Below are 72,089 nucleotides of genomic sequence, written 5' to 3'. Positions count from 1 at the left end.
TTCATCAGACAAGATAATCTTGTTTCTCATGGTCTGAGAGTCTTTAGGTGCCGTTTGGCAAATTCCAAACGGGCTGTCATGTGCCTTTTACTGAGGTGTGGCTTCCATCTGGACACTCTACCAAAAAGGCTTGATTGGTGGAGTGCTGCAGAGATGGTTGTCCAAGGCCTTTCTCCCCCGATTGCCCAGTTTAGCTGGGCTGTCAGCTCTAGGAAGAGTCTTGGTGTTTCCAAACTTCTTCCATTTAAGAATGATAAAGGCCACTGTGTTCTTGGGGACCTTCAATGCTGCAGACAAATTTTGGTACCCTTCCCCAGATCTGTGCCTCGACACAATCTTGTCTCGGAGCTCTACAGAGAATTCCTTCGACCGCATGGCTTGGGTTTTGCCCTGACATGCACTGTCAACTGTGGTACCTTATATACAGGTGTGTGCCTTTCCAAATCTTGTCCAATCAATTTAATTTACCACAGGTTGACTTCAATCAAGTTGTAGAAACATCAAGGATGATCAATGGAAACAGGATGCACCTGGGCTCAATTTCAAGTCTCATAGCAAGGGGTCTGAATACTTACGTAAATAAGGTATTGTTTAAAAAAATAAACAAATTCCAAACATTTCTGAAAACCCGTTTTCGCTTTGTCATTATGAGGTATTGTGTGTAGATTAATCTTTGGTTGTAGATGTGCACCTGACGCTTCTGAGCTGGGGCTACATCCCCCTACACTTGCTGTAGGATATGCTGCTGCTGCTCAACAACATTATAGGCTTTTTGGTTTGGGTCTGGAAGCTTAGTTAACAGTCGCTCTAGAGGACCCTTCAGTTTTCTTCCCAAAGTGACCTCGGCAGGAGAGAAGCCTGTGCTCTCATGGAAGGCCATGTTGATAGAAAAACTCCCAGCCACAGATCCCAGTTCTGGGGATCAACCTTAACCTAAGAGGCCAATATCGTCTTTAGGGTCAGAGCAACCCTCTCTGTCAAGTTGATTTGGGGGTGGTAGCTTGTGGTAAGTTTCTGAATGACCCCCCAAGGCTTGTAGAGCTCCTTCAGCAGCTGACTTGTGAACTTTGGCCCCCGGTCCAATAGGAGGAACTTTGGGTTCCCCCATCAAAGGAAGATCTCCTGCCTCAGTATGTTGATCATTTTTGTCTTGGCATCCAGCAGCGGGAAGTGTTCAACCCACTTTGAACCCCAGTCAACAATGACAAGAAGGTAGTTGTTGCTCATTTTGCTTCTCGGTCCCATCAGATTCACTCCCAGCATCTTAGCCGGTTCCTTTATGGTGGTGGATTTGAGGAGTCCGGCTGGTTTCTGGCACACAGGCTTGTACCTCTGGCAGAGAAGGCAGTAATTTGTGTATGCCCATGCATTCTTTCTGACTTGGGGCCAGTAAGCTACATCCAGCAGTCACGACAGTGTCTTCAGCAGTCCTATGTGCACACTCAGAGGGCAATCATGAAGTATTCCAAGAATGGGATACGGAGCTTTTGGGGCACAAACAGCTGTAACTCATGGGCAACCCTCTGTTCTGGTATCAGCATTCTCCAGGATGTAAGTGATATGGCCTGGTCTTGTGTTTCCTTCTATGAGAGCTTGTGTCTCCTTACCAGAGGCTTGAGCATCTGCAATCTCCGACCAGCCAGACAGAAGGTTGCAGGGTTGGATAGTCTCACTCCTTATACAAGGCATCAGGTACAGTGCTGAGCTTTCCCTTCCTATACACCACATATAAGTCAAAGTCTTGCAGCCGGATCGTCCACCTGGTGAGCCTTGAGGACAGTTTAGGGGTGATGAAAGCCCACACCAGGGCAACATTGTCTGTGGCTACTTCAAACTGTTGTCCTTCTAGCATGGCAAGCCACTTCTCTGCAGCCCACACCACAGCGAGACATTCCTTCTCTAAGACAGCAGTTGACCTCGGAAGGATTCAGCAGTCTCGAGTAATATACAATAACATGCTCTTGGATATCCAAACCAATGTAGCTGGCACCTGCCTGGGAGGCGGTAGTCTGGCTGCTGTAGGATTGGTGCTGCTTGAAGGGCTTTCTTTAGGTCCTCAAGTGTGACTTGGCATTCTTGAGTCCACTTCCATTTGGCATCTTTCTCTTTCTTCAAGGCATTCAGAAGCTGATCTCTCTGCAAACTTTGGAATTAATCTGTAATACCAGCCGGCCATACCTAGGAAGCAATGGGCTTCATTCACAGATTTTGGGGTAGAGAAGGCCTGTACTGCCTCCACTTTCTGGTTGTCTGTCACGATTTCATCAGCAGATATAATGTGGCCAAGGAATTTCAAGCAGTGCTGCATCAGGTTGCACTTTGAGGTTCAGATGAAGGTATGCATTTTCCAGCCGGAGGAAGACATCTGCCAGGTCCTGGAGGTGTTGCGTTTCAGACTTGTAATAGACGATGATGTTGTCTATGACTCCCTTCAGATCAGCCAACACAACCTCCATCAGCCGTTGGAATGTGGCCGCAGCATTCTTCAATCCGAAACTCATGTACTTGAATAGGCCCGAAGGTGTCACAAAGGCTCTCTTCTGCTGGCTAGCAGGATCAATCTTCACCTGCCAGTAGCCACTTTTAAGGTCAAAGGAGCTGAAGACCTTTGCTCCATGCAGGCTCAAGGATTTCCTGGAGGTTGGGCATGGGATAGGCATCCAGGTGTGCTCTTAAATTCAGATCTCGGTAGTCAACACAGAATCGGATACTGCCATCCTTAAACTTCTTATGGCTGCAGGGGCAGTATTGAGTAGCTTGGATGAAAGGTGCCCAGAGTAAACGGCCTGCTTCTCAGTCCCAGTTGCAAATATATGCATATTATTATAAGTATTGGATAGAAAACACTCTGAAGTTTCTAAAACTGTTTGAATGATGTCTGTGAGTATAACAGAACTTATATGGTAGGCAAAAACCTGAGAAGATATCCAAACAGGAAGTGGGACATCTGAGGTTGATCGATTTTCAACCCAGCCCCCATTGAATACACAGTGGGATATGGGTTATGTTGCACTTCCTAAGGCTTCCACTAGATGTCAACCGTCTTTAGAAACTTGTTTGAGGATTCTACTGTGAAGTGGGGGCGAATGAGAGAGGAATGAGCCAGGTGTTTGGCAGATTGCCACAGGCTCTGAGGCGCGGTCACGAGAGAGTTAGCTCTCGTTCCATTGCTTTTCTACAGACATAGGAATTCTCCGGTTGGAACAGTATTGACGTTTTATGTTAAAAACATCCTAAAGATTGATTCCATACATCGTTTGACATGTTTCTACGGACAGTAACGGAACTTGTTGACATTTCGTTAGGGAACGCGATTCATGACTTTGGATTTGTTTACCAAACGTGCTAACAAAAGTAGCTCTTTGGACATAAATTATGGACATTATCGAACTAAATCAAACATTTAATGTGGAACTGGGATTCCTGGGAGTGCATTCTGATGAAGATCATCATAGGTAAGTGAATATTTATAATGCTATTTCTGACTTCTGTTGACTACCCAATATGGAGGATATCTTTTTGGCTGCTTTGTTGTCTGAAAGCTGTCCTCAGATTATTGCATGGTTCGCTTTTTCCGTAAAGCTTTTTTGAAATCTGACACAGCGGTTGCATTAAGGAGAGGTGTATCTATATTTCCATGTCTAACAATTGTATTTTCATCGACATTTATAATGAGTATTTCTGTAAAATGATGTGGCTCTCTGCAATATCACCGGATGTTTTTGGAACTAGTGAACATAACGCGCCAATGTATACTGAGATTTTTTTATATAAATATGCACTTTATCGAACAAAACATATATCTATTGTGTAACATGAAGTCCTATGAGTGTCATCTGATGAAGATCATCAAAGGTTAGTGATTAATTGTATCTCTATTTGTGCTTTTTGTGACTCCTCTCTTTGGCTGGAAAAATTGCTGAATTTTTCTGTGACTTGGCGGTGACCTAACATAATCGTTTGTGGTCCTTTCGCTGTAAAGCCTATTTAGAATCGTACACTTTGGTGGGATTAACAACAAGATTACCTTTAAAATGGTATAAGATACATGTATGTTTGAGGAATTATAATTATGAGATTTCTGTTGTTTGAATTTGGCGCCCTGCACTTTCACTGGCTGTTGTCATATCGATCCCGTTAACGGGATTGCAGCCATAAGACGTTTTTAACAAGGACAACCAGAACAGCCCAGGGAGATGTGGATGGTTGAATGCAGTCTTTCACCTCCTTGTCAATCATAACCTTCATTGGGGATACTCGATAAGCTTTTTTCCTGATTGGCTGTTCATCTGTGGTTTGGATGGACTTTGGATCTTGCTCCTTTGCCTCCATCTGGTGGCCACTTCTCCTGGTCCATACTGGGTCTTTGGATTTTGAACTGCTCTTTGCCTGTAATAGCATTCACCGGGTTCCAGTAAGTGGTCTGGCCTGACCAGTCAGCTTCTATGGGGGTCCCAATCCGCACCAGCTCGTCAACTATGTGGGTTTTCCCTCAGACTGCTGGACAATTTTGGGTTACAATGTCTGAGTATAAGATGAATTATCTCCTTTTTCAGCATTACCAGGCTTGCAGCACTCACACAGAGTTCTGTAGTGAAAAGCGAAGTTTCGGATGCTTTCTTTTTGGCCTAAAGTCCTGTTTCAAAGCCTCTTCTCCATAGTCTTCAGTGAGATATGCCCAGAAGAATGCAGTTGTGAACCTCCCCCAGGTACCAACCTGTGATCTTTCACCTCACCACCAGTCTTTGGCTGTGCCCTGTTGAACAGTATTCATAGCCAACACCTCTACATGTGTTAAAGGATGATGAGACAGAAGTTCTTCACATTTCTCAAGATAGGGATGATGATGAAGGTCCTTTGACCTTTCTCAAAAGCTGGGAAACTGGACCTTCACTGGTAGTTTGTATCTGCGAACATCAACTCCACTCTCTTCCTGGCGTGGGCCTCCAGTTGCATTCTCTGTTGCCCCATTAGGCTCCCTTCCTGTCCCCGACCCCACCATTTCACTTCTCCGTACAAAACCCAGCATCTCTTCTTGCTGCAGACCCAGCATCTCTCCTTGTCCCAGACATTGAGAAATTGACAGAGGGAGCTTCATCACGCATGGAGGTGCTCACTTTCCTAGTAAGGTCCTTGAGTTGTGTATCCAACTGTCTGTCTCTCTTCGGCAAACAATCAACCATTGAGTGCCTGATTTTCGTCACAGCACCATCAAAGGCATTTTGCAAGCGTTGGCATTTATAGTCAATATAGTACCGGGGAGCGTCTTTTTGCCTTACAGCATTGGAATGGAACGCCTGAATATCTCTTTCCACAGGCTTAAGCGTGAAGCCAAACGATTGTATTCATCATCATCCTCATCATGGTGTATTGATGACTTGACAAGATAAATAATATGAACTAACCAACAAACAGTGGCTTGGGTGGGGTAGGCCATAATTATAAATAAGAATCTGTTCGTAACTGACTTGCCTAGTTAAATAAAGGATAAAAAGAAATAAAAAAATAGACCTGACAGAGCCAACATTAACCATAAGTAAACCTTAGTCCTACCATAACTTATGGTTGAGTCTTTCAGTCCTTGAATGGAAGTCCAAATCCTAGTCCAAAGTAATGTTTGTAATCCAGAGGAAAAAAATAACTAACAAACAGTGGTTTGAGTGGGAAAAGAGGCCTGAAATCCGTATATGGCACACGGCAAAATAATGCCAGCTCTCTCTCAAAATGGGCTAGCAGACAAATTAAGATGCCACGCCTCTGGCCGCACCCATACCTGCAGCCTTAAAGACCCACTACATACTAGGCAACTAAACTCAGCAAAAAAAGAAACGTGCTCTCACCATCAACTGTGTTTATTTTCAGCAAATTTAACATGTGTAAATATTTGTGACTAACCGTAATGGAATAATGTGTCCCTGAACAAATGGGGGGGGCGGTCAAAATCAAAAGTAAAAGTGAGTATCTGGTGTGGCCCCCAGCTGCATTAAGTACTGCAGTGCATATCCTCCTCATGGACTGCACCAGTTTTGCCAGTTCTTGCTGTGAGATGTTACCCCACTCTTCCACCAAGACACCTGCAAGTTCCTCTGACATTTCTGGGGGGAATGGCCCTAGCCCTCACCCTTCGATCCAACAGGTCACAGACGTGCTCCGGGCTCTTCGGTGGGCATGGCAGAACACTGACATTCCTGTCTTGCAAGAAATCATGCACAGAACGAGCAGTATGGCTGGTGGCATTGTCAGGCTGGAGGGTCATGTCAGGATGAGCCTCCAGAAAGGGTACCACATGAGGGAGGAGGATGTCTTCCCTGTAACGCACAGCGTTGAGATTACCTGCAATGACAACAAACTCAGTCCGATGATGCTGTGACACACCACCCCAGACCATGACGGACCCTCCACCTCCAAAATCGATCCAGCTCCAGAGTACAGGCCTCGGTGTAACGCTCATTCCTTCGACGATAAACGCAAATCCGACCATCAACCCTGGTGAGACAAAACCGCGACTCGTCAGTGAAGATAACTTTTTGCCAGTCCTGTCTGGTCCAGCGACGGTGGGTTTGTGACCATAGGTGACATTGTTTGCCGGTGATGTCTGGTGAGGACCTGTTTTACAACAGGCCTACAGGCCCTCAGTCCAGCCTCGCTCAGCCTATTGCGGACAGTCTGAGCACTGATGGAGGGATTGTGCGTTCTTGGTGTAACTCGGGCAGTTGTTGTTGCCATCCAGTACCTGTCCTTCAGGTGTGATGTACCGATCCTGTGCAGGTGTTGTTACACGTGGTCTGCCACTGCGAGGACGATCAGCTGTCCCCTGAAAAGGGACGTTTCTTTGTTTGCTGAGTTTATATTCACAATACAGTGTGATAGTCTACTCCTTGCCCAGTACATACATCAATACATTGTTTTCATAATTGTATTTCTTACAAGGGCAACATTTCATCTCATTGACATACTATCCTTTCATGATAACTTATGTTACATCATAATATGGTTCAATCAAGCCACACGTCAACAAACCTTTTCCCTCTCAGCGCATTTTCGCTACAAATTGGACAAAATCATCACATATTGCCATGCAGAATGTCAGAGTTAACGCAGCAAAATCAAGCATTTCCCCCCGCAAATATCACAAAAATCCCTGTGAAATCTCAATATGAGATTTATTGAAATTGTGATATATTTCATCGCCAATACATTTTCCTACCTGGCATTAACTTGGATGAACTTAAATGGTGAAGGCGTTTTAAAGTATGCACTGCGGTATGCTCCCCTTTGATATGACCATGAATATTTTCTGAGATTTCTGAGATTCCCTGCTTTTAATTTTGCGAACTCTCCCCAGTCTCCTGACCCTAATTTCATCGGAATTCAAATGTCTGGTTTCTTTGGCCTCGGTTCCAGTACATTTGATTTCAGTACAATTAAAACATTTCTTCAAACTTATTGTGGGACTCAATCTTCTTACCAGCAAGATGGGCAAGGATGGGATTCAACTCCAATCTAAAACACTCATCTGTTTACATGATGCATTACAGAGTCAATGGGACAGCTTGAACAACTTTGATATGGAGGAATAAGATGTGAATAATAGATATATCAAGGCTTAGATTAAAGTTTTGTGTTGTTACTTGCTACTGGGATCCAGTACGTGAAAGCAGTACATAAAAGCAGTACATGAAATAGGAAGAGGAATGCTCAAATATTTTCAGACATTAGAATCACAATGCAACAGTGAGCGGATGCTATTTTAGCTTTAAAACAAAATATGGATTATCCCTCTCAGAATGTGGTTCAATGACTGCTCAGGAAAGCAAGTGAATTCCTGTGTTTTTAACAACATAAGACGTGAGTCGAGTTCAGAAAGCCTGAATAAACCCACATAAAACATACTACAGTTTTCTATAGAATACTATAGTACTTACTCACTCTAAAACATTTCCTGTACATTTTACAGTAAATTACTGGCAGCACAAAAGCCAGTCAACTACTGTAGATTTACAGGACCTTTACCGTAACACAAATTTACAGCATATTACTGGCATACTTGCCAACAGCAACATGCTGTATTTCTAGATTTTACAGTGCATTACTGGAAGCACGGTGGTTAGTAAACTATTAAAGATTTACAGTGTAGACTGCTAGTTGTAACGGTTTTCTTCCTGGGATGAAGGAGAGGACCAAAACGCAGCACGGCTAGTGTTCAACATGATTTAATAAAGAATATATGAGAACACTACAAACAACAAAACAAGAAATGTGAAAACCGAAAACAGTCCTATCTGGTGCAGAACACAAAGACAGAAGACACACAACATAGAATGCCCACCCAGCTCACGTCCTGACCAACACTAAAACAAGCAAAACACATAAGAACTATGGTCAGGACGTGACAGTACCCCCCTCCTGAGGTGCGGACTCCGAACGCACCCCTAAAACTCAAGGGGAGGGTCTGGGTGGGCATCTGTCCGCGGTGGCGGCTCCGGCGCAGGACGAGAACACCACTCCACCATTGTCTTTGTCCCCCTCCTTAGCGTCCTTTGAGTGGCGACCCTCGCCCCTGACCCTGGTCTAGGAACCTTCACAAAGGTCCCTCCTAGATTTAGGAGACAGCTCAGGACAGAGAGGTAGCTCAGGACAGAGAGGTAGCTCAGGACAGAGAGGTAGCTCAGGACAGAGAGGCAGCTCCGGATTGAAGGGCAGCTCCGGACAGAGAGGCAGCTCCGGACTAATGGCAGCTCCGGACTGAGGGGCAGCTCCGGGCTGAGGGGCAGCTCCGGACTGGAGGACAGCTCATGACTGGAGGGCAGCTCATGACTGGAGGGCAGCTCATGACTGGAGGGCAGCTCATGACTGGCGGGCAGCTCATGACTGGCGGGCAGCTCATGACTGGCGGGCAGCTCATGACTGAAGGGCAGCTCATGACTGGAGGGCAGCTCATGACCGGAGGGCAGCTCCTGACTGGAAGGCGGCTCTGGCAGCTCCTGACTGGCTGGCGGCTCTGGCAGCTCCTGACTGGCTGGCGGCTCTGGCGGCTCCTGACTGACGGACGGCTCTAGCGGCTCCTGACTGACGGACGGCTCTAACGGCTCGGGACAGACGGGCGGCTCTGACGGCTCGGGACAGACGGGCGGCTCTGACGGCTCGGGACAGACGGGCGGCTCAGATGGCACTGGGCAGACGCATGGCTCAGACGGCGCTGGGCAGACGGATGGCTCAGATGGCGCTGGGCAGACGGATGGCTCAGACGGCGCTGGGCAGGCAGGCTGGGCAGGCAGGCAGTGCAGACGGCGCTGGGCAGGCAGGCAGTGCAGACGGCGCTGGGCAGAGGAGCAGTGCAGGCGGCACTGGGCAGACGGGCAGTGCAGGCGGCACTGGGCAGACGGCAGACTCTGGCCGGCTGAGGCGCACAGTGGAACTGGTGGTACCGGGCTAAGGACACGCACCTTAAGGCTAGTGCGGGGAGCAGCAACAGGGCGCACAGGACTCTGGAGACGCACAGGAGGCTTGTTGCGTGGTGCCGGAACTGGTGGTACTGGGCTGGAGACACGCACCACAGGGCGAGTACGTGGAGGAGGAACAGGGCTCTGGAGACACACTGGAAGCCTGGTGCGTGGTGTTGGCACTGGTGGTACTGGGCTGGGGCGGGAAGGTGGCGCCGGATATACCGGACCGTGAAGGCGTACAGGAGCTCTTAAGCACTGAGCCTGCCCAACCTTACCTGGTTTAATGCTCCCCGTAGCCAGGCCAGTGCGGCGAGGTGGAATAGCCCGCACTGGGTTGTGCTGGCGAACCGGGGACACCATACGTAAGGCTGGTGCCATGTATGCCGGCCCGAAGAGATGTACTGGAGGCCAGATACGTTGAGCCGGCTTCATGGCACCTGGCTCGATGCCCACTCTAGCCCGGCCGATACATGGAGCTGGAATGTACCGCACCGGGCTAAGCACACGTACAGGAGACTCCGTGCGCTCTTCCGCACAACACGGTGTCTGCCCGTACTCTCGCTCTCTAAGCCCGGGAAGTTGGCGCAGGTCTCCTACCTGACTTCGCCACACGCCCCTTTAGCCCCCCCCCCCCAAGACATTTTTGGGTGAGACTCTCAGGCTTCCGTGCTAGCCGCGTACCTTCATAACGCCGGTTCCTCTCTCCGGTTGCCTCTGCTCTCCTAGCTGCCTCCAGCTGTTTTTGTATTTTGTATTTTGTATTTTCTGACACTTGCAAAGCACATTGCTGGGTATTATTCTAATGACCTTTGTTCCCAAATTTAATCAAAATACAAATAGTTTGAGGGCGGAGCTTGTTAGAATAATACCCAGCAGTGTACTTTGCAAATGAAAACTGAACGAGCTACGATTAAGACTATCCTACCAACGGAACATTAAAAACTGTAAGGTCTTATGTTTCACTGAGACTTGGCTAAACAACGACACAGGTAATATAGAGCTAGCTGGCTTCTCCGTTTTTCGGCAGGACAGAGCAGCTACGTCTGGTAAGACGAGGGGCGGGGGTGTGTGCCTATTTGTCAGTAACTGCTGGTGCGTGATGTCTAATATTAAATAAGTCTTGAGGTATTGCTCGCCTGAGGTAGAATACCTCATGATAAGATGTAGACCACACTCTCTACTAAAAGAGTTCACATATATATTATTCGTAGCCGTCTATTTACCACCACAAACCGATGCTGGCACTACGACCACACTCAACGAGTTGTATAAGGCCATAAGCAAACTAGAAAATGCTCATTCAGAAGCAATGGCCGGGGACTTTAATGCAGGCAAACTTAAATGTATTTTACCTCATTTCTACCAGCATGTCACATGTGTAACCAGAGGAAAAAAACTCTAGACCATCTTGACAAAAAACTGAAAACTTTAGTGTGCATAACTAACACGGATTCTCAATTGGATTGAGGTCTGGGCTTTGACTATGCCATTCCAAGACATTCAAATGTTTCCCCTTTAAACCACTCAAGTATTGATTTAGCAGTATGCTTAGGGTCATTGTCCTGCTGGAAGGTAAACCTCCGTCCCAGTCTCAAATGTTTGGAAGACTGAAACAGGTTTCCCCTCAAGAATTTCCCTGTATTTAGTGCCATCCATCATTCCTTCAATTCTGACCAGTTTCCCAGTCCCTGCCAATGAAAAACATCCCCACAGTATGATGCTGCCACCACCATGCTTCACTGTGGGGATGGTGTTCTAGGGGTGATGAGAGGTGTTGGGTTTGCGCAGAAATGTAATTTTCTTTGATGGCCAAAAAGCTCAATTTTAGTCTCATCTGACCAGAGTACCTTCTTACATATGTTTGGGGAGTCTCCCCATGCCTTTTGGCGAACACCAAATGTGTTTGCTTATTTTTTTATTTTAGCAGTGTTTTTTTTTCTGACCACTCTTCCGTAAAGCCCAGCTCTGTGGAGTGTACAGCTTAGTGGTCCTATGTACAGATCCTCCGCTGTAGAGCTTTGCTGCTCCTTCAGGGTTATTTTTGGTCTCTTTGTTGCTTCTCTGATTAATGCCCTCCTTGCCTGGTTCATGAGTTTTGGTGGGCGGCCCTCTCTTGGCAGGTTTGTTGTGGTGCCATATTCTTTACATCTTTTAATAATGGATTTAATGGTGCTCTGTGGGATGTTCAAAGTTTCGGATAATTTTTATTACCCAACCCTGATCTGTACTTCAGCACAACTTGACCTGTTTGGAGAGCTCCTTGGTCTTCATGGTGTCGCTTGCTTGGTGGTTCCCCTTGCTTAGTGGTGTTGCAGAGTCTGGGGCCTTTCAGAACAGGTGTTTATATACTGAGACAGATCATGTGACACTTAGATTGCACGCAGATGGACTTTATTTAATAAATTATGTGACTTCTGAAGGTAATTGGTTGCACCAGATTTTGTTTAGGGGCTTCATAGCAAACTGGGTGAATACTTATGCTTTTCCGTTTTTTATTTTTTGAAACAAGTTATTTTTTCCATGTCACTTCACTAATTTAAACTATTTTGTATATGTCCATTACATGAAATCCCCCCAAAATCAATTTCAATTACAGGTTGTCATGCAACAAAATGGGAAAAATTCCAAGGTGGATGGATACTCTTGCAAGGCACTGTATACATTCTTCTGTACTAATTAAAAACAAGTTGTCATGCAATAGGCTTTCATACAATTTCCAATGTCCTCGCCCATGTGGAAATTCTGTAAGAGTAATATATATGCCAATTATTTGGTTGTCCGACCGCATTCTGTCTCCATCAACACTTTTTGAACTTTTGGTGCTAGAGAGAATGACATAAGAAGGTAGTCAAGACGAATAGCTTGATTGAGCCTCCGCCATGTATATCTCACTAGGTCAGGATATTTAAGCCTCCATATATGACTGACCGCCTCGTTTCGGTCTTATGTAGCAAAATGTTGAGTTGTGGTTTTACATTGGATAAAAGTAGAGTCTCAGAGCTATAAAATGCTATCATACACTGCAGTTGAGGATCAATGGGAAAGTAAGTTGCTAAACTTGTTACCCCACTTTTGAGAAAATGGTCCTTGAATGTTTTGGTACACCTACTGGAGAGCCCTTCTTTGTCTCCCCATTCCGTTTGTTCACACCTTCTTAAGCCTTAGTCCCACCCATCTCTGTAAGGATTCACATGTGAGGCCATGTGGTTAACACACGCTATATAAAATAAAATCTACGTTTATTTGTTACATGCACAGGATACAGAAGGCGTAAACGGTACAGTGATAGTACTTGCAGAGTAGCAATATATAAAACAGAACGTGTGCAGATAATATTTTATCGTTATTAGATGATGCTTACCCGACACACTTGTGTAAATTGATGTGAATTGATTGTGAAGGAAATGCTAAAATCACCCCTCACCCACATCTTGCTAAGTGGATGGGTCACTATTGTCTCGACGTGTTCATGAAATACAATCGATGGCCGTAAACACCCTCAGACTAATTTGATGGGTCATGTAATAATACAGCCGAAGTGGAGTCATTTGTTTTAGACATTTAGCTAGGTATCTAGCTATCTAAACAATGAACTGGCATAACCCCAACTCATACTACTACCAATACAAACATTTTCATAGCTTTAGTGGGAATCTGCAGGTAGCTAAAGCTAACAAACTAGGTTCAATGTTAACTAGCTAACATTAGGCTATAACTAGCAATGCAAATGGGTTTGTGATTCAAATAATATTACTACACAGGTCATACACATAACGTTAGCTAGCAAGCCAGCAAGCTAACTTTTGCTATATTTTATAAATATGTTTTGCCCATCGAGTCCTTTTTCCTTCATCTAAAATTGTTGAATGAGTTTCCTGGTAACAATAGATTATATTCCTTCTCTTTTAGCCAGGTAAATACTGATCTTCTTCTTTTATTATCTGCTAAACCATTACAATTATAACTGGCTATAGTTATTTCACCATTTACCATAATGAGAAAGAAGTTGAAAATCTATTTATCATAATATATGTGCAAACTCACCATTAACATTCGTTTCAATCTTATTGACTGTCCATTTTAGCTTGTTTGTTTCTTGCTCCATTGTCGCAGCTTTTTCGTAACTCATCTCGAGGCTCGCCTTCAACTCCTTTATATCTTTACTGACTAATTCAAGTATGCCCAGTTTGTCATTTATTCATTTTAACAGATCGGGTTTCCACCCTTATCATTCCCGGTGGTGAAAAGCATAAATCGACTGTGTCCGTCGAGGAGATTGATTCTTCTTGTTTACTCTCCGTCATGTTTGGGCGTTGCTTGTTTTCATAAAATGTGTCGATACATTTCTCTAGCCTTATGATTTGTTTTGTGTTGTTATGCAAATTGAAGGTTATAACCCACACATATGTAAAGTGATAATATTTAGTCTAACAGATGTTGAATATAATGATTTTATCCTGAGGCGATCTGCACTGCTGTGTTCAGTCCGCCATCTTACCTCACGTCCCCTATCGCAGAGTTATATAGATTAAACAAAGCATTATTTAATGTTAATGTTTTTGACATAACATATATTTATCTTATTGTATATACGGTATATACGTAGTCATAGCAAGCTCTTTGGCAGCAAGCTTTTTTAGCTATAATATTTAGCTAGTTAGCTTGCTCGCTAGCATCGAGTGTAGGTGATATAAAAATGGCTTTAAAAACAGCTCTAGCTTAATTTAGAAGAACGACTGACTGAAGAATGGAGAATTACTTTTGACGCACTGTAGCAAATATTTGTTTAACTAGCTCTGCGTTCTATTTGTGCCCTTAGTTTACAGCAGTGAAAAAACAGAAACAGTAATCCCCTTCTTCTTTGCTATTATGGCGGTCTGCAAACAAATATTATAGATACATGCCGCCACCTACTATATTGGCTGTGTATTCTTTAGTATGAATTCATTAGACTTTGTGAAAAAATTTGCCTACCAACTAACCCTGCACCCATTAAAACCTCACCACTATTTTACTACTTTGGCCCTATTTGATCCTAGCCTGGGAGGAAGAGACACTGTTGTTCAAAATATCTTGTAACTCTTCTGCAGTAAAATCTCATATACCCAAGTACTTCTCTAAAGCTGCCACCACAACATCTATCCTCTTTGATTTACGTTCTATTCCTGTGGTACAATTCACAAACATGGCCCTGAATGTAATTATAATTTTTTTAAATTCTGAAGCATATGTTATTCCTATCACTCTCTATTGGCCTCAGCCTACTCACGGGGATCCTCTTAGGATTCCTCAGCCATCTTCCTCTACTACTATCTTCACTGCCTCAGCATACAATAACGTCTGCACTATTCTGATCCTGGAAACCTCAACCTGCCTTTCTCTCAATGGACACCTCTGATCTCCAGCCGCTACAGTTTTACACACAAAACTTTTCCCACTAATACTACACATTCCTTTGACTCACGTCCTCCAATACACTTCTCACATCTAGGAATCTCTCTCCTACACACTGCTGCCACTTGACCATAAGCTTGACACCTAAAACACTGGTTTCGGGACAAAAACTCTCAGAGGATAACTGGCACATCCTAATTTGACTTTATCTTGTAAAGACACTGCATCAAAACTCAGTAGTACAGACAGTGGCTTCTCTGTTTCATCATGCTCTCCACCAGGTCTGCATCACACCAAACACTGGGCATCACAGACACCGTGAATCTTCAACTTCAATTGATCCTCTCCAACACTTAACATCACTTCAGTTATCATTCCTTTCAATGGCGCCCTGCTCCAGAGAGGAAAGCAAATCACAGTTCTTGTCCCCAGTCACGTGGTGAGGAGCGCGCGCTCCCTCTGGACAGCAGAGATGCATAAAATCTACACGATTCCGCTTCGAGTCACTTTTACAGACCCAAAATTCCCCAAATCTTCTTCATGCAACCTGACAGAAGGCAAGGATCCATTCTCTACCAAAAAATCTCACTCCCACTCGGTCTAAATCATCTTTGCATCATCAGGACGGCTCAAGGCTCAAACTCGCCGGTATTCTCTCCCCACCTGCCACCACAGTTAATTCCTCCTCACTCTCGTCACGTTCAATTTATGCAACTCGTCCAAAAGTTCTATGCGATCCACCACTCAATATTTACTCAAAACAATTTCCACTTTTCTCCTTTTTTTGTCCTCCATCTTTCCCACACCTTATGGCCATGACAATAATCCACAGAAAATCCCCTGCAATTTGAACCCCCTCTTCATCTCCTTCTTCGTGTGAATTTCTGGCAGAATATACACTTTGGCGTATTGCTGCCTTTCTCAGTTTGTAATGTGCATTCCAAATTGTGACAAAACAAAAAATTAAGGGAAAAGGGAAGGGGAAAAATTAAAATGACACCACCCATAACCCTGCAACTGTAAATCCAAAACACCCCCCTTATCCCACTACTTTGCACTAACAGTTTCTTCTCCTGGTCACTGGTCTGGGAGGACGGGATTTCCTTCCTGTAACCATTCTGCCGTAAAATCTTTCACTACTGCTACTACATTTAGCGTCTGAGACTTTCTTTCCATCTGTAAAGTACAGTTAATTACCATATCAATGAACGCCAAGAAACCAACCTTGCTAAAACACATACTGTTCGGGTCACTCAGTACTGGCCTACTACTGGTATCCTCTCATGATCCCTCACTCTTAGCCCACCATCCTCTACTTTCCTCACTGCCTCAGCATGACACTTTCCTCACTGCTCGAACCCTGGCATCTTCAACCTGTCTCACTTGCACGGGACATTTCTGACCCCACAATTGAAACACTACTTTTTCCTCCGACACAACACACTCTTTTGTCTCATGTCCTCCTGCACACTTCTCACACCTCGGCATCTTCACCCTACACACAGCTGCTACATTACTTTGGCACCTGAAACATCATAGCAGATTCGGAAGTAACGCTCTCACAGGATAACTCATATATTCTAGCATGACTTTATCAGGCAAACACTCAATATCAAAACTAAAAAGGATAGAAATGAGTCGGCCAAAAGACGACCTCACTTTCTCCACAAACGCACTCCCACTGGGCCAGAGTCATCTCAGGCAGTTTCCTGCTCATTGGGGTGAGGTTCGGAAGCCTTCCCCACACCTGTCAACACAGGTTCTTTCTCTTCACTTTTGTTAGATTCGATCTCTGAACTCCCATTATTCGCCTCCATCTCAAGGTTCTCAAGCAATAAAGTAGATTTATAGTAGGTTTATACTTAAACTTCACTAGGGTAGGGGGCAGCATTCTGAATTTTGGATGAAAAGCGTGCCCAAATTAAACTGCCTGCTACTCAGGTCCTGTCACGTTCCTGACCTGTTTTCCTTTGTCTTGTATTTATTTTAGTTGGTCAGGGCGTGAGTTGGGTGGGTTGGTCTATGGTTGATTTTCTATGTTGGGATTTGGTGTTCGGCCTGGTATGATTCTCAATCAGAGACAGCTGTCAATCGTTGTCCCTGATTGAGAATCATACTTAGGCAGCCTGGGTTTCACTTGTGTTTTGTGGGTGTTTGTTCCTGTGTCTGTGTTTGGGCCACACAGGACTGTTTCAGGTTTGTCACGTTTGTTGGTTTTGTATTTTGAAGTGTTTTGTTGATTTTTCATTAAATAATGAACACTAACCACTCTGCATCTTGGTCCGATCCATGCTCCTCCTCGTGCGAGGAGGAGAACGACTACGACAGCCGTTACAGGTCCAGAAGCTAGGATATGCATATAATTAGTATATTTGGATAGAAAACACTCTAAAGTTTCCATAACTGTTAAAATAATGTCTGTGAGTATAACAGAACTGATATGGCAGGCGAAAACCCGGGGAAAATCCAACCAGGAAGTACTATTATTTTGTAAGGCTGTTTTTCCATTGAACGCCTATCCACCATAGAAATACTTCGGTTCACGAGTTCACGAGCTCTATGGCTTCTTCTACATGTGGCCAGTCTTTAGGCATTGTTTCAGGCTTTTACTCTGAAAAATGAGGGAGATACAGCACTTTCAATGAGAGGCCAGTGGAAATGTCCAGACATCAGCCATGCTCCTGATTGTTTCTCCTTACCTATTGACAAAGCTTTTGTCCGGTTGAAATATTATTGATTATTTATGACAAAAAGGATTGATTTTAAACATATTTTGGCATGTTTCTACTAACTTTTATTTGACGTTTTAAAAACTTTTCGTCTGGACTTAGTGCCTTGTGCACTCAGATTACTGGACAACACGTGCGAACAAAAAGGAGGTTTTTGGTCATAAAGAGGGACATTATCCAACAAAACATACATGTATTGTGTAACATGAAGTCCTATGAGTGCCATCTGATGAAGATCATCAAAGGTTAGTGATTAATTTAATCGCTATTTCTGACTTTTGTGAGCCCTCTCCTTGGCTGGAAAATGGCTGTATGGTTTTCTGTGACTAGGTGCTGACCTAACATAATCGCAAGCTGTGCTTTTGCCGTAAAGCCTTTTTGAAATCAGACACTGTGGCTGGATTAATGAGAAGTTTATCTTTAAAACGGTGTATAATACTTGTATGTTTGAGGAATTTTAATGATGAGATTACTGTTGTTTTGAATTTGGCGCCCTGCAATTTCACTGGCTGTTGGTTAATCCTTGACGCCCCTCATGCGAGAGATAGGCCTTTGATGTAAGTTCGTAGGCTAGTTACAATATTGCAAGTTTGGTAGCGACAGGATGGACCCAGTTGACTGATTTGATGCAATGTTGCACTTCACTAGCGATAGCTTAAGTTAAGATGGAAAGGAAGGCAGAGTAGATAGATTCATGTGATTGAAAGAACCTGAATTTTCTTCATGATATTTTCTACTGTTTTTATTTGTTGGCTTTATCTATTTTTACTTTGTTCACAATGGAAGTTATAGGCCTACTATCTCTGAGTTCCATGCACTAATTTCTTTAGCCGCCAATGGCTCATGGTATAGGCCTATCAATGTGTCCATATGGCAGAGGCTGGTGCTCTTGCATTTGTTAGTTAAACATTTTTGTAAATTCAGATTCGTATTATTAACTATGTGACAATAATTTGGAGAAATTAAAATGATATTGTTGAAATGAAACTGTTCCACGACACATAGATTCTTAGCTTCCTCAAATTTAAAAGTCACACATCGTGCCGCCTGTGTCAGTTATAGGCCTACCCAAGTAGGAAAGGGCGCCATTTGAAAGGGCGCCATTTAGGCTAATTGATTGGATACACGCATGATGTAAAAAGAGTCGGTCTCATGACATTCGGTCGCACTATAGGCTACAGAAAAGACTACTGAAGCTATATACTCATTCTACCATATATGTTCGATTACTTTGATGGAGCGTTTGTGGAGCGATGGAGTGCTGCGTCTCTCCAACAGCACGATTGAGAGACATGCTGGGTATGGTCAAGATACATATTTTGTACTCCTGCATCAGTGTTCACTTTAATAGCCCATATGCCACCAGGTGAGAGAAGTTTTCATCATTGTTTTGGGGCAGAATTATGTGAGGTGTTGGAGGTGCCTCTTGGTCATTGGCTCAGAAAATGCAATCCTCGTCAATCTGCCGCACTAGGCGGCCGCCTAATCCTACCAAGTGGGCGGGCTTGCCCTGACTGGGCCGGCCACAGACCACCAGCTCTCTAACCATTATAGAGGAAGTGGAGTCCGGACGTTCTCCAAAGCTAAGATTGACACTCTGACACTCTCCCGCTCTCCCTTGGCCGCTCTGGAAAAATATAGAAAGACATTTTGGATTACTCTGCAGTCTTCGCACCTCATTCACCTCTACTGACACTGTTTATATTGCAAAAACGGGAGGCCCCTCTGTTCTCCCGGGGTCTCTTTCCCTTCACTTGTTCGTTTCGTAAAGCAGGAGTGCAGGTTTAACCAGAGCGCTCTGCGACCCGTGCACCGTTCACGCCAGACAGGCCGAAAGTACCAGCGTTAGTTATTTTGGGAGGCCAGGAAAGAGGGGAGGGACACTATTAAAAACAAGCGATAACATGCAACGATTCGTAACAGCCTCTTAAGTGCTTTGGGTTCAGATTCGAGGGCCATGCAGCTCTTATTAGCACTTGGAGGATGTTTCAGCGTCCTCTTTTCCAGTCTTCTGTTGTGGTTACTATTCAGAAAACATTGGAAAAGGAGACATAAATAAACATCTCGGCTGTGACATTTAAGATGTGTATGGCTTGGGATAAAAACAATCCCTTTACCAGTGTCAATCTGAACATGGCCAAAATGAAATAGCACAAATACATTTAGTGTAGATTTTTAGGCCTCATACATAGTGGAAGTTTTGCCTAACTTGTTCTGCACAGACAAGGTGACAGAACTCCAAGTGGAATACAATATCCTGCATTGTGTGTTTATTCATGACTTATTCAAGGAGCTGCAAAGCTCCACAGCGGAGATTGGAGTATCTGTCCATAGGACCACTTTAAGTCGTGCACTCCACAGAGCTGGGCCTTATGGAAGAGTAGCCAGAAAAAAGCCATTGCTTTAAGAAAAAAATAAGCAAACACGTTTGTGCCAAAAGGCATGTGGGTGACTCCCCAAACATATGGAAGAAGGTACTCTGGTCAGATGAGACTAAAATGTAGCTTTTTGGCCATCAAGGAAAACGCTATGTCTGGCTCAAACCCAACACCTCTCATCACCCCGAGAACGGCATCCCCTCAGTGAAGCATGGTGGTGGCAGCATCATGCTGTGAGGATGTTTTTCATCGACAGGGACTGGGAAACTGGTCAGAATTGAAGGAATGATGGATGGCGCTAAATACAGGGGAATTCTTGAGGGAAACCTGTTTCAGTCTTCCAGAGATTTGAGACTGGGACGAAGGTTCACCTTCCAGCAGGACAATGACCCTAAGCATACTGCTAAAGCAACACTCGAGTGGTTTAAGGGGACACATTTAAATGTATTGGAATGGCCTAGTCAAAGCCCAGACCTCAATCCAATTGAGAATTTGTGGTATGACTTAAAGATTGCTGTACACCAGCAGAACCCATCCAACTTGAAGGAGCTGTAGCAGTTTTGCCTTGAAGAATAGGCAAAAATCCCAGTGGCTAGATGTGCCAAGTTTATAGAGACATACCCCAAGAGACTTGCAGCTGTAATTGCTGCAAAAGATGGCTCTACAAAGTATTTACTTTGGGGGTAGGGGTGAATATTTATGCATGCTCAAGTTTTCATTTTTTTTTGTCTTAATTCTTGTTTGTTTCACAATAAAAAAATATGTTGCATCTTCAAAGTGGTAGGCATGTTGTGTAAATCAAATGATATAAACCCACGAAAAAATATATTTTAATTCCATGTTGTAAGGCAACAAAATAGGAAAAATGCTAGGGGGGTGAATACTTTCTCTATCCACTGTATACCTATCTAGGCATACTCATTTGTAATTGTTGGAAGATTTAATTTCAATGACAATAAAAAACATATAAACAATTTGTTCTGAATGTATAATTTGAAAGTGAGTTTGGATGCTTGAAAAAGTATCATTTTATAGCCCATCCCCTTGCAGGTAAGCAATGTGTGTTTCAGTATGGGCCAATATAGTTTGGCAAGTGGATGTTTGAAAGTAACAACACAAAATCTTTTGTAAACAAGCCATATTTAAAACTTTTCCCCCTTTTTAAAACTTGTCTCATAGCTGAAACTCCACAACGGGCTCGGGAAAGGCGAAGATCAGGTAATGCGTCCTCCAAAACATGACCTGCCAAACCACGCTTCTTAACACCCGCCCGCCAGCTGCACCAATGTGTTGGAGGTAACACCGTTCAACTGCTGACCGAAGTCAGCCTGCAGGCACCCGGCCCGCCACAAGGAGTTGCTAGAGCGCGATGTACCAAGTAAAGCCCCCCCGGCCAAACTAACCCCTAACCCGGACGACGCTGGGCCAATTGTCCGCCGCCCTATGGTACTCCCAGTCACGGACGGTTATGACACAGCCTGGGATCAAACCTGGGTCTGTAGCAACGCCTCAAGCAGTGCCTTAGAAAGTTGAACCACTAGGGATGCCCAAACAAGCCTTTTTTGTATTGACTACTGCAGCTGGGGTAGCAAAGATTTTCAGGGATTTATATGATGTGGGAGTGTACTGTAGGTTTGCAAGAGTTTCAATCCGGTGGGGAAGAGTGCCTGGGAGTTTTTCAGACATGCACACACACACACAACAGTGTGAGTCAATGCAGTACACGTTGTCAGGAAACACTGGTAAATTTAGTCGAATCCTCAACCCGATCACGCCGGGTATACAGAGCCTTTCACGTCATCTGAACACCAACCTGTTTGTTTACTCAACGCAGGTTGTGCCGAAGATGTGTGACACGCCGTTGATAAAGTAATCTGGACTTTTTAACCCAGAAACGCATCTTTTCATACATTGAATTTAATTATTTTACTTTCCAGTGATCATAGAGTAATCTAATGTCTGTGCAAAAGGCAGTGTAGGTTTCTCTCATTGATAGAAGAAGTGGAAATAAAGTTTTGCATTAAAGGAAATAACGTTTTTAAGTGGCTGGTCCAATTTGGAATGCTTTGGGAGTGAAGCGAATGCAGTTGGTTAAACACGTGCTACAACGGTCAAGTAAAAAAGGGAGTCTACCAAATAATAATAATTACGGAATGTGATTCTGCGTTTTCCACCCATTTCATAATTCATCCATGACAACAAATAGAAGTGTAATTCATAACGTATACAGTTTCTTTGTTGAAGCTTGAATCCATAGTGCTGAAACTGCCATGCCTGTTTTGCGATATTACAACAAAGAAATTACTTCAAACAACGAACACTGTTTTTTCCCCTCAGAAACCATGCAAGCACGATAGAACAGCAGAGTATGTACTACTATATATTTTTTTTTACCACGATGCTGGATGCTCCTTTCCTCAAAACAAAAATAATAACAAATGCAGGCATGGCTCTGTTTCGCCTATCACGGATCTCAGCTTTTAACTCCCCTCTACCACTTCATGAAATACACAAAAATGAGATAATTAATCTATTTTGGAACAGGGTTACCGTCTTACCATGGGGCAATTTAACAGTGTATATCTGTATACATTCAATTGGCTATAAAGAACTTTCAAGTCTGGAGGTTCTGAGCCAAAAGGAGTGACCGAAACTGCTTGCCCAGAAATGACCTCATTGGGCAGAAAGGGGCACACCTCCCCATGCCCATGAGCAAAAGCATATATTGTTTGCCTTAGAGCCTTTTGCAGACCTTATGTAACGTAACAAAACGCAGTATGTGAGTTTCGTTTGTCATCACAAAAAGGGACTGCTCCTTGTAGTAAGCTATAGTTGACCATGAAACTCGTTTGGTTGAAATGGAACCAGAAACATTTATTTTGTTCCTCTCTCTTTTTCAAAAAGTTGTTTCATAAAATAATTACCTCTACATCTATCAATTTAAACTGCCCTAAAAAATAAGCACCAGTGTTGCTATAAATCCGTGAAAACAAAAGTGATGAAAGGATAAACGCTGATCCTTGAGCTGATATATAGGCATCTATGTATCTCTCACCGTTCAGACTTTTATGCTACTGTGCCCTCATTATAATTGGATTCTAAGCTTAATATGATTGTCATGCTCATGCTGCGTTAATAAGCAAGAGGGAAGGAGGTAAATACAAGTTGTGAATACCAGTTGGAATCATTCACGTTTGAAGTTGTTGAGAAACATTGTTTGACTAATAGCCAACAAACTGTGTCAACAATGAACTAAACGTCAATCTATCATGCTTGTAAACATATTATAGTGTTCAAAAACCAAATTAATAAATCACGTTCTGCAAATAATGTTTTGTTATTACATTTAACTGCCAAAAAGGCTGTTATTGAGGTAATTCCCTTCAGAGGTCAGCTTGTGGGAGAAGTCAGAGCTCAGTGATGATAGTTTCCCACTAGTAATTACGAGTTGGAGATGTGTTCAAAATCAAATCAAACTTTATTTGTCAGATGCGCCGAATACAACAAATGTAGACCTTACCGTGAAATGCTTACTTTAAGTGGATTTTTCCCAGTCTTATGTGGTAAATACCATCTTCCCACTTGGTTATGAAAGCAGCATTCATTTATTGTTGTGTAGTCACCCATCAACTTCAAAATTGCTTTTAACTTCACGATTGCTCTGTCTTGGTTAGCCTGACATTCGACTGTAGCCTATTTTACGTTGATAACCAAATATAATCTCAGCGACTGTTCAAACAATAGACAAAACAACATTGTAGCCGTATTAGAATCACCCCAAATTCTATTTGGTTTAGAAGTAATAATTATGTGATTATAGGCTATTTTTAAATGGTAAAAACAGCTGTAGCCTTTAGCTAGACAACATGTTAAACTAAACTTCAATGCAGCATCTTTAAGATACCGCTGTTGTAAACTGAAGAATGATACTTCAAACAGAATCTGTATGGAATGAAAGGCAAAAAGTTTCAAGATTGTATTTTAGTACTTTACAAAGAATAGGAATAATGGCAGTCAAGCCGTTTCAGTTTTAGCATGTGTGTCATCACGTATTGAGCCACGGATTGATGGATCAATCTCGGCTTTGAACCAAACAGGCTGACCTTACTGACAGCCTCCACAGTTGACAGGGAGACATGGTTGGACTTTGTGAGAGATAGCAAGGCTTAGCTCTACTTTTTGGCCCAGAAAGGAAGGGTGACTGATATACAGGTGTGAACAAATTAAGAGAAGTGTGACGTCCCGAGTTCGCATTGCATCACTACGGCAGTGCAGTGCGTCACCGTTACATAAACCGCTACGTACTGCTAAATCTGATAAATGAAACAAACAGTAAGTGAACCTGTTCACAGGGGAACACTGATTCAAAGTGTGTGAATTGGATCCACAGGATAAAAGTGACAGCTAGGAACTGGCATCAAACACTTCTACAGATAGAACCTACGCAGTAACTGTTTTTTTCTATAAGGTCTTTTTCCTTGGATTGTGAGAATTAGAGAGAAAGGGGATGAAAGGAAGCAAAGAAAAAAGGTTGAGAAGGAATTCGGATTGTTGGCGTCACGTTGACGGCTGAAGCCTTGTTCAATCGATGCTGAGGATCAAAGGCGCAGGTGTGAGGCTGTTACCATGGTACCATACCTATAATGGGGTGAGTCATCAGTGGTGAGAGGGGCCACCACCCCTTGGGCAAGAGAGATGGTGAGGGATTACGCTCTTGCGTCACTCTCTCCTTTGCGAAGATGAGGGCTATCTGATTCACTGAAATAGGGATGACTGTGAACTCTGAGACTCTTCCTCACTCCCCCTCACCCTGCCCACTCCTTTCCCTCCCTGCCAGGGCATGTCATCACTCACAGAAGAATAAGACTGGATAAAGCGATGACAGACGAGGCATATCACTTCTGATTCCGGGGGGGGGTGGGTGGGTGGAGAATGACACCATCATTCATGGCTGAGACTTCTCTATATGTCAAATAAAAACTTTAATTTTCATTCCCCTTTACTTTTTCTCTTCCATCCTCCTTCCTGGATTAATTATGTGGCTTGGACTGAACTAAACGCAGTAAAATGAACTGCGATTGGCATGTATGGGAAATTGTCTTGAAAGGTTTGTGACACTGCACAGGTTGCTTGTCTATGTTTGTTTGAATCCCAGCCGTGTGTTGTAAACAGTGTGGTCAGCTTTCTGTCAAAAACGTTCACACTGCCGGTGAATAACTTCTGAGGAAAGCTCACTCGGCTCATATCAAACACTCTGATTAGCATTTCACATGTGCTGTTCAGGGTGCCAGATGTGGGATGAGTGAGTTTCCCCCAGAAGTTCTTCAACGGCAGTGAGAAAACCTTTGATGGAAAGCTGACCACACTGATTACTACACAGGATATCATTCCATTTAGTGTATCTTGATTGGGCGGCCGGTAGCCTAGTGGTCAGAGTTTTGGGCCAGTAACCGAAAGGTGGCTAGATTAAATCCCCGAGCTGACAAGGAAAAAATCTGTCGTTCTGCCCCTGAACAAGGCAGTTAACCCACTGTTCCTAGGCCGTCATTGTAAATAAGAATGTGTTCTTAACTGACTTGCCTGGTTAAATAAAAAAAAATACAGCTGATGATACAAATGTTTTTCTTTGGGTTTTCTTTGAAATTCATCATGCATTGTCTTTTAAAACACTGCCATCAAACACTTTAAGCACAACTATTGCCCCAAGACAGTGCACTGATTGCCAAATAAGGTGTGTTTACCTTTTAAAGGCTACAAATGCGTACAAGAAGTTCCGCTACGACCTCCACAGAGCCACCAAACATACGAAAAGACAATACAGGAATAAGGTAGAATCCAGCTACACCGGCTCTCATGCTCATGGCATGTTGCAAGGACTATAGTCTGTTACGGATTATAAAAGAGGACCTAACCGTGAGCTACCTAATGATGCCTCTCTACCAGACGATTTGAATGCTCTTTATGCGCGCTTTGACACGAACAACGCAGAGCCCTGCACAAGGGCCCCCACTGACCTGGAAGACTGGGTGATCTCGCTCTCTGAAGCTGACCTGAGTTAGGTTTTTAAATGGGTCAATACTCATAAAGCCACATGGCCAGACGCTATTCCAGGTATTCTGGGTGTCCTCGGGGCATGTACAGATCAGCTGGCAGGCTCTTCACAGACATTTTCGATCTCTCTTTGTCCCAGTCTGTAATCCCCACCTTTCAAGCTGACTACTGTCATTCTTGTTCGCATAAACTCTTAGGCATCCTGACACAGTGACTCATATCTAGAAAAATTAAGTGATTTGAAAGGCTGGTCATTGCACACATCAACTCCATCATCCCAGACACCCTAGACCCTCTCCAATTTGCATACCGCACCAAACAGATCCACATGCGATTCAATCACAATTGCACTCCACACTGCCCTCTTCGACCTAGACAACTGCCTAAAAGGAATACATTTACCACAGTACCTAACTTCCCCCATGATGGATTTTCTGAATAAGGTTACAGGTAATTGTGACTGCCTCACTTTTATAAAACGGTTAACAACATATAGTATTAAATTAATGATTTAAATATTTTCATTTATTTTATTTTTTTATGAGTAAATTCATACAATTTAATTATTCAACCAGAATATATAGTCTGGGCAAAAATCTGGTTGTAAATCATTTTGGTCATGTTGTTACAGACGTGACTAGGTTGTTAATAATTTTAGTTTAGTTGCTATAGACGGATTGGTTGTTCAGAAACAAAACTGATGTGTGTGCAACTGTGGGGCAAAACAGATGGAGTTGGCTAGCAAACTGTTGACAACATGTAAACTATATTTCAGCTAGCAAACTGTTGACAACATGTAAACTATATTTAATCTCCAAATGTTTATTGAAAACATAAATACATTTGCACAATGAGCACTTTTTGTCTCTCAAATACATTGCTACAGTTGTTGGTTAGCTAGCTAGCAAATGTTAGCCATTTTTGCATAGACATGACATCAGTCAAAACACCTTAAATTAAAATAACACATGGTATCAATATCAAGATACAATGAGCTGAAACGAGCCACCTACGATTACCCACAAGGCAGCTTCTTGTCATTCTTGCTAGCTATCTGACCATTCAGAATCATAACTGCATACCTTCCGGCTACATTGATGCATGCTCATAATTCTCGTGATGTTATCAGTCAACTCTCTATGCAACATGGCTGTTCATCCATTCTAAACAAAATGGCTGCTATGCAGGCTGGATAACGTTCTATATCTCTTGCTAGCTAGCTAGCCAACTTCAGCTAACTCTGTCACATCAAACTTTGCACCTGGAATTCCAGTACACTAGCATTTTTGTTTTCACTTTTTTTCTGTTGCCATTTACTTGTATATTTCCATGATAATGACGACGGTGTGTGATTTCGCCTGGCTCAGAAAAAAGTTGTCTCATTTCGTCTGGGCACAGTTAACTCTCTTTATGGTACAGAGATCAAAATGCTAAAGTAAAAACAAAAATCAGAGGTGATGCGTATAATTAACCCTCGCTGTACCAAACCAAATGCTAGGCTAGAAGCAAGGGGAAATAATGTGTGAATTGAGACAAATACATGAACATGATGGTAATCTTATGAAGGCGCATTGATAATTCAGATGGAACAGTTAGCAGGCATAGTATACCTGTCACGGACAATACAGTACAGCTTGAAACACTGCTTGTCCAATCAGCATCCAGGATACAAACAACCCGTTTTATAATTCTGAATAATTTGTACACTGCAAATTGACCGCAAGGAGCCCAAACAGATAGTATTTCACAAAAAAAATTATACACTGAACCAAAATACACTGCTCAAAAAAATAAAGGGAACACCCCCAATAAAGGAGTGGTTCTGCAGGTGGTGACCACAGACCACTTCTCAGTTCCTATGCTTCCTGGCTGATGTTTTGGTCACTTTTGAATGCTGGCGGTGCTTTCACTCTAGTGGTAGCATGAGACGGAGTCTACAACCCACACAAGTGGCTCAGGTAGTGCAGCTCATCCAGGATGGCACATCAATGCGAGCTGTGGCAAGAAGGTTTACTGTGTCTGTCAGCGTAGTGTCCAGAGCATGGAGGCGCTACCAGGAGACAGGCCAGTACATCAGGAGACGTGGAGGAGGCCGTAGGAGGGCAACAACCCAGCAGCAGCACCGCTACCTCCGCCTTTGTGCAAGGAGGAGCAGGTGGAGCACTGCCAGAGCCCTGCAAAATGACCTCCAGCAGGCCACAAATGTGCATGTGTCTGCTCAAACGGTTAGAAACAGACTCCATGAGGGTGGTATGAGGGCCCGACGTCCACAGGTGGGGGTTGTACTTACAGCCCAACACCGTGCAGGACGTTTGGCATTTGCCAGAGAACACCAAGATTGGCAAATTCGCCACTGGCGCCCTGTGCTCTTCACAGATGAAAGCAGGTTCACACTGAGCACATGAGGACGTGACAGACGTGACAGAGTCTGGAGACGCCGTGGAGAACGTTCTGCTGCCTGCAACATCCTCCAGCATGACCGGTTTGGCGGTGGGTCAGTCATGGTGTGGGGTGGCATTTCTTTGGGGGGCCGCACAGCCCTCCATGTGCTCGCCAGAGGTAGCCTGACTGCCATTAGGTACCGAGATGAGATCCTCAGACCCCTTGTGAGACCATATGTTGGTGCGGTTGGCCCTGGGTTCTTCCTAATGCAAGACAATGCTAGACCTCATGTGGCTGGAGTGTGTCAGCAGTTCCTGCAAGAGGAAGGCATTGATGCTATGGACTGGCCCGCCCGTTCCCCAGACCTGAATCCAATTGAGCACATCTGGGACATCATGTCTCGCTCCATCCACCAACACCACGTTGCACCACAGACTGTCCAGGAGTTGGCGGATGCTTTAGTCCAGGTCTGGGAGGAGATCCCTCAGGAGACCATCCGCCACCTCATCAGGAGCATGCCCAGGCGTTGTAGGGAGGTCATACAGGCACGTGGAGGCCACACACACTACTGAGCCTCATTTTGACTTGTTTTAAGGACATTACATCAAAGTTGGATCAGCCTGTAGTGTGGTTTTCCACTTTAATTTTGAGTGTGACTCCAAATCCAGACCTCCATGGGTTGATAAATTTGATTTCCATTGATCATTTCTGTGTGATTTTGTTGTCAGCACATTCAACTATGTAAAGAAAAAAGTATTTAATAAGAATATTTCATTCATTCAGATCTAGGATGTGTTATTTTAGTGTTCACTTCATTATTTTGAGCAGTGTATAAATGCAACATGCAAAGTTTCAAAGATTTTACAGGTCATATAAGGAAATCAGTCAATTTAAATAAATTCATTAGGCCCTAATATATGGATTTCACATAACTGGGAATACAGACATGCATCTGTTGGTCAAAAAAAGATAGTGGCATGGATCAGATAATCTGTCAGTATCTGCAGCGCGACACATCTCCTTGGCAAAGAGTTGACCAGGTTGTTGATTGTGTCTTGTTGTCCCACACCTCTTCAATGGCTGTGCAAAGTTGCTTGATATTGACGGGAACTGGAACACCCTTTGGTATACGTCGATCCAGCGCATTATAAACATGCTTAATGGGTGACATGTCTGGTGAGTATGCAGGTCTTGGAAGAACTGGGACATTTTCAGCTTCCAGGAATTGTGTACAAATCCTTGTGACATGGGGCCGTGCATTATCATGCTGAAACATGAGGTGATGCCTCAGGATCTCATTATGGTATCTATGCGCATTCAAATTTCCATCAATAAAATGCAATTGTGTTCATTGTGCATAGTTTATGCCAGCCCATAACATAACCCCACCGCCACCAAAACGCCATAAATGCTGTCTGCCATCTACCTAGTAGAGTTGAAAAGCACACTTCTCCTGCATGTCAGTGGCCATCGAAGGTGAGCATTTCCCCACTGAAGTCGGTTACGACGAGAAACTGCAGTCAGGTCAAGTCAGGACGACGAGCACGCAGACGAGCTTCCCTGAGACGGTTTCTGACAGATTGTACAGAATTCTTTGGTTGTGCAAACCCACAGTTTCATCAGCTATCCAGGTAACTGGGCTCAGACCATCCCGCAGGTGAAGAAGCTGGCGTGGTTACGCGTTGTCTGTGGTTGTGAGGCTGGCCGGTTGGTTGCTAATTGCATGCTCCCTCAAAACTTGAGACATTTGTGTGACATTGTGTTTTGTGACAACACTGCACATTTTAGAGTGGCCTTTTATTGTCCCCAGCACAGGTACACCTTGTGGACCCGGGCACCTGGGAGATCCATGAGGCGACACACAATTGGCCCAGCGTCGTCCGAGTTAGGGGAGGGTATGGCTGGCCGGCCGGGATGTCATTGTCCCATCGTGTTTTAGCGACTCCTGTGGGGGGCCAGACGCATACACGGTCACCAGGTGTATGGTGTTTCCTCTGACACAAAATGTTTTTTTGTGGATGGGTGTAATTTGTATGTATACAATTTATAATAGTAATATTTCAAATGACTAAATTGGGTAATTTTGTATGCATTTATTTAATCGCTTCTGGGGGATTCTGGTAAAATACTGGCAAAGTTGGCTGAATACCGGTAGACGGAATTTTGATTCTGGGCCGAGTCCGGCACCCGATTCCGATTCAATCAGTTCCGGCCCCCCTGAAGAGGGTGGCCGATTCCTCATTGCTAGCTGGGTTATGACTATTTCAGAAATAGTCATATCTGGCTAAACATTGCTTTGACCTAGCAAGCTAGTTAACGTCATCAACCAGAGAGACATTCAGGTCTTACCTAGCTACAATTCCTAGCTTGTTGTCTAACGCTAGCTGTAAACAGCTGAGTTGACCTCCTATCTCAAAAGACCTTGAGTAGAATAGATAGCTAATTAACGTTAGTATTTGCAACCATCCAATCCTATGATAAATGTCTATAATTTACAAAGTTTTGTATTTCTGGCACCAGACCTGATGACAATTATTATTATTTATTATTTTACCCCCAATTGGTAGTTACAGTCTTGTCCCATCGCTGCAACTCCCATACGGGAGAGGTGAATATCGAGAGCCATGCATCCTCTGAAACACAACCATGCCAAGCCGCCTTGTTTGCTTAACCCGGAAGCCAGCCGCAGCAATGTGTTGGAGAAAACACTGTACAACTGGTGACCGAAGTCAGCTTTTTTTGCACACGGCCCACCACAAGTACTCGCTAAAGCGTGATTGGACAAGAACTCCACCCAGCTGGCCAAACCCTCTCCTAACCCGGACAACGTTGGACCAATTATGTACCCCCTTATGGGTCTCCCAGTCACAGCCTGCTGCGACACAGCCGGGGATTGAACCCAGGTCTGTAGTGACACCTCAAGCACTGCAGTGCCTTAGACCATTGCGCCACTCAGGAGGCCTTTACATTTATTTTATTTGAATAATTTTCTAGATCAAGGATATCCACATGTAATCCGCCAACACATTTGAAAATACATTACAACCCCAATTAAAGTTTTTTATTTTTTATTAACCTTTTTCTGAATATTGTAATAACATGATGTTCTACTAGACACCTGCCTTTCTCTATGTAAATCAAATCAAATCAAATTTTATTTGTCACATACACATGGTTAGCAGATGTTAATGCGAGTGTAGCGAAATGCTTGTGCTTCTAGTTCCGACAATGTAGTAATAACCAACGAGTAATCTAACCTAACAATTCCACAACTACTACCTTATACACACAAGTGTAAAGGGATAAAGAATATGTACATAAAGATATATGAATGAGTGATGGTACAGAACGGCATAGGCAAGATGCAGTAGATGGTATCGAGTACAGTATATACATATGAGATGAGTAATGTAGGGTATATAAACATAAAGTGGCATAGTTTAAAGTGGCTAGTGATACATGTATTACATAAAGATGGCAAGATGCAGTAGATGATATAGAGTACAGTATATACATATACATTATATTAAGTGGCATTGTTTAAAGTGGCTAGTGATACATTTTTGATCAATTTCCATCAATTCCATTATTAAAGTGAGCTGGAGTTGAGTCAGTATGTTGGCAGCAGCCACTCGATGTTAGTGGTGGCTGTTTAACAGTCTGATGGCCTTGAGATCAGTTAGCTGTTTTTCAGTCTCTCGGTCCTTGCTTTGATGCACCTGTACTGACCTCGCCTTCTGGATGATAGCGGGGTGAACAGGCAATGGCTCGGGTGGTTGTTGTCCTTGATGATCTTTATGGCCTTCCTGTGACATGGGGTGGTGTAGGTGTCCTGGAGGGCAGGTAGTTTGCCCCCAGTGATGCGTTGTGCAGACATCACTACCCTCTGGAGAGCCTTACGGTTGTGGGCAGAGCAGTTGCCTTACCAGGCGGTGATACAGCCCGACAGGATGCTCTCGATTGTGCATCTGTAAAAGTTTGAGTGTTTTTGGTGACAAGCCGAATTTCTTCAGCCTCCTGAGGTTGAAGAGGCGCTTCCAACTAAACTACTGAAAGAGCTGCTTCCTGTGCTTGGTCCTCCTATGTTGAACATAATAAACGGCTCTCTATCCACCAGATCTTTACCAAACTCACTAAAAGTGTCAGTAATAAAGCCTCCCTTGAAAAAGCCAAACCTTGACCCAGAAAATATACAAAACAATCGGCCTATATCGAGTCTCCCATTCCTCTCAATCTTTTGGGAAAAAGCTGTTACGCAGCAACTCACTGCCTTCCTGAAGACAAGCAATGTATACGAAACGGTTCAGTCTGGTTTAGACCCCATCATAGCACTGAGACTGAACTTGAAGGTGGTAAGTGACCTTTTAATGGCGTCAGACTGAGGCTCTGCATCTGTCCTCGTGCTTCTAGACCTTAGTGCTGCTTTTGATACCATTGATCACCACAATCTTTTGGAGAGATCGGAAACCCAAATTGGTCTACATGGACAAGTTCTGGCCTGGTTTAGATCTTATCTGTCAGAAAGATATCGGTTTATCTCTGTGGATGGTTTGTCCTCTGACAAATCAACTGTACATTTCTGAGTTCCTCAAGGCTTTAGGACCACTATTGTTTTTACTATATATTTTACCTCTTAGTGAGGTCATTTGGAAACATAACGTTAACTTTCACTGCTATGCGGATGACCCACAGCTGTACATTTTGATAAAACATGGTGAAGCCCCAAAATTGCCCTCCCTGGAAGCCTGTGTTTCAGACATAAAGAAGTGGATGGCGTCAAATGTTCTACTTTTAAACTCGGACAAAACAGAGATGCTTGTTCTAGGTCCCAAGAAACAAAGAGATCTTCTCAAATAAAACTGTGAAGGACCTCGGGGTTACTCTGGACCATGATCTCTCTTTTGATGAACATATCAAGACTGTTTCAAGGACAGCTCTTTTCCATCTACGTAACATCGCAAAAATCTGAAACTTTCTGTCCAAAAATGATGCAGAAAAATGTATCCATGCTTTTGCTACTCCTAGGTTAGACTACTGCAATGCTCTACTTTCCGGCTACCCGGATAAAGCACTAAATACACTTCAGTTAGTGCTAAACACGGCTGCTAGAATCTTGACCAGAACCAAAAAAATGTATCATATTACTCCAGTGCTAGCCTCTCTACACTGGCTTCCTGTTAAGGCTAGGGCTGATTTCAAGGTTTTACTGCTAACTTACAAAGCATTACATGGGCTTGCTTCTACCTATCTTTCCGATTTGGTCCTGCCGTACATACCTACACGTACGCTATGGTCACAAGACGCAGGCCTATTTACTGTTGCTAGAATTTCTAAGAAAACAGCTGGAGGCAAGGCTTTCTCCTATAGAGCTCAATTTTTATGGAATGGTATGCCTATACATGTGAGAGTCGCAGACTCTGTCTCGACCTTTAACTCTTTATTGAAGACTCATCTCTTCAGTAGGTCCTATGATTGAGTGTAGTCTGGCCCAGGAGTGTGAAGGTGAACGGAAAGGCACTGGAGCAACGAACCACCCATGCTGTCTCTGCCTGGACGGTTCCCCTCTCTCCACTGGGAATCTCTGCCTCAAACCCTATTACAGGGGCTGAGTCACTGGCTTACTGGTGCTCTTCCATGCCGTCCCTAGGAGGGGTGCGTCCTCCTACACACTTCTCACATCAAGGAATCTCCCTCCTACACACTGCTGCAACGTGTCCATAAACTTGCCACCTAAAACACTGTAGTATTTTGGGAACAAAAGCTCTCACTGGATAACTTACACTTCCTAACTTGACCTTGTCGGGCAAAGGCTCTCCAAACAGGAGGCATCACAGACACCGGGAAACTTCAATTTCAACTGATCCTCCTCAACACTTAAAGCCACCCCTGTTTTCACTCCTTTCAAAGGCACCCGTTTCTTGTCCCTAATCGCATGATCCGAAGCACCCGTTCCTTCTGGACTGAAGTCTGGTTTATACTACGGGTGTGTTCGTAAATTTAATCAGGAGTGCCAGAGTATGCTCTGGGTGTTCGTCAACTCAGAGCGTTGTCAGATTGACCTTTCGTAAATTGAGAGCGTTTAGAGAGCTCAATGGACACTCTGGTCGAGGAGTAGGGTTGATCCAAGCATTCTGTGCTAACAACAGCAGTCAAGCACCCAAGCTAACTGGCTAACGTTGGCTAGCTTGCTAGCTGCTTCCAGACACAAATGAGAGAACAGCTCACTCTGACCATTTTACTCAGCCTAACAGAGCTGATTAGGCTGTTTTTATGTTATCCAGAGCATCGGTGACTGCAACTGTGCTGCTAGCAACAATTTCACTTTGCTTTTTTGCCAACGTTTACTGACACACTGACACTGACATAGCGTTCATATATTTATTAGTTATTCTGAACTCTGGCACACTCAGAGGAGAGTGCTCTGAAATTGGAGTAGATAGCCAGAGCGAATTTACCAGCTATGTCAATCAACAGTTGTCGCAGTGACATCATGAACCTTCTATTGAAATGGTTACTTGCATAATGGAGTCTTTTTGTTGTTGTTAAGACATCTCGCTAAATAAACAATGAACCATAATCCCAACTCATGATGTTACTACCCTGCATGAATCTGCATGTAGAAAACCATCCAGGTTCAGTGTTGGCTAGCTAACATTAGGCTATAACTAGCAAAGGAAATGGCTCTGAGATACGAATAATATTACTACACAGATCATACAATTAACGTTAGCTAGCTGACCTAACAACAGCAGTCAATCACCAAAGCTAACTGGCTAACGTTGGCTAGCTTTCTAGCTACTTCTAGACACAAATGAGAGAACATCTTACTCTGACAATTTTACTCGCCCTAGCAGAGCTGGTTCTTACATCGGCATAACCATCAAACAGGCCTCCTGAGTGGTGCAGCGGTCTAAGGCGCTACATCGCAGTGCTTGAGGCATCACTACAGACACGGGTTCGATCCCGGGCTGTGTCGCATCCGTCCGCGATCGGGAGACCCATGAGGCGGAGCACAATTGGCCCAGCGTCTTCCGGGTTAGGGGAGGGTTTGACCGGCAGGGATGTCCTTGTCCCATCGCGCTCTAGTGACTCCTGTGGAGGACCGGGCGCATGCACGCTGACACAGTCGCCAGTTGTACAGTGTTTACTCCAACACATTGGTGCAGTTGGCTTCTGGGTTAAGCGAGCAGGTTTTCAAGAAGCAGTGCGGCTTGGCAGGGTTGTGTTTCAGGGGAGACACGTGGCTCTCGACCTTCGCCTCTCCCAAGTCTGTTTGGGAGTTGCTTATACAGTACCAGTCAAAAGTTTGGACACACCTACTCATTTCAGGGTTTTTCTTTAAAAATATTTCTTTTTTAAATGACTTTAGTCTTCTTTTTTAGTTACTACATGACTTGTTTCATGTGTTGTTTCATAGTTTGGATGTCTTCTCTATTATTCTACCGTGTAGAAAATAGTGAAAATAAAGAAAAACCCTTGAATGAGTAGGTGTGTCCAAACTTTTGACTGGTACTGTATAAGCAATTCAAAAGAGAACATTCTCCACATTAAACAATAGGGAAAAAATGAGAAGGCAAAACACTCCATGTCCTTCACCAACATGACTAGACAAATATTTGAATCTCATACGTCAAGTCTGCCAGTAAGAGGCAGGGGGACTTTTCCAAGGCACTTAACATAGCAAACAGTTAAAGTCACAGGCCGATCCAAGTAAGAAACAAAGTTACTAATATTGTACAGGCTGCTTTATGGGCTTGAACACGCAGCATGGTCAGCATCTGGCCTGACCGTCCGTCTACCACTCTTAGTGAGAGAAGGGTGCTACCATATTCTTCCCAGTTCTAACCGGATCCTGACTCAGCGACTACAAAGGCAGTGAGAGTAATGGGTGGGCCCCTGATTCACATATAATCTGGCCCCTCCATGTAGCCATAGGCCCCTTGAATCAGCCGGACCTTTGAGGTGTCATGAGTCTGGGGCTTGTGATGCGTCTGGTCTGGCTGAGGGGGGCAAGAGCCTGATTTTATAGAGTGTGAGTCGAGTTTAGGGGGTAAACACTGTGTGTGTGTGTGTGAGAGGTTTGGGGGGAGGGGGTAGGGCTTCCATTGGTTGACTTACGCATGGAAAATACAGTTATGATGTTTTCTCTTTTCCAATATGTATTTTAGTTAAAGGGTAGCCTTAACCTTAAGGGACAATCGAGTAAGAACACACACACACACTCCTGGTCCACCCTCACACATGCACCCACACAGGAATATCAAAACAAAGAACAGTTTATTAACATAAGACTGGATATGGGGCGTAGAAATCCCCTGATTGTGTGTGTGTGGAAGAAGCTTGTCACGAAGCTTGTCACTGGCTTTCGGAAACAGTTTTTAAAGCTGTCTGGGTTCCCTGCGCCGTCACACACCACACACAGCTGTGCAACAGAACGTTGCTTCCCCCTCCCCCACCCATCCCCTCTTACTCCCCACCCGCTGCCTCTCCTCTGCTCCACTCTCTCAATCCTCCACTCGGAAACAATGAGGCTACGCTAGTTTTTGGGGCTGCGCTGGCCTTTCCAGCAGATCTAATCCTTCCACTGCGTCTACTGTAAAGTGAAGTCATCTCGGTGTGGTCACCATCACTAAAAGGTCAGGGATTTAACAGGTTGGAAAGATGGTTCATAAGGCTCAGTCTCTCTCATTCTCCACTCTGTATGCATTTGCATTAGTTCAGCCTGACTTTGTGTGCCCGTTTATACTAGTAACTAACATTCCGCACTACTCCCAGACAGACCATATACCCCCATCCACCTCTTTCCTTATTAGGCGTTAATAGCTCATCTTTGGACAGAAGAGATTTAGATGATGACATTTTTTACAACTAATGAAGGAAACAAGTGTTTGTGTTTGTTCATCGAGGAGATTTACCGAACAGTCCAGGGTGACTCACATAGCTCACATTTTTGAAGACAGTTGCATAAATACCAAGAAGCAATTTCAGTCTACAGAATTGTTGGTAACTAGCCCGTCTCCCAAACCGCTAAACCGCACCCCTGTCCGAGTTATACACTTAACTCTGCTTATAAATAAACATTTAGCTGAAAAACATTCATTATGATGTTTCTCCATTTGGGTGGGGTTTCTTCTGTGAAAAACGTCCAGTCAGACACACATTAGACGCGCCTCTCACTTCAACATAGTGGGAGTCTGAGAATACAATGTCTATTTAGGTCAGGTGTATCCTAACCGGACTGCGAAATATAATCACGGCTAGTTTAAACGGATGGCCCATTGGCCAGGACACCCTGTACATATAAACATACTGACACCTCAGAAGAACAACTAATACAGTTGGCAAAGGGAATAATTGTTATTATTATTATTCCACAAACGCACACTAGGTGGGCTTAAAGTTTTAACATAGTCACTGTACATTTCCACAGCGAGGCTCATAAAGGACATTGAGGTGGCCCTGGAGATACAGAACTTGAGTTCAAGTTCAAGTCCAAATTACGTCCACATATCAGTTAATACAAACTGAAATCCAGTATATTCATAAATTGGACAGCCACGGGACGTATACTGAGCCTGAACCTACTCTCACTACTCATCTTGCTTCAACAAACCTCTACTCCACACTCACACTCAACATGCCCTCACTTTCTCTTTCCAGCTACCTCTTCCCATTTATGTCTCTCTCAGGATGAAGAGATTGCCTGGTCCCAGATCTGTTTGTGCTGTATAGCCATCTCCTAAGACCAACCATGGGAGTTGGCTATACAGCACAAACAGGTCTGGGACCAGGCTAGTGGAGAGATATGAGAGACTTGGACAGTGTCTGGCCAGGCCCAGTAACGGTCAAACCTTATCCACGGGCTCTCCCATGCGTCTGGATGGAGGAAGGGAGAATTACGCCGCACTAGAGGAGCACACATCTGGTGAAAGACTTACTCATCACTTTCTCAGGGTGAATAAAACTCTAACCCCCCCCCCATGCCACTGTCACCACCACCTCATCCCAGTTCGTTGGGGATTTGATTTTAATGGGGTCTGCTCAACGCCCCCGCCGCGACGGTGAGGAATGCCGTAACTTGAGTGTTGCTGGACTCTCAGCATCCTTCTCCCGGTTATATCTCCCCTGGCGTGGAGACGGAGCGAACCAATCCATCACACATGGCCGTGGCCCTTCCGTGCCATCACACACACGCTGAGCATAATAATAATGATAATAATAAAAATCGTCATCATTCAACTCTGTACTGTGTCTACTCCATCTTGTAGAAAGTACAATAAAAGGTGTTATGGGAACTATAACAGATACCTCACCTCCACATAACCTGCTGTCTCCCCGTGCTCTCACACACACAAACCTACGCACGCACGCACGCACGCACGCACGCGCGCACACACACACACACACACACACACACACACACACACACACACACACACACACACACACACACACACACACACACACACACACACACACACACACACACACACACACACACACACACACACACACACACACATACACACACACATGCCACCATCCTTCTCACCCCCACCCTCCTCTCAGCAACAGGGTGTCACACTCAGGCAGCTGTAGCCTCTGGCTGGCTTGAGGACCTCCTGTCTTTTGCCTTCTGACATGATACGGCCAGCGCTACATTGAGCTGCTCTATTGGCCCATCACTGTCCGCGGAGGACGAAGTCTCTTCTCGAGACTCTGAGGCAGTAAATTTGTCAGGAGCGGAACGATGTGCTGGATTCACCTATTACGTGTTTCATAAAGTTGCAGAGGTCCTACAGCTACAGCTCAGAGTGGAAGGAAATGACCCCTAACCTTTACGAGAGACAGTGGCGGACAGCAGCCAAACTGCGAGAGAGAGAGAGAGAGAAATTAGAAAAAGTGAGGGAAGTAAAGAACGAGGCAGGAGGGGAAGAAAGAAGGCAGGCAGGTTGATGGAGAGGGAGAAATAGAGAGAGGGGGAGAAAGAGATGGATACATAGTGGGAGAGTAAACTTAAAGGAGAAGGAATGAGTATGTGGTTGAAGGTACATCATATGTCCACAAGAGGGAGTAGTGCCATTAGGACATATACATCATCCTTCAGTTAGTTTAGAAGATAGATATTACAATACACACTAGAGTAGGATATTAAAGTGTTCAACTGTAATGTAACACTAAACACATACAAATGTTAACCTGCTCACAATTTTCCACATAGTTTAGAGCTGCGTAAAGGTCTAGAACTACAATTAAATTGAATGCAGTACATGTAATCAAAGCCTTTGACCATTAGAAACAAAAACAAACATTTTGGAGCATACTGTTAGCTCTCGAAGTGCTCCAAAAACGGTTTATTCAGAGTTTTCACATAGCCTTAGTTAACATGAACTATTCAGATGCTAATTTGATCATAACACAAGATGGTGAGTCATCGTAGCCAGTCACTTTCCAGAGCTGTTACAACTGCAAGTAAATTTCCATTGATCAAGATCAATGTCTTATTTGATAATATACTAGGGATGACTTTGCATGACTTGGAGTAGATTTTTGGATACACGGACGACTCACACTAGCCTTCCGCTTTGCCTTTGATGATGTCACGCCGAAGAGTCGGAGTCTGTCTATGTCACTGAGAATCCCAGACGTCTGACCTCAACTTATTAAAACAGGAAGTTGACCCTGCGGTCACTTCCTGGTGAATCGGCAGATGAGGCAAATGTCATGCTATTGTAAGGAAAAAACTGAACCCAATCATCCCATTCACGTTGAACTGACGAGAAAAACATGAAATACAATGACACAACATACAGCCATCTAAAAAAAACATGGATTGATGCATTGTGGGGTTTGAGTGTTTCGCCTGGGGCTTACCAGTGACCACAAATGTACATTCCTTTAAACAAAGCCCTAATATGGTATGCTATCTAACCCTTGCAACCAGACAAGGCAATCATGTCCATCTTCAAAATGAGTTGAATGTTTCAACTTAAATCTTTAGAGTCTAAGACGTTGGGAGGGGGGGGGTGGGGGGGGGGGGGGGGGTGCTAAGCTGACAAATGGAATTGTTTTAAGCTCATACTATGGATCATTTAGCTATTTCATTTAGAATTGAATGGGATCAATCGACTCTAGTTTTCTTTATACATGTAAAAAAAAATAACAAATATTTCCTGATCTTTCTTATATCTCTCCGATATAGGACAGACACAGAACACACTTCCTTTTTTATTTTTTGAGGGACTATCTGTTGTTCCATGTAGTGAATCTGTTATTCAATGCATTTGTATGGGCAAGTAGAAGTAAGACCAAATAAACATTTAATCAAATCATTTTTTATATATTTTTTTGATACTTCAAGGTATATTACAATTCAAAATCAAATAGCTAAATGATCCTTGGTATGACCTTCTTAAAACAATTCCAAATAGCTTAGTAGAACCCCCCCACCCCCGACTTAGACAGGGCTTAGACTGTAATGGGTTAAAGTGTTTCAACTTGTCACACACTCTAAACACATGCATACAAGCCATATCAGAACTTCTTATTGTACATCACTACAAACCAATGTCTACAATTCTATACGACAAATAATTCAACAACCATGTGGTTGAATTTAACAGAAGTGAGAGGGGAATGAGCAACAAAGGATAAAGAAACATGTTCAAAAAATGTGAAGGAAAAGGTTTGCAAGCCTTCCACTGTGAGACACACAGCACGACCCCAAATAAATAAATAAAGGCTAAGTTAGTGAAACACATGAGTCAGAAGTAGTGAGTTAGTAAAGGGTGGGATCAGGAGGGAAGAGGGAGGTATAATTACAGTAAGACACAGGGAGAGGTACAGAAGGAAAGAGAGAAAGAGAGAGAGAGAGACAGCAAAGAGAGCCCTGCCCACTCTCTCAAAACCATTCAACTTGTGCACAGTGAGCACTCACAGACTTCTACAGAGAACTACGCTTCCCTGGGGTAACCTTCTGAAGACGACTGACCTTCCCACACAAAACCTCCCAAGGATCAGACATCATCTCCACTCCAGCACTGGCAAGACCATCTTCTGTCCACACCTCTCCTTCTTCAGCCATCTCTCCTTTTTAAACACAAGGATTATTCTTTTTTGTTCTCACTTTTAGGTGTCACTTTTTAAACTTTTATTCCAAGTTTTACAGTGCTGCCTACATTTATTTGTCCAGAGCTTACCTTGTCTGGAGGAGTTTTTTAAATCTCTTTTGGTAGAAGGACTGATAGTTTTCCCCACTCTCGTCTTTTCACCTACCAGTTGGTGCTCGCTGCGCTGCTCTCTACGTTGTCCCGGCAGCAGACCTGTCTAGTCCAGGATGTCTCCTTTGCCCCTGCTGAGTGGGATGTTGCTGCTCTTTGCCCATAGCTGTGGCGGGGCCGGCTCTTTGTCCGTGGCGATGGGTGGTGGCCAGACGCCACCACAGACCCAGTCCCAGCTGGTGCCAGAGGATACTGACTGCCCGTCCTGCGCCCTGGCGCGGCTCAACGAGGAGGAGGATGGCAGCAAACCCGAGGTGGTGGAGGCGGTGAAGAGGCACATCCTCAACATGCTGCACCTGCAGGTGCGGCCCAATGTCACGCACCCGGTGCCCCGCGCTGCTCTGCTCAATGCCATCCGCAAGCTGCACGTGGGAAGAGTGGCCGAGGACGGCAGCGTCCAGATCGAGGATGGGGGCCACGGGCGCCCCAATGCCGCCGACATGGTCGAGACGACTGAGATCCTTACCTTCGCAGAGGCCGGTGAGTGCCACAGGTGTGTGAGTGGGGGGGTGATCGAGCATGAATATGTGTGAAAAGAGAAAAAGAGAGAGAGCGATAGAGCAACAAGAAAGGTCCTTGTCTAAGGAGGCAAGAACAGAAAGGCAGCCTTGCTAAACGCTACTAAGGCTATAGGACTGTAACCCAGTTCGGCAGGTTTGCAGACCTAAATCTTTGAAACGACAGGCTCTCGACCTGCTTAATTCCACCTGTGTGATAGAACAGTTTAAAACCTGTTGACTCTACCCAGAGAGCTGCCCCCACCCCCACACCTTCCCCTGCCACCCCTCTCTTAAGGGTCCCTAATGACCCCCTGCTGCTTTTAAGAACACACAATTACCTGCTTAGAAAGCTCCCAGGCTTGTGTCCCTTAGCTCCCGTGTGAAGTTATTCAGAGTAGCGCAGTAGCAGTCGCCGGGAGACCGAATGAGTGTTTTTCTCAGAAATGGCAGCGACAACGAATAGAGAGAGAGAGAACGAGAGAGAGAGTTATTTAAAAAAGAAAAAAAGTCTCCTCAGGTTAAAGAAAAAACATTCTTATCCAGTAGGCTCTTTCTCTATGTGACTCACCTCGGTTTCTTCTTCCACAGGCGGGTTTAAAGCCTGCTGTCGAGTGTTGAGTGGTGTGCTCAAAGGTGCTGTCAAACCTATGATGTGTAGGGAGATCTGAGTCTGACTTTGATAGCCCAGGAGGGGAACATGGAATATAGAAAAAGATGAACTGTGTCGGCACAAGAACAATGTTCCCTTTTCCTCCCATAGCAAATTATGACTGCCATTGAAGGTGTAGAACATTTGACAGTACAGTATTTTGGAAAGGGCTATTCATAAATACAGTACTGTGGTAATTGGTGAGGTGATCTTGAGTGCTCCCGGATCTCTGTTGCAGCAAAGGGGGGAGAGAGAAGTGCTTCAATGAGAGTGTAAAGGTTGTGTACTCCAAGTCATGACTGGCATTTGCAGTGAGTTCACAAGGACTTGACAGATTACGTTTAGCGAACTCCTGCAGTAGGCCTACTCACACTCACACAACTTATGTTTAAAACCAATGGTCAGACACACAGTGAAGGAAATGAGAATGTCCTTCATTGTGTGATGTCAAGTTGCTGTTCCTGTTATGCGGTAAAAACAAACAAACAAGTGGGTAAAAGCAAAGAATTCGAGAAAAACAATGTATATTTTCAACGTAGGCTCTTCCTCTATATGGGTAGTTAGACCCAACTTTCCAACCTGTCAATTAGGAATTCTCAAAAAATTCATTTTCGAGTATGCATTTTACAGTACAATTTGAAAGAGTTGTGAAGTAGCTATAACATGGCATTGAAAACAACAATTTTTATGTCAGAGTTGGGGGAAATAACCATTCTTTTTTTAATTTATTGATTGATGCATGTATTGAGGTTGAGGAAACTGAATCAAGTTAAAAAAGTAAACAGTTTAGCTCACTTCATTAGAAAATGCTAGCATGCTCATTACTGGAGCCAGGTTCCCTCCCTGACGTTCTCAACAGCATACACTTGAAATAAATGAACAGTTGAACCATTTAGGAAAACCTAAGTGAGAGTATGCACTATAATAAAAAAAATGTTGATTAAACATGCAATTGTAAGGCATCCATCTGCAATAGGATTATGAGTTTGCTCAACTAAAATGTCAACACACAAATTTTTCTAACAGTGTGTCACCATAAATACCACGCCTCAAGCTTACATCAATACGACAAAGACAGACCAAATATTATTTTACCAAAGCCTTAGCATATAGATCAGGAAGCCGACAAAAATATACACTACCGGTCAAAAGTTTTAGAACACCTACTCATTCAAGGGTTTTTCTTTATTTGTACTATTTTTCTACATTGTAGAATAATAGTGAAGACATCAAAACTATGAAATTACACAGATGGAATCATCTAGTAACCAAAAAAAGTGTTAAACGATTCCAAAAACATGTTATATTTGAGATTCTTCAAATAGACACCCTTTGCCTTGACTACAGCTTTGTACACTCTTGGCATTCTCTCAGCCAGCTTCACCTGGAATGCTTTTCCAACAGTCTTGAAGGAGTTCCCACATATGCTGAGCACTTGTTGGATGCTTTTCCTTCACTCTGAGGTTCGACTCATCCCAAACCATCTCAATTTTGTTGAGGTCTTTGGATTGTGGAGGCCAGGTCATCGGATGCAGCACTCCATCACTCTCCTTCTTGGTAAAATAGACCTTGCACAGCCTGGAGAGGTGTTGGGTCATTGTCCTGTTGAAAAACAAATGATTGTCCCACTAAGCCCAAACCAGATGGGATGGCGTATCGCTGCAGAATGCTGTGGTAGCCATGCTAGTTAAGTGTGCCTTGAATTCTAAATAAATCACTGACTGTGTCACCAGCAAAGCACCCCCACACCATAACACCTCCTTATGGTAGGAAATACACATGCACATCCATACACATCCATTCACACACACCACGTCCCACAAAGACACTGTGGTTGGAACCAAAAAACTCCAATTTGTTTTTTGGCCCAAGCAAGTCTCTTCTTGTTATTTGTGCCTTTGGTAGTGGTTTCTTTGCAGCAATTCGGCCATGAAGGCCGAATCTCATACAAACAGTTGATGTTGAGATGTGTCTGTTACTTGAACTCTGTGAAGCATTTATTTGGGCTGCAATTTCTGAGGCTGGTAACTCTAATGAACTTATCCTCTGCTAAGGAGGTAACTCTGGGTCTTCCATTCTAGTGGCGGTCCTCATGAGAGCCAGTTTCATCATAGCGCTTGATGGTTTTTGCAACTGCACTTGAAGAAACTTTCCAAATTCTTGAAATTTTCCGTATTGACTGACCTTCATGTCTTAAAGTAATGATGGACTGTCGTTCTCTTTGCTTTTTTGAGCTGTTATTGCCATAATTTGGACTTTGTCTTTTACCAAATAGGGCTATCTTCTGTATACCCCCCTACCTTGTCGCAACACAACTGATTGGCTCAAACGCATTAAGAAGGAAAAAAATCTTAACAAGGCACGTCTGTTAATTAAAATGCATTCCAGGTGAGTACCTCATGAAGCTGGTTGAGAGAATGCCAAGGGTGTGCAAAGCTGTCGTCAAGGCAAAGGGTGGCTATTTGAAGAATCTCAAATATAAATTATATTATGATTCGTAAAACACTTTTTGAATACTACATGATTCCATTTGTGCTATTTTATAGTTTTGATGTCTTCACTATTGAAAATAAAGAAAAACCCTTGAATGAGTAGGTGTTTTAAAACTGTGGACCGGTAGTGTATGTGACATTTGTAATTGAAAACATGTGTGTCCATAGTGTTCATGAGTTTCTAGTCCATAGACCACATGGTTCAATAGAAAATATCCCAATTAATAATAAAAGCCTCTTATCAAGCATCTTATCAAGTGTGATGGTTCTATGTTTAACCATAATACCTCAAAGAACCCTTTGAGCCCTTCAATCAGAAAAGGGTTCTTTCCCCTTTAAGTCATTATAATACAAATGTAGAAGCGGTGGCTCATTTTAATATTTTGTGGCATGGTTTTCTCACAGCTCTATTTGTCAAAAGACTCACGTATGGCTTTGCGTCAATTGAGAGCTGATGTCTAGTTTAATGGTTCTCAAACTTCTCCCCAGGGACGCCCAGTCATTCCAAAGCTAGCACAACTGATTTGAACTTGTCAATTAACAGAATAATAAAACCTATGGATTTTTAACAATGTCATATGGCTAACCAAAAAGAAAAGAACACAATATGTTTCTTCAAAAGGTCATTTCGATAACTTTAGGAAAGGGATTCCATTTAGAACCTTATGAGCATGGTTCTTTATAGAACCTTTAGAAGGCTATTTATAGCAGCAAAAGGGGTTACAAGCCAAATAACCCTTATTTGGCACTATATAGAACCAGTTGTTTTTAGTGCGTAATAAATGATTCTCTGAATTCAATTTGTGATGAGAATTTGACGTGGCCTGACATTTAGTCACATTATCATTATTCAGAGTTGTTTCGACATCAGAGGGCTACTAAAGAAATCTCCTGTGTGGGACTCCTGTGTGGATCACTATTGAGTTCCACATTCTCATTCCCTGTACTTGTTGGCTTATATATATATATAAAAAAAAACATAATAGTCCCTTTTACTCTAAATAGGCATTTGAATGAACTTTAGATTAAAAGGGAAGAGTGGCACTTCTGCTTGGGGGTCTTTAATAATAAATACAAATAACTAGGGTAAATTAACCACGTAGCAGGGACATTCTGCTGCATATAATTGCTTCATTCAACGGAATATGGGGCCCAATAATTATTTTGGGCTGTTGGGACAGTATCTCATGAAAGAGCCTTGCTCACTGTGTGGAAAGTGTTGAGTGCTGGTAGTGCCAATGTCCTCCGCAGTCTGTGCCTACACTCCCCTTCAACCCCCCTACCCATGGAGTACAGCAATTAATTAAACACATCATCAGTGAAATTCCCATGTCCACATGTATATCCACTTCTGGTAGCTGTATCTCTTTAAATCGCACAGCTGTCTCCGGACACCTTGATTTGGCTACATAGACTAACTATAGTGACTGCTAAGATTTGGTAGTGATTTAAGAACAGAAGCACACTTTCTCATGAGACTGAATATGATCAACATGTACATTTGTATGTGAAACAGTTCTTTTCTGCCTATTTGGTGTCAGTTAACTAATAGTTCCATTAAAAGGCCCTTATCTGTCATGTATTTTACGTATTCAGCACTGCTATCAGTTATCAAGCTCAAGGACTCCTCTCACAAAGACTTGAGGCTGAGAGGTCACATTCCACATCAGTTACAAAAGAGTCTCACCTCCTAACCATGTCTCTCCAATAATAGTTAATTACTTTTAGATTGTGGTACAAAATAGCAGTCAATGGAACATTTTTGTACTGTAGCCTAAATTGGCAAGTCTCTTTTTTGGCTTGTTAACCTGCATGGTTGAGAGGTTTAACTACTGTTTCATGTTGTCTCATCTCTCCATTTGGTATATATGCAATGAACCACCAGTGCTGCTAAAAGCAAAAGACAAAAAAGACATTTGCTGTTTTTTTCCTCAATGCTGCCACTACCATTCATTCTTGTGCCGTGGCCAGAGCAATTAAATATGTTTTGGAATGTGATGCCAAAGCTCTTGACATCACCAACGGAGTGTCTTTTCTGATATCTCCAAATGAATATTATGCTGCCAAGGCCTACTCCAAAAGGGCGTCAAGAAAGTGTCCCGACATCGAGTCAGAGGAAACCTTTATGGTTCATAGAGACTATTCTAGCTCCTATAACAAAGCCCAGACAAACAGAAAAGAAACAGCAGCCAGTGGTTTCAGGCAATAGTAAAAAGCAAGGGGAAAAATTTGATAAAACTTTGTAAACACTTTCAGATATATCTGGGCTGGTCAAATAAAAATAAACTGACTGGTGGATGATGCCTTTGGGATCCGGCTAGGAGTCCGGTGTTCTGTTGAGTTGTGTAGCTTTTCAAGCAGGATAGGAGGGCACCCACGTTCCCATGAAGGCCATGGTGCCTCACTGAGAGGGAGACAACTACAAGCCTTGGGCAGGTCTCATTGACTGGCATGTAATTCATATTGGCCCAATCACTCCTCACCTCACCTCTCCACTATGACAGCCCATGTGTGGCAAGGTTTCTTCTTGCACACTACCAACACCACAGTATTTATTGGCTTGATTCAGCCACTAACATCTGTGAACAGATATTGACCAGCTACAGAGTAAGCAGGAGAGAGGGATAGGATCAGGTTTACAGGTTAGCCAGAGCTTAGTCAGATCTATTGTATCTTCACATTAAGTCATATGTTGTGACTGAACACTCTTCTGGTCAAATGTGTGGCACGATTGCAAATCATTGGGTGCTTCTCCATCTCCTTCTCTAATTACTGTTGTCATTGGAAATTTGAATAGAGGATTTGAATGGAATATTCTTGGCATAGACCAAATAACGTATTTTGGGGGGGGATAACAACCCTAATTTAATTCATTACAACCTGGCATTAATAAAGAGCAGCTAGATAGACATAAAGTCTCTCACTCTCCCAGTCTCCAAAGGTTAGGAGTCTGAGGAGGCTGTATTTCTCCCGACTTTGCTCATTGTTCTTGGGAGTGCCTTGGCCTGTGATGCCTGGACTGCGGTGACTCAGAGCGACTGCTGCACATCTTCCTGGGCTTGGGTGTCTAATTGTGTGTACAGGGTCATAAATCAAGCCCACCGCTGGTTCATCTCCTTCCAAAGAGGCCAGCACAGAGTGTTTTTGCAAGTGAGATAGTGGAGTGTGAGATGGAGAGGCTGAGAGTCAAAGGGGTTACATGACTGATGGCACCACTGACCTTTGCAATTTCTGTGGTCAGTCGGTGGTCAGTCGGTGGTCAGTCGGTGGTCAGTCGGTGGTCAGTCGGTGGTCAGTCGGTGGTCAGTTGATCGACTCGGCTAAGATGGAACGTATCGTAAATGTTAGTTGGACTTTTTTTCCAAAGGGTTCAATGTGTATGCAGATGCATTCTGTTAACCTTGCAGTAGTGCGTAGGGAATGCTATTGGAATGATTTCAGGTACACATGAGATAGCGTGTAACTTTTTTTTATCAGTCTGTTAAAAGACAATTGCCATGAGCCCTACAATGTTTTACAAGCATTCTTAAAATGTAACTGCTTCAATTTGGTGGCGATAGCATCTAACGTACATCCTAATGACATTCATAGAACACTGGGTTCTTTGCACAATGGCTCTCCAACATTGCTGTCATTGTCAGGGAACATTCCTGGAATGTCTTGAGACCCACATATGGTTGTGTTAGAGCAGGCCCCATTCAAGAGAAGGTGCACCATTCAAGAGAAATCAACTTGGGAAGAATAAGGTGATCGGCACTTTCAGAGAAAAATGCTGCTACAATTCTGTTATCATTATGATGATATTTTTCAAGAAATGCATTGAAACTATTTCTTAACAAGATAAGTCAACAACAACAAAAGGTGGTTATATATGATGCTGTCCAGGATACAGTAAGCCATAATATTTTTGTGCTTGATTTATCAAACCAGAACTCGTTCAAAGTTGCAGCAGGCAAAGAGGCAAATATGAAAAAGACACATTTTTCAAAGAGTACTCTGTTTAGTCTGCTCTGAAAGTAGGTCTACTAACTAGTGGACTGAGAGTTGGCAGGTATTAAAGCTGCTACAACTACCTCCAATACAACTGGCAGGTCACAGGTTGACCTGCCACTTTAACATTTTGTTCAAGTGAATCTCTAGGCAATTTTGTTTAACTCCTATCAAATTAGGCAATCAACCTGTATAAATTAATTGCGATTTCCCTTAAATTGGTAAACAATAAACACCTCAAGAGTGTGTTATAGTGTTATCCTTCTTGTTATTGAAGTGTTGCCTCAGTGGTAGAGTATTAGGGCTCCATACAATATGACTGGAACCTCTCGGGAGAGATCTAAGGCCATTAGCCCTCCAAAGCTAAACTGGATTAAGAGTGAGCATATTGCATATTGATAATTAGGACAGTATTTGGATAGAACAGGAACCCACCACTAATGCTCCTAAGCTGTCAGGTAATTCGGGCTCACCCGCCACTCCCTATTCTTTTTTGAAGATACGCAATGGGGGAGGTAAAATTTTGAAAATATCATTTTCAATTTTTGTGTGCAGGACAGCTGTGCAAACTGTCCTTCTCATTGGCTAAATTAGTGTTTATTGTTCAGGAGTTATTGTACCGCTCTTCAGTTGATTCCAATTATTTTCTCACAAATTATTTCAGGAACCATGTTGGGCAGCGATGCACTCAAACAAACGCTCTTCTCAGGGCAGGTTTTCTTTGGGTTAGGGCCCACTTGGGTTTCTACAGTCCCATTCTTTAGCCCCAGTGCAGGATTACGGAAGAACAATGACGGAGCCACCACTGGCAAAGCCAATTATTTTTTGCCTGTGTTTGTGATGCAGCGGCTGTGTTTGGACAGATGGGTTTGGGCACAAAGAGCCACAGCACATTCTCCAGTGTTAAATCAACACTGAGTGTTAAATTTAACACTGGTCCAGTGCCTATACGGGTCCACACTTTTCAGTGTTAAATTAACATACTGCTTAATGTAAAGCCTTATTTGCATATTTCCCAGAGTGTCTTGCCTTTTGAGTGAATTGTAGAGTTTACTACCCATGAATGTATTTGTTAGTGACAGAGACATGGTTGTTACATTCATCCCTTAACAATCCTGTGGCATTCACCAAGTGAGATCTTAAGCCAATATGTTATCATTAAAATTGAATTCTTTAACACAATAAAACACATATTTCATACAGCAGCCTGAAATGCATGGTTTACAGGCCACATCAGTCATGCAAGTCACTTTATGATGTCTTGAAAATTGATGTGTAATTCCTATTGGAATCCAGCCCACAGTGGGGATATCCAACATTTGGCATTTTTATTCACCTGCAACCTGCATTCAGAATGACTGCCTGGTTGGAAAGATGAATATATGAGACTAGCTACCTAAACCATCTAAACTGGAACAGCTACATTCAGTAACGAGTACAATGAGTGGAAGTAACATATTGAGTAACATAAGAGTTTAGAAAAATGTATGTTATTTATAATTGAGAAGCATAAGATTAATTAATCATTCGATGTACATGCAATAACATACAGCACCAGTCAAAAGTTTGGACACACCTACTCATTCAAGGGTTTATCTTTATTTTTACAATTTTTCTACGTTGTAGAATAATAGTGAAGACATAGAAACAATGAAATAACACATATGGAATCATGAAAAATAATGTTCAGCAAGCTATTCTTGTCTAGCTTTTCCTGCATGGGACTCCAAGACCTAAGGAGCGTTTTTTAAGGAGAGGCCAGCGGAGCACAGATGCTTGAGTATTGGGCACGAGACAAAGGCTATAAGTTAAAAGCTTATTATGCATAACCCATCATTAATTAGCTAAAAATAAGGGTAATACTGCATTGAATGTATTACCTGAAAGAGGTAGGCTAGGACATCTATATATCAGGCTATACAGTATTTCAATCTACAACAGGATTATCTATTTTGGATGCAATTTGAATGGAGTTGATGGAGAGAGAGAAAAACTGCGAGAGTGTTCACGCATGCACTGATTTAAAGCAACAATATTCTTTGAGTGGTAAGCTGTTTTAAAACTCTGCAGGTGCAATTAAAAAACTAGGTGACCCCCGAAAGCCAGATGGAGATGGGTAAATTAGACGTGCGTTCTGTCTTTATATTGCTGTAGCATAGGCTATGCTGCAGCAAATGTAGGCCTACCAGTCTCAGGAAAAAACATTACGATGATGAGATGATACTGTAGGTCTACATGCACTGTGAACTGCGCTCCATACTGAGCTGGGCTGTCTGTCCCCATCCTGAGCGTTGATTCATCATTCAGATTCATCATGCCGTAGAGAAGCCAAATTTAGACATCACATATATTTGAACAGTTCCATTTCACGCCATGCCGTTCATATAAATAAAATGATTATAATTTACTGGTTTCTCGCAGTTATTTATCCCGGGAAATGGGAGTGTAACCGGGTTCCCGCCATTCTACCCTAACCCAAATAATAAGCCAAATATAATATCAAGACAGTGAGCTTTATGCATTGTTAAGACATCACTTTGTAAAGATTTTCCTCCGTAATTGGAAGAGATTAGCTTAGACATTCAAAATGATCTGTTAGGAGAAGCTTTCCAGAGGCGTGCTTGTGCTTAGGTCCCTGGACATAAGCCAGTTTTGAGCCAGAGCTGGTAGATTTGGTTCATCAGCAGGCCTCCCACAGTGGCACGAGAAGACATGTCGCCACATCACAAGTGAAGTCACATCTGCCTGTGAAAACTGTAGTTATTATGGGTAATAACTGAAATCCTTCAACCTCTTGCTGTATTTCTCTGTAATACTATTGTGTACTTTACAGTATGCTGGCTGCCACCAGTAAAGGTGACACAAACAGATTATGCAACGTTGTTTTAGGAAGAGGTGAACAGTATGTGATGGACAGTACTGTTGTGTTGTATCTTGCTGTGTGCTTGTGAATGTGTGTGTGTGTGTGTGTGCAGTGAGTGAGTGAGTGTATACACTTCGCAAAACATGTTTGCATGTTGTACCCTAAATGTACCATTCTACTGTCTCTCCTGTAAACACATTTCACTTTAATGTTAGCGAAGGACATTACAGATTATTTTCAAACTGATATGCCCTCAATTAACAATGATGAACTGAATAAAGCAAATTTGGAAAAAGGGAAACAGACTAGAACCTTACTATGCGTGAAGTCATGTCACTGAAGTCATTAAATAAGTCATTAAATATAGAGACAGGCAAAAAATAAGGGCCTATTTTAAGTAATTAAATAAAGGTGAAATAAATAAATAAAATAAATGTCAAGTAAGGAATTCTAATGATATGTGTGCCATCTCTAAAGTGACTCAGTCTGATTGATGTGGCCCTATCACGCCCCACCAGACTCAGATGTGGCCGGTGCAGTCCAAGAATCAGAGAGCAAAGCCTTTACTTACACTGAAATGAGCTCAGACTTCATTACAATGCTTTACTAATCGAATTCTCCGATCCTCTCTCTATTCTCCTCCTCTCTAGGCGACTCCCAGGGTGCGGTCAACTTCCTCATTTCCAAGGAGGGCGGTGAGCTGTCTCTGGTGGAGCAGGCTAATGTATGGATCTTCCTCCGGCTGGCCAAGACCAATCGCAGCCGTGCCAAGGTCACTATACGCCTGTTGCAGCAGCACCATGGCGGAGACGGCCATGAAGAGTCTGTGCCACTGGCCGAGAAGGCAGTGGACACGCGGCGCAGTGGCTGGCACACTTTTCCCGTGTCAGCCAGCGTCCAGGCTCTGTTGAAGGGCGGCGGCAGCATGCTCAGTGTGAAGATCTCCTGCCCGCTGTGCGCCAATGCTGGCGCCACACCCATCCTGGTGTCGACCAGCGGCAACCAGGAGCGTGAGCAGTCCCACCGGCCCTTCCTCATGGCGGTAGTGCAGCAGGGCGAGGGCGGCGAGCCACGGCGACGCCACAAAAGGGGCCTGGAATGCGACGGCAAGGTGCGTGCTTGCTGCAAGCGCCAGTTCTATGTCAATTTCAAGGACATTGGCTGGAGCGACTGGATCATAGCACCGGGGGGCTACCACGCCAACTACTGTGAGGGCGACTGCCCCAGCCACGTGGCTAGCATCACAGGCTCCTCGCTGTCCTTCCACTCCACCGTCATCAATCACTACCGCATACGGGGCTACGCGCCCTTCCAGAACATTAAGTCATGCTGCGTGCCCACGAGGCTACGCGCCATGTCTATGCTCTACTACAATGAGGAGCAAAAGATTGTCAAAAAGGACATCCAGAACATGGTTGTAGAGGAGTGTGGCTGCTCGTAAAAGCCTGGCGGAGCTGGTGGGGCTGGGAAGTTGGTCTCATGCCCAGAGAGACAGAACTAAATGGAAGAGGCCCTTTATCTCTCTCTCTCTTGCGTGCAAGACACTTGTCAAGACCGATTCCTATTTGGACTCAATGACTGGCTTGTTCTCCGTCGTTGGCAAGTCCAGGGGGTATCTATAACTCAGAGAAATCTCTGTGGCACTTTCAAAAAAAAAATACATAATATCTAATATATTTTTGTTACAAAACAAAGGGAGGGAGGTGAGAGGATATTTATGTGACCCAGATGCGGTGTAGTTGCTCCTTTCATGTACTGCAAGATGAGAGACCATGCGAATGAGGTGCCTGAAAAATATACAGTTGAAGTCGGAAGTTTACATACACCTTAGCCAAATACATTTAAACTCAGGTTTTCACAATTCCTGACATTTAATCCTAGTAAATATTCCCTGTTTTAGGTCAGTTAGGATCACCACTTTATTTTAAGAATGTGAAATGTCAGAATAATAGCAGCGAGAATGATTTTTTCAGCTTTTATTTCTTTCATTACATTCCCAGTGGATCAGAAGTTTACATACACTCAATTAGTATTTGGTAGCGTTGCCTTTAAATTGTTTAACTTGGGTCTAACATTTCGGGTAGCCTTCCACAAGCTTCCCACAATAAGTTGGGGGAATTTTGGTCCACCGCACCAAAGTACATTCATCTCTAGGAGACAGAACACGTCTCATTCCTGAGCGGTATGACGGCTGCGTGGTCCCATGGTGTTTATACTTGCGTACTATTATTTGTACAGATGAACGTGGTACCTTCAGGCGTTTGGAAATTGCTCCCAAGGATGAACCAGACTTGTGGAGGTCTACCATTGTTTTTTGAGGTCTTGGCTGATTTCTTTTGATTTTCCCATGATGTCAAGCAAAGAGGCACTGAGTTTGAAGGTAGGCCTTGAAATACATCCACAGGTACACCTTCAATTGACTCAAATTATGTCAAATAGCCTATTAGAAGCTTCTAAAGCCATGACATAATTTTCAGGAATTTTCCAAGCTGTTTAAAGGCACAGTCAATTTAGTGTATGTAAACTTCTGACCCACTGGAATTGTGATACAGTGAATTATAAGTGAAATAATATGTCTGGAAACAATTGTTGGAAAAACTTACTTGTGTCATGCACACAGTAGATGTCCTAGCCCACTTGCCAAAACTATAGTTTGTTCACAAGAAATTTGTGGAGTGGTTGAAAAACCAGTTTTAATGACTCCAACCTAAGTGTATGTACATTTCCGACTTCAACTGTACAAACTATGCAACTTGTCAAGTATTACAATCCATATTTTTTTTTGCCTGTTTCATTTTCTCAACCGTTTACTTTTTCAAAACTAAAAAAGAGGAAGACTTTTTTGAGTGTGCGTGCGTGTATGCGTTCATGGTGTGTACGTGCTTGTGTGTGTGAGTGTGTTGTTGAGAGATACTTGAAAGAAACACATTGGACCAGATGCTGGAACCAAACATTTCTCTATGTATAATTATTATAATTTGCTATTGATAATAATATTATTGTTTGTTGTTTTTGTTACATTTTTGTTGAAAAACGTTACGAATGTTTTCAGTTTGCACTATACCAACATTCTGATCAGCCTAGTCACAAATATCAATGGTATTCTAAGAGAGGTTAAAAAGCACTTATGAATCAAAACATCTATACAGCACGTGAGTTTAAAACAGAGATAACGAGAAAAAAAGACGAGTAGATATAATTTTGAGTACACATAGATGTATTATTACAGCATTTTTTGACCACCAAAGAGTTTGTGTAAGTATTGCCAACCATCATTGTGAGGCTGTTACAGATCGCATTAGCGTAGCCTAGCATCAGTGCCCAAACATTCCTTCTGCTCCTGCACAATGACTTCATTTCCCATAATGCTTCACTCTAACCTATACTTTTCACAATACTATCTTGTTGGAGAGTGGCATATTATTGTGTTATTATTGTATTATTATTTGATTATTATTGTAAAAGCACTTACTGTAGGCCAATTTGTCATGTTTTGGCAGAAAATGAATGTCTCCATTGAATTTGGAAGTCTGAAATATGTTTCCTGAAATTCTAGTTAAAATAGTTTCATATTTCAAAATATCTCGCCAAATATTGGAGGTCCCATCTTACATCAAGCAAACGTTTTTGGGCTGTTTGGAGAGTTGGTTTCCTTCGCTTGCCTTCATACAACATTGTACATGGTCCAATGTCTAAAAGGAAGCAATTAGAAACTTTGGTAACACTTTCTTTTACTGCCTGCTTTTTTACCAGCTAATTATTTACATAGTAATTATACTTTATCTTCTTTGAGATTCATTGACGCAAGCTTCAATATGTAACATTTGGTACTAGTTAAAGCAGTGAGTTACCAGTATTATGGATATCTATTTCAATGTTGATAGTTTAGAAGTACAAAGAAGTATCCATTGGGCATAGTTTCTTAGTTAATACCATGTAAAGTGTACCAGTTTAAAATGGGCTGTAAAATAAATGTTACCAAAATATTCCCCCACAAAGTGTTGTCTTGGAGTATAGACTAATTTAAGAAACACATTAATGTACCTTACAGTGTGCATTAATGCATACAGCATCAATAGAAAAAAAAGTGGTTGTATTTGTTTTCATTTTCTTTTATCAATACAAAAGAATTGACACTGAAACAAGTGGACTTAGAATAAAACCTATATTTTTTATTCTGTATATATTGAAATGCAAATACCAATATGTTGCATTGCTTTGTTGTACAAATCCAAAATGTGCTTGTGGCAAAGTTTTTTTATCTAATTTATTTTGCAGTATTTTTTTTGTTTCACTTCACCATTAAAGTTAAAAGGATGTACACTAAAACAGAAATGTGTTGTTTCTGGTTTTGTGCAGTTTCTGAAAAGGTGTTCTGCGCATGTTCAGTCCAGTATAATTCAGTATATTTGACCTTGTACATGAGTACACACACACACACACACACACACACACACACACACACACACACACACACACACACACACACACACACACACACACACACACACACACACACACACACACACAATTAGGAAATTAGTCTCAGAGAAACTCAACAGAACAGCTTTGCTTTCCACGGAATTGTTTCATTTTATTTATTATTATTGGTGTTGGGTTAAGACATTGGTAAACCCATTCACACAAAACACCAATGAGAGCAACATGAAAACCAAGGACAGGCAGATGTTATAGAGAGCATATTTTGGGAACAAAAGCTTGCATGACTACTTACTCACACAGCATATGGTGTCTTTCGTGAGTAGACCTCAGCCAGCTCAGTTTACATTGATGAGGTAAGACAAGAGCCGAAACAAGCGAGACAACAGGGTTATGGCTAGGAAGGAAATGGCCTAGCCATGAGGACAGCCTTGTATTTCCTATCCACTAACCACGCAATGTGATGTAATGTGTGTGTGGGGGGGGGGGGGGGGGGCTCACCACACACATCTACTCACACAACGCATAACATTAGACGGACTCACAGATTCCTCTTCTCAAAAGTGGAAAGAAACTCTAAGACAGCCAAATTGGTCTTTGTCAAGATGACATAAAGCTGTGTGTCAGGCAGACTGTTTAAAAATAGAGCCGCCCCCACTTAATGAGAAGGGGGACACCAAAATGGCTTGCAGATGATCATACTTCAATAGCTGAGGATCAGAGGGCCAGCAAAAACCACAGAAGGGTGTTCCCTTTGGGTGAGCAGAAGTTGTGGACCACAGCCTTTTGATGATCATTCATGTAAGACGCTTAAACCGGTGTGTTGTGCAAGTCTTTGCTGTTGTGACACAGCTAGTGGTGAAGGTCAACCTCAAACAGTGCAGATCCACCATCCTCCACTTCTTGTTCAAAGCATTGTATTCTCTCTTTCCTCCATACCCACACATACAAAGCAGCACACACTCACGCTCGCTACTTCCCAAACACTGGCAAGACAATACAATACAATGAAACTTACGTAACAGTGGGTGTAAGAACATTCAAAGGGTTAAAGTTTTAGGAAATGTATTTTGGGAAGTGTGTAAAAAAAAAAGGTGTGTATGTGTGTGTTGCGTCTATGCATTTGTGACTATTGAAATGTTTGAATCCTTGTTTGAATACTTCAAATTACTGTAATATAATGTGTGCATTCAAGTAAAGTATTTAAAGTGTGTGTGTGTGTGTGTGTGTGTGTGTGTGTGTGTGTGTGTGTGTGTGTGTGTGTGTGTGTGTGTGTGTGTGTGTGTGTGTGTGTGTGTGTGTGTGTGTATGCATGACTGAATGTGGACATAAGGAGGTGTGAACTTTGAAGTGAGATTAGACATTGTCTTGTACCAAAAGCGACGTTTTTTTAATGCTAATTAACACAGGAGTACACAAAAAGACGCTAATCGACAGACAAGTCATTTTTGTAAACCTCAGCTCTTCTGAAGCTGACATAGAGCATGTCTCCCAATCAGCAGCAATACTTTCAAGATTAGGTTTATTACTTCCAATCATCAACTAATGTTACACTTTTACGACAGCTGCTCAATGGCTGTCAACCATTTGTTCGCTGCGTTAATAGATCTACATGTAATCTGTGTTTTCCAGTTATATTTCGTATCAATCAAAGCACATCGTTATTTGATTGCATAGACTGTGGAGAGTTTTAGGTGAGAATAATGTGCAACCATTCAGCACAATCAGCCTGCAGTCTCATACTACTGAATATGGAATATTGTCTTTGGTCTACTCTAACATACACTGAGTGGACAAAATATTAGGAACACCAGTTCTTTTCATGAACTAGACTGACCAGGTGAATCCAGGTGAAAGCTATGATCCCTTATTGATGTCACCTGTTAAATCCACTTCAATCAGTGTAGATGAATGGGAGGTGGCAGGTTAAAGAAGGATTTTTAAGCCTTGAGACCATTGTGACATGGATTGTGTATGTATGCCATTCAGAGGGTGAATGGGCAAGGCAAAAGATTTAAGTGCCTTTGAACGGGCCATGGTAGTAGGTGCCAGGCGCACCGGTTGTGTGTGTCAAGAACTGCAATAAGGCTTGATTTTTCATGCTCAACAGTTTCCCGTGTGTATCAAGAATGGTCCACCATCTTAAGAACATCCAGCCAACTGGACACAACTGTGGGAAGCATTGGAGTCAATAATGGGCCAGAATCCCTGTGGAATGCTTTCGACATCTTTTAGAGTTCATGCCCCAACGAATTGAGGCTGTTCTGATGGCAAAATTGAGTGCAACTCAATATCTGGAATGTGTGTTTTGTACACTCAGTGTATGCAGTCAGTATATGTTATCAGAATATATTTGATCTTCGGACTGTTGCATGTAGAAACCTCAATCATCATTAGGCTTATTTTATTTTAGTGCCAAAGAAAAGGGGGTTAAATATGGGTATAAAAAATATCTTTCAGATGTAGGACAGACACTTCAAAACTAACTTCCTTTCTGTTTAGCCATGTATGAATATGTTATTCAATGCGTTTCTATGGGCTATGAACAGTAAGACCAAATTCAATGTTTAATCAACATTTTTTGTATATATATTTCTTTACACCTACAGAGGTCCTAAAATTCTACAAATGGCAAAATGATCCATGTTATGACCATCTAAAAACAATTCCACATGTTACCTTAATGGAACAAGAAAGGCTTAATTAAAGGATTTTGACAATGTTGCTGCCGTCTAACTCACAATGATTTTTCATGATTGTTAGGTTGTGCACGAAAAAACTGGAACTCAGTGTTGCAGGATTAACGACACCTGATCAACTGCATTTGCGATCTCCCGACAACACAAATTTGCATGTCCGAATTTTCTGTCATAGCTTTTGCACTTTTCATGCAGTGTAAACAAAACTATGAGGGAGTTTTTGTAATGATGATGAGGTCAGGATAAGACTGCATCATCGCAATAAGACTGTATATGCAGTCAAGACATATTTGTCAATTTAATCCTCAGAATGGTTTCGTTTTTCAGACATAGATATCTAAACCACTTCTTGAACCCAACTAAACCACAGCCTCTGACCTATTTCCTTTTGTGGAGACAACGATAGACAGCTGTCCCTGATTGAGAACCATACATTTTTTGTAAATATATTTCTTTACACCTACAGAGGTCCTAAAATTCTAAATCAAATAGCCAAATTAACCATGTTATGACCATCTAAAAACAATAGATAGATAGACAAAACATAGAAATAGAAAATCATAGAAACACAAAACATAGAATGCCCACCCCAACTCACGCCCTGACCAAACCAAAATAGAGACATAAAAAGGATCTCTAAGGTCAGGGAGTGACAGTACCGCCCCCCAAAGGTGCGGACTCCGGCCGCAAAACCTAAACCTATAGGGGAGGGTCTGGGTGGGCATCTATCCACGGTGGCGGCTCAGGTGCGGGACGCAGACCCCGCTCCACCGCTGGCTCACCCCACTTTGGTGGCACCTCTGGTGCGTCGCTGGTGGCTCCGGACTGGAGAACGTCGCTGGAGGCTCCGGACTGGAGACCTTCGCTGGAGGCCCCGAACTGGAAACCTTTGCTGGAGGCTCCGGACTGGAGACCTTCGCTGGAGGCTCCGAACTGGAGGCCTTTGTTGGAGGTTTCGTGCAATGACTCCTCACTGGAGGCTTCGTGCCATGGATCATCACTGGAGGCTTCTTGCCATGGATCATCACTGGAGGCTTCGGGCCATGGATCATCACTGGAGGCTTCTTGCCATGGATCATCACTGGAGGCTTCGTGCCATGGATCATCACTGGAGGCTTTGTGCCATGGATCATCACTGGAGGCTTTTTGCCATGAATCATCACTGGAAGCTTCTTGCCATGGATCATCACTGGAGGCTTCGTGCCATGGATCATCACTGGAGGCTTCTTGCCATGGATCATCATTGGAGGCTTCTTGCCATGGATCATCACTGGAGGCTTCGTGCCATGGATCATCACTGGAGGCTTCTTGACATGGATCATCACTGGAGGCTTCGTGCCATGGATCATCACTGGAGGCTTCTTGCCATGGATCATCACTAGAGGCTTCGTGCCATGGATCATCACTGGAGGGAGGAGACGTAAGGGCAGTCTGGTACGTTGAGCTGCCACAGAGCTCACCAGGCTGGGGAGTCACACAGGAGGATTAATTCTAGGCGCAGGCACAGGACTCACCAGGCTGGAGAGACATACAGGAGGCCCTGTCCTAGGCAGAGGCACCGGATACACTGGGCCGTGGAGGCGCACTGGAGGTCTCGAGCTAGGAGCCTGCACAACCCGTCCTGGCTGGATGGTTACTTTCGCCCTGCAGATGCGGGGCGCAGGTACAGGACGCACTGGGCTGTGCAGATGCACCGGAGACACAGTACGCAGAGCCGGCGCAGGACATCCTGGGCCGAGGAGACGCACTGGAGGTCTGGAGAGCAGAGCTGACACAGCCCTTCCTGGCTGGATGCTCACCCTAGCCCGGCAGATGCGGGGCGCTGGAATGTAGCGCACCGGGCTATGCACGCGCACTGGAGACACCGTGCGCTCCACCGCATAACACGGTGCCTGACCAGTACGACGCTCGCCACAGTAAGCACGGGGAGTTGACTCAGGTCTCCAACCTGACTCAGCCACACTCCCCATGTGCCCCCCCCCAAAAAGGGGGGCTGCCTCTCGGGCTTCCTTGCCAGCCGTGTGCCCTCGTAACGCTGCCGCTCTGCTTTCGTCGCTGCCTCCGCCTTCCTTAATGCTTCCACCTGTTCCCATGGAAGGCGATCCCTTACGGCCAGGATCTCCTCCCATGTCCAGGATCCCTTGCCGTTCAGGATGTCCTCCCATGTCCATTCCTCCTTTCTACCACACTGCTTGGTCCGTTGGTGGTGGGAAGTTCTGTCACGGCTATTGAAAGATGAGGACCAAGGTGCAGCGTTGTGAGCGTACATTTTCTTTATTGAATAAAAATTACGCCGAACAAAAACAATAACACTACAAAAACAAACCGTGAAGCTCAAAGGCTATGTGCCCTAAACAAAGTCAACTTCCTACAAACACAGGTGGAAAAAAGAGCTACCTAAGTATGGTTCCCAATCAGAGACAACGATAGACAGCTGTCCCTGATTGAGAACCATACCCGGCCAAAACATAGAAATAAAAAATCATAGAAACACAAAACATAGAATGCCCACCCCAACTCACAACCTGACCAAACCAAAATAGAGACATAAAAAGGATCTCTAAGGTCAGGGCGTGACAGTAGTTGTCTGTGTTAGTGGCCTGTATAGCCCTAGTCAGCTTCATGTTCGTTTTTGTTGTTTCTTGTTTTGGTTGGCGAATTTTAAAATAAAAAGAAATGTACGCTTACCACGCTGCACCTTGGTACGGTCATTTCCCCGACAACGTTCGTCTTCAGGATGTTACACATGCTGCACAGACAAATGGAGCCAGTAGAGTGAAATTAGAATGGTTAGATACCAAGGTAACTTTTAATATGGTTCCATAAAAAAACATTGAAAAAAATATGTGTTGGGGTTGTGCCGCAGAGCATCATCGGAATTATGTAATGTTGTGATAATCACATCCCTGTCTCCCGTCTCATCATTATTGAATTGTTACAAAGACTTGGTTATGAAACCAACAAGACATAACACAAAATTGGCGGAAATCAAGTCTGAACCCACTGTTATTATTCTGTCTCGAACAATATATATTTTTTCAAGTTTAAAACTTATTTTCCGTAGTATTGATAAACTGACATTGATAAAGAAAAAATGGTGCCTACATTTTTTTTGGTGTTATGGGGCCAAATACTGAAAGGACACTTTTCACCAAAACCACTAATTATTGTTGAATGGTTTAGGTTCCACAAAAGAAATCAGGAAGAGGGAGATTCAGTGACAATCTTTGCTGCTGTGTTAAAGAAACTATAAGAGCACTGAGTTTAATTATGTTCTAAAAACATTTTTATTTAACCAGGCAAGTCAGTTAATTAAGAACAAATTCTTATTTACAATGACGGCCTACCCAGCCAAACCCGGATGATGCTGGGCCAATTGTGCACCGCCCTATTGGACTCACAATCACAGCCTCATTACTGGAAAGGATGAAAAGGACCATCTCCAGAACTTGGATGCGACCTTACAGAGACTGAAGGACTACGGACTGCGAGTTCATAAAAGACAAATGTGCATTCTTCCACTCATTGGTTGAATACCTCGGACACATCCTCGACGCGACGGGGCCTTCACAACGCTCCATCCAAGGTCAAGGCTGTCTTGGATGCTCCAGCTCCACAGAACGTGAGCCCAAATAATATAGACGCTTTATCCCGAGCATAGCAACAAAGCTGAGGCCGCTGCATTAGTTGCTTTTTCAGGACAAAGCATGTAAATGGACAAAACAATGTGAGGAGGCATTCTTGAAAGCTAATTAACACTCCTGAAATCTGAGGGACTAACATACTTAGACCCGTTATTGCCCATCCAACTGGCTTGTGATGTTACTCCATATGGTGTGGGAGCAATCGTGTCCCATATCATGCCTTCCGGTGAAGAGAAGCCGATCTCTTTCACATCGAGGACATTGAACAATGCAGAAAGTAACTACACACAGATATAAGTGAAGACCTAGGCATCGCTTTTGGAGTGCATACGTTTCACCAGTATTTGTACGGGAGGAAGTTCACCCTTCTCACAGCTCATCATCCGCTGATGAGCATCTTTGGATCACATACTGGAATTCTGTCACTTGCAGAAGCAGAATTCAGAGACTGTTTCAGACATAAGGAAGTGGATGGCTGAAAACTTTCTACTTTTAAACTCGGACAAAACAGAGATGCTTGTTCTAGGTCCCAAGAAACAAAGAGATCTTCTGTTAAATCTGACAATTAATCTTGATGGTTGTAAAGTCGTCTCAACTAAAACTGTGAAGGACCTCGGCGTTACTCTTGACCCTGATCTCTCTTTTGACAAACATATCAAGACTGTTTCAAGGACTGCTTTTTTCCATCTACGTAACATTGCAAAAATCCAAAATTTTCTGTCCAAAAATTATGCTGAAAAATTAATCCATGCTTTTGTTACTTCTAGGTTAGATTACTGCAATGCTCTACTTTCCGGCTACCCAGATAAAGTACTAAATACACTTCAGTTAGTGCTAAATACGGCTGCTAGAATCCTGACTAGAACCAAAATGTTTTATCATATTACTCCAGTGCTAGCCTCCCTCCACTGGCTTCCTGTTAAGGCAAGGGCTGATTTCAAGGTTTTACTGTTAACCTACAAAGCGTTACATGGGCTTGCTCCTACCTATCTTTCCGAGTTGGTCCTGCCGTACATACCTACACGTACGCTACGGTCACAAGACGCAGGCCTCCTAATTGTCCCTAGAATTTCTAAGCAAACAGCTGGAGGCAGGGCTTTCTCCTATAGATCTCCATTTAATGGAATGGTCTGCCTACCCATGTGAGAGATGCAGACTCGGTCTCAACCTTTAAGTCTTTATTGAAGACATCTCTTCAGTAGGTCCTATGATTGAGTATAGTCTGGCCCAGGAGTGTGAAGGTGAACGGAAAGGCTCTGGAGCAACGAACCGCCCTTGCTGTCTCTGCCTGGCCGGTTCCCCTCTCTCCACTGGAATTCTCTGCCTCTAACACTATTACAGGGTCTGAGTCACTGGCTTACTGGTGCTCTTTCATGCCATCCCTAGGAGGGGTGCGTCACTTGAGTGGGTTGAGTCACTGACGTGATCTTCCTGTCTGGGTTGGCGCCCCCCCTTGGGTTGTGCCGTGGCGGAGATCTTTGTGGGCTATACTCGGCCTTGTCTCAGGATGGTAAGTTGGTGGTTGAAGATATCCCTCTAGTGGTGTGGGGGCTGTGCCTTGGCAAAGTGGGTGGGGTTATATCCTTCCTGTTTGGCCCTGTCCGGGGGTATCATCGGAAGGGGCCACAGTGTCTCCTGACCCCTCCTGTCTCAGCCTCCAGTATTTATGCTGCATTAGTTTATGTGTCGGGGGGCTAGGGTCAGTTTGTTATATCTGGAGTACTTCTGTCTTATCCGGTGTCCTATGTGAATTTAAGTATGCTCTCTCTAATTCTCTCTTTCTCTCTCTCGGAGGACCTGAGCCCTAGGACCATGCCTCAGGACGACCTGACATGATGACTCCTTGCTGTCCCCAGTCCACCTGGCCGTGCTGCTGCTCCAGTTTCAACTGTTCTGCCTGCGGCTATGGAACCCTGACCTGTTCACCGGACGTGCTACCTGTCCCAGACCTGCTGTTTTCAACTCTCTCGAGACCGCAGGAGCGGTAGAGATACTCTTAATGATCAGCTATGAAAAACCAACTGACATTTACTCCTGAGGTGCTGCACCCTCGACAACTACTGTGATTATTATTATTTGACCATGCTGGTCATTTATGAACATTTGAACATCTTGGCCATGTTCTGTTATAATCTCCACCCGGCACAGCCAGAAGAGGACTGGCCACCCCTCATAGCCTGGTTCCTCTCTAGGTTTCTTTCTAGGTTTTGGCCTTTCTAGGGAGTTTTTCCTAGCCACCGTGCTTCTACACCTGCATTGCTTGCTGCACCTGCATTTGATTTGAATTCAAAGGTGGGTTTTGTTGTTGTCAGCACCCACTAATGACATCAAATACCGCAAGTCAAAACTGCACTGCAATGCAGATTGGCTTTCCAGGCTACCATTACCTGACCCGGTGTTATCTGGAGTTATAGACATCATTATCAAAGGTAAAGCTGCAGGGGATGCTCCATAACTGAAAACCTTACCTTTCCAGAACTTAGCTGTCAGTATAGTCCGGTTGTCTGCTGTGAGTGAGGAGAGTTATCATTCCTTTTTCACCGAGGAAACCAGTGTTGCAACAGCTACACTCAGGTCATTGTGGAATGGTTTTCATTAATTAAGAAAATTGCACGAAGCTACTTCTGGTGTCCTGGATTGGATGGAAACATTGAGGAGAAAGAGAAAAACAAATGATCATGTCAGAAGGTTCCCAACGTACCTCAACTTGCACATCTTGATCTGTGGGATTGGCCAAAGACCTGACGAAGATCCTTGCAGGGGTGAAACGTTGTTTGTTTATTCATAAAGGTGCGTGGTGGTGGAGCTTACGAGTGTGCAGGCTCTATTTCTTTCATACAGTCTTTTTTAGGCCCCACTAAAGGATGTGCGTTTGATCACACTTGACTACATAACTTAGCATGTTATGCAATTGAAGAATACAAAACATTACTAAATGTCATTATCTCCTTACTTAGCACTGTTCATCCACTGAGAAGTTAGCCAATTCGCAGTTTGACATCATCACCAACAAAGTTGCAACGTGTTCGGTCCTCTTTTGGGGCGATATGAACCTTATCAGTGTATATTCTCCATTTAGCCTTCAACAACAGAACACTTCCTCTTCATTGGCAACAATGATCCGAGCTGCAGGAAGCCTCTGAGGTGTGTGTTCGTATGAGTTTGGATGTACACTGTATCCATGTAATCTCAGTATCCAATGGAGACAACTCTTATCGCAGGACTGTTCTCTTAGAACACTTAATCGCCAGGCCATGTCCTTCAACAGGCTGCGCACCACTGGGCACAGAAGTCAGTTCAATGTCTAGTTTTGATTTACATTTGGTTGAGTTGTCAACTAACGGGAATTCAAAGTGAAATAAAAAAATGATTCACCATCTCATTGGATTTAGGTTTAAAATTCCCTTATGCTGATGACTGCTTTCAATCCAATCAGTTTTCCACATTGTTTCAACGTCATCACTTTTAGTTTTTTGGTTGAAATGACGTGGAAACAACGTTAATTCAACCAGTTTTTGCCCAGTAGGACGCTCCCGCTGGTCTCAGAGGCACGTGGTTCTTGTCTGTACCTTTTGCAACATGACATTTATTACACTTCATTGGTTACTTGGGATTGTCCCCGGCCAAAATGTTTAGGGGACACTTGATTTATTTGAAGGTCTGCTTGTAAACTGCTTGTAGACCAACACTGTCTCACATGAATTATTCTGTGATTCCATCAGCAGCTCACTACGGATACTTTTGCACAAATTATATGTGTGTGTATTTTTATGTATATACTGTACGTGCGTATTTGCACATATTAGGACAAGTTTAGGCATGCCAACAACTTCCACAAATGGACTTGTTTATATACAGTACCAGTCAAAAGTTTGGTCACACCTACTCATTCAAGGGTCTTTCGTTCTTTGTGCTATTTTATACACTGTAGAGTAATAGTGAAGACATCAAAACTCAGAAATAGCATATATGGAATCATGTAGTAACCAAAAAACTGTTAAACAAATCAGAATATATGTTATATTTGAGATTCTTCAAAGTAGCCACCCTTTGCCTTGACAGCTTTGTACACTTGGCATTCTCTCAACCAGCTTCATGAGGTAGTCACCTGGAATGCATTTTTATTTAACAGGTGTGCCTTGTTAAAAGTACATTTGTGGAATTTATTTTCTTCTTAATGCGTTTGAGCCAATCAGTTGAGTTGTGACAAGGTAGGGTTGGTATACAGAAGATAGCCTTATTTGGTAAAAGAGCAAGTCCATATTATGGTATGAACAGCTCAAATAAACAAAGAGAAACGACAGTCTATCATTACTTTAAGACATGAAGGTCAGCCAATACAGACATTTTCAAGAACTTTGAAAGTTTCTTCAAGTGCAGCATTACCTCTCCTGCGGAGGATAAGTTCATTAGAGTTAAGTGCACCTCAGATTGCAGCCCAAATAATTGCTTCACAAAGTTCAAGTAACAGACACATCTCAACATTAACTGTTCAGAGGAGTCAGGCCTTCATGGTCTGACTCCTCTGAATCAGGCCTTCATGGTCGAATTGCTGCATAGAAACCACTACTAAATGACACCAATGAGACGAAGAGACTTGCTTGGGCCAAGAACCACGAGCAATGGACATTAGACCAGTGGAATTGGTCTGATAAATCCAAATTTGCGATTTTTGGTTCCATCCGCCATGTCTTTGTGAGATGCAGAGTAGGTGAACGGATGGTCTCTGCAAGCGTAGTTCCCACTGTGAAGCATGGAGGAGGAGGTGTGATGGAGTGGGGGTGCTTTTCTAGTGACACTGTCAGTGATTTTTTTAGATTTCAAGGCACACTTAACCAGAATGGCTACAACAGCATTATGCAGCAATACACCATCCCATCTTGTTTGCGCTTAGTGAGACTGTCATTTGTTTATTAACAGGCAAATGACCCAACACACCTCCAAGCTGTGTAAGGGCTATTGACCAAGGAGAGTGATGGAGTGCTGCATCAGATGACCTGGTCTCCACAATCACCCGACCTCAACCCAATTGAGATGGTTTGGGATGAGTTGGACTGCAGAGTGAAGGAAAAGCCAACAAGTGCTCAGCATATGTGGGAACTCCTTCAAGACTGTTGGAAAAGCATTCCCAATGAAGCTGGTTGAGAAAATGCCAAGAGTGTGCCAAAAATGCCAAGTTGTCATCAAGGCAAAGGGTGGCTACTTTGAAGAATCTGAAATATAAATATATTTTGATTTGTTTAACACTTTTCTGGTTACTATATGATTCCATATGTGTTATTTCATAGTGTTGATGTCTTCACTGTTATTCTACAATGTAGAAAATAGTACAAATATAGAAAAACCCTGGACTGAGTAGGTGTGTGCAAACTTTTGACTGGTATTGTATATATTCATTATTAACAATGTTGTAACACTCAAAAATATAAACAGAGATTCTCTCTACCACTCAGACATCATTCCATGATGAACAGGCCAGGTATACTGCCATTTTCCCGTCACATGACGCCTTCCTCACTATGTACGCCACCATGATTTTCTGTGATCTCACAATTGCATTTAAACTCTAGTGAATTACGCACTGTCCAGGCTTTATTAGAATGGTGGATAAACTGGATGGCTTGTTGTTTTATATCCATGGCAACTTCCAACAGTCCACTAGGCCAGTGGACCTTTTTTGCTTACTGTACCACCATCTGAATTTTGCTCTGCCCGGAGTACCCCTGCAGTACCCCTCATGTGCATTTTACCAGTGAACTTATGGTCTCATGGGTCAACTCAAGTACCCCATGTGGATAGTCCAAGTACACCCAGGGATCCTTGTACCTCTGGTTGGGAACCACTTCACTAGGCCAACGCAGATACCTGTTACTGTCTAGTATGGGGGGTCTTCAAACTTTTATTGCCCAGGGACCCCTGCTCAAACAAACCTTATCAAAACTTTACACTTCATAAAAGTACACTCAGAGCTTAGAAATGGTATATAATACACTGTAGTTGATGGAAACATGGGAAAGTAATCCCACTAAGGAGACAAGTAGGGGAAAAATGCACTTGAATGTTGTGCTGAAATTTTCACACTTGAAAATAGTTCATAGTTCATATTTGCGGATCACATACAAGTTTGTAATTAAGGCACATGAAAGTTCACATGTTCAATAAGGAATTTCTGCAACACAAAACTAAACAAAATTAATTTCCTTTCTGCCTGCACTAATGAAAACAGCCCTCTTGCCTGCAGTTAGGACAACTCTCTTCGTTTGCCTTAGAGGTCTTATATAGACTCACTGGATCCCACTTGGACACGTGTCTGGCTTCAACATCTCATCCTCCATTGGTTATTATTACAGATGTGCATTGGATTTACAGAAAGGTCAATTTAATAACACAAATTGGACAATTATACGCCATCATGCTTAACATATAGGATAAGTATTATGAGTCAGGGTTTGTTGGATAATCAACATCCTGGTCACAAATCATATGTATCTTTCCAATTTCAACTCTGAAGTTGCTGGGAAGAAACCTGTTCACTCAAAGAGTTTTTGAACACTTGCAGTGGGCTCTTAATGAGCTTCAAGGGGCAATAGAGGTAATGACTTCGCCAGCGTTTGCTACCCTGATTCTGCTCTGCAGAGCTGGACATGTGAGCAGATACCCCATCACACACACAGACTGGCATCTGAGTTGCCCCCCGTGCTATCAGGTGAAGCTGATATAGTTGCCAGTGGCCCTGTCCTCACCCTGTGCTGAGAGACTCAACAACGGGGCGACGTCAGCGGCTGACCCTGGCCCAACAGTAACTTTGTGCGGAGCGTCTCCAGGGAATGGCGAGGCAGGAGAGAGAGCTATGTCAAGGCTGGCGCGAGCTTAATCTACTGCCAAGCACCCAGCGGGAGAGAGCCTCATTTAGAAGTGCTGATTTGAAGGGGGGAAAAAAGAAAAGCGATACTGCTATGATTTTTGTTCCTTGGAAAAAAAGATGGTTTTGAGGCAGCAAACTCATGATCCAGCATAATCATAGGCGGACTGTTGGTTTCAAGGCTGAGAAGGGAATATTGCCAAAACTGTCGCTGTGGGCTGATTCTTTTTTGGGTGCAAATCGAACAATATAGGAGTGAGAGCGGCTTAGAAATCCAACACTTACTTCTTTGTTTATTTAGTCAAATTAGAGCGACACCACTCAGACTTTATGGCTCCTTCGTTATCTTTACAATAACCTCCCCACACATACTCTCTCTCTTCCTTTCTTTCCACACACACACACACACACACACACTTTCACACATAGTTTCAGGCTGCAGGTTCAGAGTGTCCCGTTTGTTACTTGCGATTGTGGCACTGATAGCTGACATAAGAAGCTGTGTGAGGGATAAGAGCGGCAGGTTTTGGAAATATAAACACAAACACTCATGTGGTGCTCTCAGGTTCGACAGTGAACCAGCCAAGGACCATCAATCACGCAGTCGCAGCGCGATGAAAGCCCGAAGGCTCCAACATATTTTTCCCCAAATGGATCCAGAGCACACATTGGCACAAAAACCACAGGCGTTTGCCATTCGTCGCCATTTAATGATAATCCTGGCAGAGCAACAATGGGTAAAAATTGAATTCACCATCACGCACTGTCTATTTGTTGGTCTTGTACTCTGATGTGCTCTTGCACAGCAAAGCAATAATTATTTTAAACTCTGTACTATTCAAAGCGTTATTTTAAAACAATAGAAGATTCCTTGAAAGGGTTCTCTCTAGAGGCCTTCACGGGTCCAAAAGTTGGACCCGTGAATGGACCTGGGGCGTTCTCATCCATTTTGAAATATAGAGATCCGTTCTGAACGGACCCAATGACAACAACTAGACCCGTTCCGTATAGATCTGATCCGAGTGAGGTATGTAGCAGAAAAGCTTAAAAATATTTTTAAAAATATTTAAAACTCCAGTGGACTGTTAACAAAACACTGAAGCAGAAGCACTTCTCTATTCAACAAGGAGTTCCGATCATCGTCTATGATTTAACTTGGAAAAGTGTGCACTGTTAAAGAAAGTCCTTGAATTTAAAGCAAGACACATTGTTTTTGAGAACAATCTCGACAAGTAATGCCCATTAAACAGTGAAAACAATTTCAGAGCAAATTACTGGGAAGCTTGCTAGCTTTTTGTAGTCTCCCAACAGCAAAACCATTATTCTTATGGAAATACCACAATGTTTTGCACATGTGAGATCATGTGAAACCATTTGCTCTGTTTTAACAAACCTAACGCAATGGTCAGTCTAAGCACTGGGCGGTAGCGCTATAGGTTCGGGTGTGTGTCAGATTTTTTTGTTGCTATTTTCACAATACAATTATCAGCGCAGATGCTGACATTGGTGCAAACGGGCTGGGATTTGATGAATAAACAAGTTGTGGGTGTGTCGAGGCTTGGCCCCTAACTGGCCAATCAGAACGTGCTTCATGGCTAAATATAGTGGTTCGTCCTTTAAAAGTTGCAGCGTACTGCAGCACAGCTTGCATGGTGCCGCAGAATTCTATGGCACGTAATTTAAGTGTCAGCCATTGTTACCATTAATACTAGTTAGTGCAACTTTGACCACCAGAGGGCATCTTTGAAAAGCATTTGATCGCCTTCAATAGTGGCTGTACTAGAGAATTTAAAACCTTTTTTGTAAGAACATAGTATATGAGACTGATTTTAAGAAATGTTGTTTAATTAATTTGATTAAACCTCTTAACTTCTCTAGGATAGGGGGCAGCATTTTCACTTTGGATGAATTGCGTGCCCAGAGTGAACTGCCTCCTACTCTGTCCCAGATGCTAATATATGGATATTATTATTACTATTGGATAGAAAACACTCTGAAGTTTCTAAAACTGTTTGAATGATGTCTGTGAGTAAAACAACTCATATGGCAGGCAAAAACCTGAGAAAACATCCAAACAGGAAGTGAGAATTCTGAGGCTGGTCGATTTTCAACTCATCGCCTATTCAAATCCCATTAAGATATGGATCTGTTTGCACTTCCTACGCCTTCCACTAGATGTCAACAGTCTGTAGAACATTGAATGAAGCCTCTACTGTGATGTGGGGCCGGATGGGAGGTGTTTCATTCAGTGGTCTGGCAGATTACCAGTTCCTGGTCACCGCATTCCAAA

At 43.3% G+C, this 72,089-nt stretch overlaps 1 protein-coding gene across 1 annotated transcript; it reads left to right on the top strand.

The window, feature by feature from the left end:
• Positions 1-41,377: 41,377 nt before the first annotated feature.
• LOC139583766 (inhibin beta A chain-like) lies at positions 41,378-53,990 on the top strand. Its single transcript, XM_071415209.1, has 2 exons — positions 41,378-42,140; positions 52,805-53,990. Exons 1-2 carry the CDS (start codon positions 41,717-41,719, stop codon positions 53,593-53,595), a joined length of 1,215 nt encoding a protein of 404 aa, XP_071271310.1. The 5' UTR covers positions 41,378-41,716; the 3' UTR covers positions 53,596-53,990.
• The last annotated feature ends 18,099 nt before the right edge of the window (positions 53,991-72,089 follow it).

This window comes from Salvelinus alpinus, chromosome 8 (assembly GCF_045679555.1).
Source record: "Salvelinus alpinus chromosome 8, SLU_Salpinus.1, whole genome shotgun sequence".
NCBI lineage: Eukaryota > Metazoa > Chordata > Actinopteri > Salmoniformes > Salmonidae > Salvelinus > Salvelinus alpinus.
The sequence above is the reverse complement of the archived record's forward strand: the minus strand, read 5'-3'. Positions and strand labels throughout refer to the sequence as shown.

What these genes read in the sequence shown, in the direction of transcription:
- LOC139583766 (XM_071415209.1), top strand. Translation starts at nt 41,717, where the DNA reads ATGTCTCCTTTGCCCCTGCTGAGTGGGATGTTGCTGCTCTTTGCCCAT. An exon ending in CCTTACCTTCGCAGAGGCCG is followed by an intron (nt 42,141 to 52,804) that starts GTGAGTGCCACA and finishes CCTCCTCTCTAG; the next exon opens with GCGACTCCCAGGGTGCGGTC.